The following is a 72,089-nucleotide window of genomic DNA, read 5'->3' on the forward strand; positions in this document are numbered from 1 at the left end:
CTTTTATATTTTTGTTACTTATTAAATGTAGAACTTTCTCATTCAATTTAAGGTCATGGCTAAGATATATTTTATTATGTATTTAATTAAATTATCCTTAGTCACAACTCTCAAATATTTTTAATGATTTTATTAAGGATGTTGATATTGTAATATGTAACCATAAATTAATATTTTGACCTATTTTTCTGATTTCTTGTAGTAAAATTGTAATTTATGAGTTAACCTAAATTTCTCATACAAAATTCTGATATTTTCCATAATTGCATCATTATAATGCAGTTTATAGTTGCATGATTTTTAGACCCTGAATATCTGGGATAGAATTCTAGGTTTTCCTTTATTTGCTGTGCAATATCGGGAAAATACTTTAATCTCCTGGTGACTCAGTTTTCTCACTTGTGAAATAATGATGCGATTATAATTAATAGTAGTATACTTCCATCACAAATTTGTCATAATTATTAAATGAGTAATGTTAAGTGTTCTATATAGCAATGGTTGACACAAAGCAATCACTCCATGAACATTAGGTTTTACTATTATTAGATTGGAATTTGTGTGTTAATTGGTAAAAAAAAAAAAAAATCAATACATATATATATATATTATATATGGTTTCAAATCACTGTCCTCTTAAGTTAGTTAAACAGAAATTCTCAGATAATTAATGGTCTACCAGTAATTACATTTTTTTCCTACCACTCAGATCTCTAGTCTGAACTTTGATTTTTCCTTCCTAAAGCTGCTTGTTTGAAGGCCACCTGCAACCCTCTTCATCCAGATGTGATAAACTGCCATCTACACTAATCTACTTGCACATAAGATTGATGATTTTGTACTGCAATTTTCACTTTGCATTCAGCTTCTCCCCTACACTTCTATGATATATGTTGAGATAAGGGCCAATCTCCATACTATTTCCCTTTTGACAGGTAAATTGACAAGTAGAGAAGGGCAGAGTGGATCACCAGGGACAAAACCTTCTCTTCTGAGATTAACTCATTGACAGAAAATGTTTTTATGATAGTGTCCCTGGAACAAATGTTTCCTTTTTCGGAGACCTCAAATCCGAATGCATTATCTTGAAATAAGTTTATCATAGATCTGAAGTATCATTTTCTTTATCTAACTTACAAAACACTTTTGCATTTTCTTAATTGGTCTGTCCTTAGGCAGTGTGAGGACAGTGGCTTCTGGCAGGGTCTTTGAGATAAGAGCAGTGTAAGGTTTTTTTGACAGTCTAGCTAGAATTGTTTTCAATATCATTTCAAGTCCTTATTTTACTTTCCAATTAAAACATCTTATTTTAATATTTTACTATGTAGTCTATGATTGACATTGTTGACTTATTTAGTGTCCTTGCATTTTTGGGGTCACACTAGTCTTCTATAAAATTATACCTTCAATCTAAGTATAATTCACTCCAAGGATACAATTTTATAATTACAAAGTTATTTTAAAAGTTAGTGGGTCTTCTCTACATTGAACAACGTCTAAACGTATACTAGATTCAATATTCAAGTGGCAGTAGTCTACATTTAAAATGTAGACTAAATATAGTAGTCTACATTTAAAATATGGTCCAATAGAGCAAAACATCACAACGCTGGTCAAGCTTATCTATTTATGTCATTACCCAGTCTTCTGTTTTGTTTTGTTTTCTCTCATGTAATTTACATCCTGATTTATATCACGTCCTCTGACTGTTCAGCTTTAGTAGTTCACCTAGGGAAGACTCCACACTCTGAACTGTTCTAGGCTATTTCACTTGATATTTATCCCCACCCCACCCCCATTCTCAAATTTCCACCAGTCGATTTCAGCATACACTACCTGTATTTGTCCCATTTCCTAAGGACTGGGTAGTAGGTTCAAAAAAATTAATGACATAATCCACACAGCTGGGTTGATTAACAATTCCTAACACTTTTTGCCATGACGAAGCCTTACTTGTTTAAATGGATGAAAGTGGGCACCTTCAAAATCTATCAACCTACTATATGTAGTATGTGAATAAAAGAAAGAAAATGTATATAATATTATGTGAGCAAACAGATAAATAGTAACTTTCTTAAACAAAGCCACAATAGTCATGGTAACTGGAAGTGGTATGGACTTATGTATTTGACAGCTTTGACTTTTGATAAATTTGTGATTGTATATAGTGTTGTTTCTATATTACAATATCCTTGCTGTATAAACTTTTTCAACTATAACTTTTTAAATCTATACTTTCAACTAGCTGGCCTTTCACATTTGTTTGGAATCATCATTAGATTTCACATTTCTGCTAGCATTAATTCTATAAACCAAAGTAGATAATGGCACTATTGCCACATGAGATACCCTTATTTTCACACTTACTTACATTTTTTAACCTTTGTTTTTTTCTTCCATGGGAATTTTTTTAACTCAATTAAAAAAATTTGTGGGTACATACTAGGTGTATATATTTATGGGATACATAAGATGTTTTGATACTATTTTCACTTTTAAACAGCAACATCATGTTTCTGTCTTTGTGATTTCAGATGGGAAGCTCATATTTAAAGACTGGGACTCAATCCACAGTCTTAAAACTCTTCATCATATCTTCACATACACCTCAGTAATACAATTCCTTTTTCATTATATATTTTGAAATGCTCCTGATGCAGGATTTTTTTCTCGACTCCTTCTTTGGACCTATGACAGGGTGCCCTGTTTACTCAGCCAGCCGCACCCAACCTCTTGAGGGAGGGAGCATGTGAGTAAGCGAGTGCAGAATCCAGCCTGCTGCTTTGGGTGCCTTAAGGAGCAGGCTTCATGTAGTCCCCACAGCCACACCGAGCATGGGCAAACGAGTGTGGGATCCAGCCGGCAGTTTTGGGCACTGGCAGAAGCAGGCTCCATGTGGGCCCCATGGAAGTGCCCAGGTGGGGGTGCCTCTGACACCCCCAAGCACCAGAAAGCGTGTTACAATGCTCTTTTAGCCCTGCCGTCCATGGACAGCAGTGCATTATCAACTCAATGGGCCCCTTGCCTCATTGTGTGGGACAGCTGCCCTCCATCAGTGAGAGCAAAGGGCCGGTGTGACAGCCTTTTTGGGTAAACACACTCGGTGGGCCCTGGGCTCTTGCCTGGCATCCAAGAAGAATTAGGTTGCATGGACACTTGAAGGATAGTGGAGGCAGGGAATTGTATTTAGTGATGGAAATCGCTCTCAATGGAGATGGGAGCTGGAGAGTAGGCGGCACAGTCACGTCATTTCCCCTGAAGTCTGGCCGTCCCTGGCCAGCTTTTCTCCGAAGTTAAGCCATCTCCCCTCTAAAGCCTAGTCATCCCTCCAAAATCCAGTCATCTCTCTCCAGTCAAGCTGCTTCTTGCGAACAATAGAGTCTCGGGTATTTATAGGTGCAAGATAGGGGCGGGTGGACTGTAGGTAGTTTTGGAAAAGACAACATTCAGTCGGTAGAAAGACATTATTCAGGAAGAAACAATCAGGAGAGAGCAGGCAAACAGGGATTGAAGTTTTACTTCTGGCTGCAGGTTTCAGGCTTTTCAGCTCAAAGGTGGGGTTTTGCTGGAGACCAGGCGCTGTCTGCCTAGAATTTCTCTGCCTCTTGCTTCTATCACTCCCAGAGCACTACAATATGAATTTACATATGTGATATAAAGTATACTTTGTCATACAATCTGAGAACACACTTTGTGAAATTTACACCATCTTGTCTCAGCATACACCACTTATATACTATATATTTTTTTGTTTTCGGAAATTTCCTTCTGTTAATTTACATGGGGGATGAAAGCAGGCAATGGGAAACTACATTAGTAGTTACTCATAGAGAATGAGTTTTCATAAATTCCCTGCCTCACAGAAAAGGAAACATAAGATTATCAATGGGGGAAACAGGGAGTTAAGAAACAATATCACCTTTATAGAATTCCTTTCCTGCTACTCCCTAACCATTTTCGTTTGCTTGTTCTCTATAATTGTTTTTCATATTCTTTGAACCTTAAGCTAGAATCAACTTATTTTATTTAAGTGATTTTCATTGCTTGGTTAAAGAGTGATATTTAACATTACCTTTAATTGTTTTGAAGATAATAATTTTCCATCTGCTGTTTCAGATATATTGTTTTTAAATTTGAATTTTAAATTTTACTTTCAATATAGATGCTTAAATATAAAAGTCTGTTTTTGTTTAGGGATTATAAGGGTTTCATCAATCTGTTGCTTATTGTCTATTTCTAACTTTAGATATTTATCAACCATTATCTATTCAAATATTGCTTTTTACCTCCACTCCTCTTTTCTATTTTAGATACCAAAGATATACGAAATATGCTACCAGGAATTCTGCATTGGAATGGATTCTTTAATGAAGGAAATTAACAGATCCAGGGCTCTGGACCGGCAATCTCAGTTCTTGTGATAGTAAGCAAAGAATTACAGACTAACACCAAATTGTAAGCTCAAAGCAAAGTTTGTTGAAGCACAATAATACACTCTCAGAGGGAGAGTAGACTGATTTCTGCGAAGTGAAATCAGCACCGCTTTACAGAGCTGAAAGTGCTTTCATGCAGTTTGTCGTGGGGAGTCGAGGTTTAGGCTCTGAGTGACAGGATGATGTTAGTTGATTGTCAGTTTATGGTTGTATAAAATGTACATGTTTGAAACCATAATTCATTAAGAAAAGCCCTCTTTGGGGCAAAACCACATGTAAATTTTACTATAATGAAGGTGTAATGAGTTTAGGCTTAACTCAAAGATACAGTTTTAGGTTACCGAGCATGTTTCATTTTAGGACATCTCCACCTGTGCCCTAGTTTCTTCTTCTACCAGTTGTGCTGGCCACAGACTTTATCAAAAACTCCATCCATAAAGGTGGAAATAGGAGGGTCTTAGGGCTAAACTTCAGCAGGCCAGGGGCTGTCTTAGTGACAGCCTTTCTGTTTTCCTTTCTCATTCCCTCCCAGCTGCTAATGCCCACCTACCTACCTAACAACTGTATCTGTTTTTCATACTTTCTTTTGTATTATATATCCTGCTTTGTCTGATTTACTCTGAATATTTTCTTCTAACATACATTTCAAATCACTAATTCTCTCTTAACCTGTTCAATCTGCCATTAACCCATTATTCAGAATTTTACTTTATTCACTGTATCTTAACTTTGAAATATCTATTTGTTTACATTTATAGTTTTCAGTTTTAATGTGAAATTTTGAATATCATGTTTCACCTCAAGTGTTGTAAGCTTATTAAAATCTGTGCCTGGTAATGCTGTTACATGAATATCCTTTGGCTCTGGCTCTATTGTCTATTGCTACTTGTTTTTTTTTTTTTTTTTTTTTTTTTTTTTTTTTTTTTTTTTGAGACGGAGTCTCGCTCTGTCGCCCGGGCTGGAGTGCAGTGGCCGGATCTCAGCTCACTGCAAGCTCCGCCTCCCGGGTTTACGCCATTCTCCTGCCTCAGCCTCCCGAGTAGCTGGGACTACAGGCGCCCGCCACCTCACCCGGCTAGTTTTTTGTATTTTTTAGTAGAGACGGGGTTTCACCATGTTAGCCAGGATGGTCTCGATCTTCTGACCTCGTGATCCGCCCGTCTCGGCCTCCCAAAGCGCTGGGATTACAGGCTTGAGCCACCGCGCCCGGCCTGCTACTTGTTTTGTAATTATGTTATTTTATTCTCAGTCATGACTAACTAGTTTTGTTGAGTTCTGAATTTAAATGTGATACATTTTATGTATTTAAGATTATGTCTGCTTCTGTTCTTTAAGGTGTTATTTTTGCCCCATAAAGACTGCTGTTTAGATACTCAACTTCCAAAAAATTTCTTCTGTGCAGTCAGCGGCAAGGGTACAGGGGCTCTAAATACTAGTCTCACCTCTCTAATTTTTCTTCTGTTTTTAAAGGTTTGTTTTGTTATTCATTTTGTCTCCACTGCATTATGTTTAGATTTTTTTTTTAATTTTAAAGAATTAATTTTAGAAATAGATTTAATGTCAATGTCACCTTGATTTATAAAAAAATAGAATTTTTTTTATAAATATAAATCAGCACATATATTAAGACTTTAGAGTCCATAGAATTACATGAACTACTTCTTTATTATGCTCCCATTTATATTTAAAACTTTGTGCATAATTGGAGCAGAGTTGTATTGGAGGGAGCAAAATCAGTATAAAAACAAATAAAAATGAGTATGTATTTGTGGTTTAGACTGCTTGAAAATGGAAAATTTAATAGTGATATTAACTTCTCATTCTTTTATGACATTTTGCTATTTTGTTTGATTAGGGATGAAAATAAATTTGTGTATTTGTTAAAACCTATCAGCGATATACCGTGATCTTCATGAGGTTGCTAGAATGAAGACTAAAACTGTCTGCTGAAACAGTATTTTGTTCTTGGAAAACTTACTAAAACTAAAAAGGATAAATTTAAAATGTGAAAAATCTCTAAAATATAAAGGCCTATGCTAATTTAAAATATATTTTTTTATGTTAACAATTATAAACACTTAGTTAATCTAATTATTTCTTCCAGATTTTATAAATTTAGAAGACGCTAAAATAAAATTTAGATGATTTGAAGGGAAATATAATATAGGTAACATCAAGTAATTAAAATATAAATTAAAATAAAATAGATTAAGGCTATTATTTGGAAAGTGGACAAATTAATTGCAATTCTCTGTTTCCTTTAATGAAATGTAAATGATTATTAAATTAATCTTTAATCCCAAAGTTCTAAAGAATATTGTCTCTGCAGTATACTTAATATTAGTGGTTCTCATTGTAAGCTCTTGCCCATTCCAACATGATAGCAATGCCAATTTGTGAGCATAAATAAATTAGAGCCAACCATGAGATAAATAGTATAATGAATGTGACATAAAGACTGAGATGAAGCTTACTGATCACATCATTTAGCAACTGCTAATGAGGAGACCATCATGCCAATTTATCCCCCAAATTATATAATTCAACTGAAGGATCTTAAGCAAATCAAAAGCTATAATGATTATCTGAAGAAGAACCATACCCATGTCAAAATGCTTAGCTTATCTTTAGAACTGTGGTTTGAGAAAGAAAAGTGACCCTGGAGTTGTAAATGTTGGTGACAAAATAATATCATGTAAAGCTAGTTTGAGAGCTTAAAGGAAATCTGGAATAATGTGAATTCAATTTATCTTTTTGTTCCATAGTCATGAATCTCTGTAGGTGATATTTTGACATATATATAGTATTTATAAGATTATCCCTCTTAAAATCTTGGCTACACAATGTTATTGAGTAGTTCTTGTAAATATTCTGCCAAGCTTAGTAACTATGAGATATTCTTAAACATTTTCAGGAGAAAAATCATGTATTCTCTCCTCTAACTTGATACACGAAGATCAAAAGCATGTTTATTTATACGTGCCTTTAATAACTTTCTAAGTTATTAAAATTTAGAAAGTAAATCAAGTACGTATTTAAATTTTTTCATCTATATCACAGAAAAATACTATGGTTTTATTTTGCTATTAATTGCTATTGATGGAGAAATTGGTATTGCAATATATACTCTGAATTAGCATAAGCACAGAAATAATTTTTATAAGAGGCCATGGGGGTAAGTTTAAATTTTCATTACATTTACACTAATTATATCCATGGAATTCATATTTTGCACTTTTGAAAAATAAACAAGTAGCAGTAAACATTTAAGCTTTAAGACCTTAGAATATTCAACGTACCTTTTGCATCTCTATTTTTGCAATAATGATCTGTAATAGGTAGATAGATAGGCATGAGGGGGACAGGAGGGACCTCTTCTCCAACCCACCAGAAATGTCGGGTTATGGTTCAGCAATTATCGAAAAAGTGATAATTTGGCAGCCATGGAGAGACAATCTCCTGATAGTCCACACCTGTTAACATTAAAAGTGTTAACTGAATGCAGACCCCAGGGAGAAGTAGCTTCTTGGGCATGCGTGTTAAGAGACAAAATGGCCACGCATGACATTCCAGGGCACACGCCACCGTAAAAGGGAAAAAAGCCTCAGATGGGCATGTGTATAACTCCCTAAATACACTGTCCTGCTCATTTTCCAAGGAGAAGGAGAGCACCTGCATACAGAAAGCCCACCATAAGGGAAGAATCATGGGAAAGGGGCGAACCTATAAAGTCCTGGGATCAAAATCAAAGACCCTTTTTTTCTCTCTTTGGCCTTCAGGCACCCACTTGGATCTCTTACAATCGTTCTTTTCTTTTCTTTTCTTTCTTCTTTTTTTTTTTTTTCCTTTCCTGTTCTAAAGCCTTTTTAATAAGCTCCTACTCCTGCTCTGAAACTTGCCTCAGTCTCTTTTTCTGCTTTATGCCCCTCAGTTGAATTCTTTCGTCTGAGGAAGCAAGGACGAAAGTTGCTATGGACCCGGTAGGGATATGCTGCCAGTAACTTGGATCTCTATCACCGGTAACAAGTCTATTACACAAACAGTATGGGTGAATTTATGTGTCGGTTTACTTAAAATAAATGTAAGATGTCCGGTTAAACCTAACTGATGTTATATCTTAATTGAAATATTTTTGTGGAATCAACATTCAGACATATTTGTGTTGATGGAAATAGTTCATTTTTGAAACTCTAAAATAAAAAGTAGAAAATTAGTATTTACTTTTTGAACTATAATTTCAGGTATTTTTAAAACTAGTTTAATGATATATTTATACTGGAGGTTGTTTTCTAAATGTAATGTAGAGGGTTTTAAAATGATGAATACAAATTGCATGTACTTATGATATACAACAGAATGTTTTGAAACGTAGACATTGTGAAATGGCTACAACAAGCTAATTAACACATGCATTACCTCACATATTTATCTGTGGTATGAACACTTAAAATCTACTCTTAGCAATGTTCTGGTACACACTACATTTTTATTAACGATTTTTTACTATGCTTCGCTATAGATCTGATGGTTTCCTTTCTTGTGTGACTGAAATTTTATATTCTTTGGCCAACATCTCCACAATCTCCCCACTTGACAATCAGTGTCACCAGCCCCTGGGAATCAGCATTCTGCTCTCTACTTCAAGTTTGACTTTGAGATTCCCCATAAAGGTTTGATCATGCAGTTTTTGTCTTTTTGTGCTTGGTTTATTTTACTTAAGAGTGTCCACCAAGTTTGTCAGTGTTGTCAAATCTAACAGGATTTTCTACTTTTTCACAACTAAATAGTACATAGGAGCTTTAAGCATAAGATTATCTTCAGATTTATACTGTATACACTGAGGTTTATAACAATAAAATATTGAAAATTCTGTAGCTCTTTTGTAGAAAATAAATGTTATGTTTGTATTTAGTCACATATTCTACATTTTCAGTTTGGTACTTTTCAACATATTTTTAGAAGGAAAAAGGGTATATATACATTTTAAACTGCATTTTTCTATAAATGTGTCTCCTCTAGAAATGTGGTTATGATACAAAACCAAATGACACGTAGAAGAAAACAATATTGACCATAGAGTGAGCTTTAAAAATAATACTAATATTAAAATAGAAAATATAAAAAGAGGAGCAAATGGGTAATACAATGTATCTAAGAATATTAAAAGAGTCAAACTGGGCAAATCAAAAATGATAAATCAAAATTGATCAGCATTTTATAATTAATTGATGCTATTTTCCAAAATAGTAGAGATAGTGGTTGAAAATATACTTAACTTTCATTGAACACTGCAACATGTTGTATGAATGCAAATTATCATTTATCCTAAGAAAATAAAACATTAAAAATAGTAATGCATATTCATATATAGTATACATTATGTACATGCATTACATTATATGAGCATTATATGTAGGTATATTTGTGTATATGTGTGTATCTGAGGGTGTCTGTTTATGAATGAATATGTGGAGAGAAAGTGAGAGTTAATAGCTATTATCTCAATATACTGAACTGGATAGAAGAGAAAGCTAATGTTTAAAACCCACTTCATAAAAGTGCTTTACCCTATTTACATAAGTTCTTCTGCAAATTTCACTGGTAAGTTCTTCCCTGAAACATTACTGAAAAGGGCCACTATAGAATTCTAAGTAAAGTTCAGTTTTTTTTTTTTAATTTCCTGATTCAAAATCCATTAATTTCCTTTTTACTCTGTGGGTTCTGCTGACCTTTATAATAATGTGAAAAGTATACCAATAATGAAGGGTAAAGATAAAAATGAGGTTCTAGCCTAGAAAGAAATTCAACCATAATTTTTCTCAAGTAAATTCAACTCTCAGGATTTAGGTGCCCATTAAATGCTTTTAAGTGATAGTGTAACTCATCTCAATGAAAATACATTTGCATTGAGTGTTTTTGAAATCACTTTGCCATTACTTTAATTAAATTCAAATAAATCTGTAAACAAAAATTTATGTGTGTTTTATTTACTTGTTTTTATTTACTTATGCAATTCACATTAACATATTATAGGACTCTTAAAAAATATTTTTGGCAACCATATATAGGTGAGGAAACTAAGAACCAAAAAAATCTAATGTATGTTCTAACGATTTCACCATAATATGATAATCAATCTTCAAATCACTATCTTAAATCACTCAATCACTTTTCCCAAGGACGATGATTCCTAAGCTTTTGGTTTTCATCATCACACTTTGTGTTTTATTGTGATTTATCTCTGTCTGAATACAACTCATCAATCTAAAGTTAACATATGCAAATTAAAGAGATTTAATTGCTGAATTCAAAAATCACAATGGAACTCAAATGGAAACTTACTGATAACAGGTTAACATTTAAAAAGCTGCTTCTATGTGTTAGGTATATTTATACATTATATTTTAATAATAACAATTATATTAAGTATTTTATTATTTTCCAAAGGAAGAGATGGAAGCTCAGAAAAAAAAAAAAAAAAAATACCTAAGGTCACACAAACAGTAGGTAATATAAAGAGTCAAATTCATGTCTATTTGACCTCAAAATCTTTTCTTTGAACTAAACCATAGTAGTAGCTAAAACATTATAGAAATATGATATCCCATCAATCCGACTTGATGCAAAACTTTATTTGATTAAAAGAGAAGTTGAATGGAAAAATTTCACACATGATGGCCATCCTAATGTTGGATCTAAATGATGAAACTCACTTTTACTTTTTTCTGTGTGAACTATTTAGAACCATTGGCTGAAAATGAATGCACCTTTAAAATGGAAACATAATTTTAAAAATATTGTTTAAAAACCTACATGTAGGTAGTAATTGTATAAGTCTAAACTCCTGCTCTTTTCTTGATAATAAGAATTTCCTTACATTTCTCTACCTTATAAAAAAGCCTGTTTTTTCAGTCATGGTCTGTGGAATTTAGTGTAATAGATGCTATTATTTTAACTTTATCCTTAAATATTTCATTCATTGTGGTAAGGAAATAAATTTTGCTGCATATGCAGCAGCAGATCACTAATGAAAATTAACATTTAAAAAATAATCTCGAATTCACCTCTGTGATATAGCTGCTTTAGAATAACTTAACAAATTACCTTAGGGAAGGAATATGAGTTTGCCCATAATTAGATTTGACCTATTTACCAAATGACAGCGTACTTTCAAATTTTCTGGCTTCATGGGATTCTGCTTTATTATCACATTGGATGAACTATTATGAGACTTACTGCTGAGAACCAAAGTAGACTACATTTGGATCTGTAAGTTATAACAGCAACATCATGCTACTTATCCTAAAGTTACCTTAGATCAGGGAGAAGAAATTGCCATGTGCACTGAGGGTTTGGTGAAGCTAATATTTCCATCCTTTATTATTTTATTTCAGTGGGTAATTGTTTATGTTTTATTATAGAAGTTCTTGAAAACATGTTTTGCAAATTTAAGTTGGGTCATCTAAAAATGAATTAATGGTTTCTTGCTGTTTTATTATTTTTTTATTATTAATAAGCCAATCAGTCAGAGTATAGATAATCATGTATGAGAGCACACACTCTTAAGTGTTTTCCTCAGTTCAGAAATTGGGATCTAATACTTTTTAATTAAATAGACCTGGCAACTTAAATGGTCTCCTTATGCCTATATAGACAATTTTTTTTTTTAATCTTGGAAGTCTGGAAGTTCCAGATTTTTAAAAACCCTGCATATAAGTAATAATATAAATAATTACTATCTACATATAAGTAATTTTTTTTAAATGGTATAATGATAGAACAGACTTCCAAGAACTGTTAAGACAACTAGCTTATATACCATGTGTAAATTACTTAATTCTATGGCTTACCAAAATTTATATTCATAGTAATGGATGGTATAATTATTATGTAAATTATTTAACTTGAGAGATAGTTAATATTATTGTCAGATTGATTGAAAGTTTGCTTAAGAATTATTTGTGCATGCATTTTCTATGAGTCAGAAAATAGTGCTAAACCAAGCAGATTAAAAGCAAATAAGATTCAACATCTAACTTTTTAAAAATCAGATTTTCATAGTTAAAATAGAAAGTAACTGAAAAATTTCAATAAAGTTTATATATATTTTGAAGGAGGTAATTTTAAGGTGTTATGTGGACACATAACAAGAGAGCTGTACTCCAACTTGTATGGACAGATTTGTCAGGCGTCTGAGCCCAAGCTAAGTCATCATATCCCCTGTGACCTGCATGTATATATCCAGATGGCCTGAAGCAACTGAAGATCCACAGAAGTGAAAATAGCCAGGTCCTGCCTTAACTGATGACATTCCACCATTATGATTTATTCCTGCCCCACTCTAACTGATCAATTGACTGTGTGACAATACATCCTCCCCGCCCTTGCGATAATGTACTTTGTGATATTCCTCTTCCCTTGTGAATGTACTTTGTACGATACACCCTCCCCACCCCTAAGAAAGAAGGTACTTTGTAATATTCTCCCCACCCTTGAGAATGTGCTTTGTAAGAAGATCTACCCCCTGTCTGCAAAAAACATTGCTCCTAACTCCACTGCCCATCCCAAACCCATAAGAACTAATGATAATCCCACCACCCTTTGCTGACTCTCCTTTTAGGACTCAGCCCTCCTGCACCCAGGTGATTAAAAAGCTTTATTGCTCACACAAAGCTTGTTGGGTGGTCTGTTCACACGAACACACATGACAAGATTAAAAAAGTCTGTAAACTCCCAACAGCAGATAATAATTGAGTTGAATCCTGAAAAAGGTGTAAGAGCTAGGCAAACAAATAATAAAGAGCAAAAACATGCTGAATATAATCAGAGGCCCTCTAAAACCTTAAGAAAGGGACAATGATGTGAACATTGAACAACATGGAGGAATTCCAATTCTGTTGTGTAACTTAGGAAGTGAAAATAAACTAGCTTGGATTATAAAATCAAGCACTAAATTAAGGAATTTGGGGATATTTTATCTTTGGAGATTGAAATTTACACCAATAACTTAAATAATATTTAGATAAAAATGATGTAATCAGACTCTTTTATAGAAATATTTTTAATCTCACTTTAAATAATAGATTAAAATGACAGAAAGCAAGAGCAGGTAGCCATTAAGATATTGTAAGAAATATGGAAGAAAAAGGTGGATGGGCTGAACCTGTAAAATGGTTGATGGATTGTTGGTATATGAATAGTAATATTAGACTTAAAATGATATTAATTCTAAATAGTAATAATATTAAGATATATGAACTGATGTCAAAGGCATTGAGGGATTTCACCAGTCACATACCTAATGTTTCTCCCAGGATCTCAGAAGGGGTAAAGACAGGTGTTTTCTTCCCTGTGGTATTCAATGTAATCATTCACGAAGACCAGTCAACTTAAATTCTGAAACTGAGACAGATTTTCTTGACTTTATTGGGGTTTGTCAGGGAGAATCACAAAGGAGTACTCTTAGAAGGGCTACCCTGTCTATTGGTGTCTAGACCTTAGAGAGCATCATAATTCTGATGAACCCTGAAGATTGAAGAGGAACTAAGCTTTTGTACTGAATTGCTGCTAGTTCACATATTTGAAACTAAACTGCTTCTCCTTGGCTTGTGTCCAGTTAGGCCTATGGAAATAGAGGTGGCTAAGGTCAGAGTTTGCAAAGCTATTTCATACAGACTTAGAAGAGTAAAAATAATGTATTATCTACCATTGTTTATTGACTACTGCCTCAAAAAGCCCTGCCTGATATGTATAAACATAGGAAATAGTATTTATTTTAATATTTGAAATTAACAATGAAAATCATACAATGACACCACAGAATTCAAAGCCAATACATTAATTCAGAAAAAAATATGGTTTTCTTTTTACAACTGTAGAAGAAATGTAATGATCACCTGAGTAAGGCGGTCTTGATTCATCAGTAATTATTATAAGAAAATCATTAAGTAAAGAAGTTGCCATTATCTCTGGTAGGGAAATAATTAGACTGAGAGCACCCAATCTCATCCCACTCATGAATCTACAGTACCATTCACATCCTCACTCTTTCCTGAGTCAATGGAATCATGATAGAAGAGAACTATTTTTTGATACTGATTGAAATTTGAGTTGCTGTAGTTTCTTATTATAAGTAGGTAGAATTTATTTGTGTGTGTGTGTGTGTGTGTGTGTGTGTGTGTGTGTTGTGTGTGAAAAAATAGAGAATGAAAGTCTGTTTATAGGGCCTACATAGAAAGATATGTGAGATTGAGAACTGAGTTTATGAGAAAAGAGAGTTTCTGTGTGAGATATTTTCCTTCAGAAAGTTCAAGTCCTCAATTATTTTTAACCTGGAACAGAACTAAAACATGAGAAGGTTAAATATGCATTCTCCAGGAAAGATGATTCCTTTGTGGAGACAACTGTCTGATAGACTGCGGAGTGAATTCAACATGCCCTTGGATATGGATTAAGTAATTCACTTAGCAGCAGAATCAACAAGAATGCAGGCACATGGTCTCCAGGTCTTTGTTATCTCCCCGAGTGGCCTGGTAATGCATGGACAATCTCTTGGACATACAGTGGGGTTTCCATCTCTGTGGATGGATACTTGTTTTTGTGTTACTTTTGCTTCATATGGGACAGGAATAAAAACAATCCCTGCAGAAGAAAAAAAAAATAGACTTCTTGGGTACCAGAAGTCAAGAAGTCTAAATACCAGGCATATGCAAAAGGTTTCTGAAAAACAGGTGCCCATCGTCTGGGAACGTTACGTCTACAGATAGTGACAATTTCTGTAGCCAGATATGTGAGTTCTTCAAACCTGTGAAAGATTAGGCTGTAGTCCCTTCCTAAAGAGAAGAAGTAAATCTCTGATTGTGCAAGTAACCCAGAATAAGCTCACAGGAATTTCTGGAAAATTTTCCTGTCATACTAGGGTGTTGCCACTTCTGATATTCCTATAAGATTGTTTCTATAAGAACCACATGACTTTTCCAAAAGAAGAACTATATATACCTTTTGATATTATACACTTCAAATCAAGATTAATGTACCTCATAGTGTTGTTCTAGAAAATGCAACACTAAATGTAAATTCCTTTTCAAATCTGTGAAAGAGCGGAACAAAAGGCAGTTATTTTAAGTTTGTATGGTCTTTTAGAAACCTACACCCGTTTTCTCTCTCCAATTTTTATGTTGTATAGAAGTTAATGCTAACACATTTCAATAACGGAAAGAGGGAGATGATCCAACTCTGAAATGTCATTAGAATGCTGAAGGCTTTTGTCTGTTAGTTACACAATTGGATGGTGCTCTTGCCTTTGATGCTTATTAAGAATATTTGTTAAAAACTAATTTGTAAAATTTATATTTTGTAAGAATAAAGCATCTACGTAATTTGTGATACATTTATATAGTCATAGGATGTGTATCATAATCAAATATAGACTCATAGTTCTGCAATGTGTAACATTGGCTTGACGGCAAGAGACACTCACCTTGCTATTATTTCTTTTGTGGTCATTAATTTTCTTATCTTTAAATCAAGACTAATACAAGATTAATTGTTTGCAATGTGGCTGTCCAAAATTCAACAAGAAAGTTTTTGAAAAATCGGTTTTTATGTTCCAAACTCAGAAGTCCTGAGCCATCATTTCTGGTGGACAAACATGGAAATATGTTATTTTTATGAATATATTCCAAGGAGTCTGAATGTTCAGATTTTGAAATGACTGAATGAGAAGATCATTAAAGATATCCTATTTCCAAACAAGTGGGAATTAGTCTGCTTTTTTTTTTTTCCTGCAAACCATAAAAATCACATAGCTAGCTTTTTTCTACCAACACTAGAGACATTTGTTCAAATGCAATTATACCCAGAATCTTACATTATTAAACATATATCAGGAGATCTTTTTAGTTAAAGGGAGACTCAGTGGAGACCTTGATCCATTATCAATTTGCTCCTCTAATGCACTCACAGAGCAATAGACACTTTTTTTGATAACCTAGGACTCCACAAAGCTCAACTTTAAATAACTTTTCTACTGTTTATTCTACTTTCACAAATATATACATAAAGGTGGTTAGTAATAGGATCAGAGTTATGTGATGTCTGATTCTTTATTCTTTCCACCGAACGAGACCAAAGAAAAGTTTCATTGCATATTAATATTAATCATTAATATTAAACCTAAACTATTTGGAGAATGACAAAACACACTCAATATAGCATGCATACATTTATAAAGTAAGAGACAGGTAAAAACAGATTAGACTAATGAGAGAATGATTTATTTTTAATTCTAGAGAAAAAAATTAAAAAGCATGTCCACTCTTTACTCTTGCTTGTATTACTTTCATATTTACATATTTTTTACATTGGTGCTTTTGTGTCCTGAATTGGTGGGTTCTTAGTCTCACTGACTTCAAGAAGGAAGCCGCGCATCCTCATGGTGAGTGCTACAGTTTTTTAAAGATAGTGTGTCCGGTGTTTGCTCCTTCTCATGTTCAGACGTTTTCAGAGTTTCTTCCTTCTGGTGGGTTCGTGGTCTCGCTGGCTTCAGGAGTGAAGCTGCAGACTTTCACGGTTGAGTGTTACAGCTCTTAAAGGTAGCGCGTCTGAAGTTGTTCGTTCCTTCTGATGGGTTCTTGGTCTCGCTGGCTTCAGCAATGAAGCTGCAGACCTTCCCGGTGAGTGTTACAGTTCATAAAGGTAGTGCCGACCCAAAGACTTAGTAGCAAGATTTATTGCAAAGAGAGAAAAAACAAACCTTCCACAGCATGCAAGGGCACTGGCCCGGGTTGCCACTGCAGTCTCCGGTAGCCTGCTTTCCCTTATCTGACCCCTTATCTGATCCCTTATCTGACCCCTTATCTGATCCCTTATCTGACCCCTTATTCCCTTACCTGACCCCACCCACGTCCTGCTGATTGGTCCATTTTACAGAGAGCTGATTGGTCTTTTTTGACCGAGTGCTGATTGGTGCGTTTACAATCCTGTAGCTAGACACAAAAGTTCTCCAAGTCCCCACTAGATTAGCTAGACACAGAAAACTGACTCAAGTGTTTACAAACCTTGAGCTAGACACAAAGTGCTGATTAGTGCATTTACAATCCTTTAGCTATACACAAAGTGCTGATTGGTGCATTTACAAATCTTTAGCTAGACATAAAAGTTCTCCAAGCCCTCACCTGACTCACGAGCCCAGCTGGCTTTGCCTAGTGGATCCTGCCCGGGGCCATGGTGGAGCTGCTCACCAGTCCCATACCATGTGCCCGCACTTCTCAGCCCTTGGGCAGTGGATGGGACCAGGCACCACAGAGCAGGGGGCGGTGCCCATTGGGGAGGCTTGGGTCACATGGGAGCCCCTGGGGGTTGGGGAGGGCAGGGCTCAGGCATGGTGGACTGCTGGTCCCAAGCGCTGCCCCACGGAGAGGTGGCTGAGGCCCAGCAAGAATTCCAGCACGGTGGGGGCAGGCCTGCAGTGCTGGGGGACCTGGCTCACCCTCCACAGCTGCTGGCCTGGGTGCTAAGCCCCTCACTCCCCAGGGCCCACAGCACTGGGTGGCCACTTGGAGTGTGGGGCCCACCAAGCCCATGCCCACCTGGAACTCACGCTGGCCCACCAGCACTGAGCCACAGCCCCAGTTCCCACCCAGGCCTCTCCCTCCACACCTGCCTGCAAACAGACAGAGCTGGCTCCAGCCTTGGCCAGCCCAGAGAGGGGCTCCCACAGCACAGCGACAGGCTGAAGGGCTCCTCAAGCATGGTCAGAGTGGGCCCCAAGGCCGAGGAGGCCCCAGGAGCGAGTGAGGGCTGCCAGTATGCTGTCACCTGTCACTTTTAAACATCTAGGTTTCTTAATATATCACAGATAATACATTAGATTTAATGTTTAAAATAGATGAACCTGTACCTTAATGTTTTCTATTTTCATGATGAACTTATTATATACACAATTCACATCATGCTCCAGTATTCTTTCTCATTTTTAATTTATTTTCATGGTTTTGGCATAATATCTGGATGGAAGAAAAAAGCCAAATATATATATATATATATCTATAGCTACTTTAAAAAGACAAGATAGAATTATTTAGTGATATAATTGTCTATATCAGTAGAGAAATCCTCTATATTTTTCATGTAGTATGAGAAATAATTTATTTCTTACTGAAATGTATCATAAAAGTAGAAAAGATTTGACTCTTAGCTTTGAAAAATTCCTCATTATATGGAACAGAATTAAATATTCAAAAAATAGAAAGATAAGTCCAAAAACGGTCTGGAAATTATTAAAATTATTAATTGAAAGATTATCACTGCTGAAAAGCTACCTTTTAAAAGAATGTTTGACTGAATTAACAATTTCCAAACTTGGTATTGTAAAGTTTACAAAGACCAGAAATTGACTGATGAACTTCAATCTGGTCATATAGTTTATTCTCAGTCACATAAAACCTGAAACCCAATAACTTCTAATCTGAAAAGGTAATAAGATATCCCTTTGAGTTAAATTAGAATACAAGCAGCAGAGTGATTTTATTATAAGAAGTCTTCATTTTTTTTCAAATATTTTATGTTTGATATAACATATCAAAATATTTTGTTTGATATAACAAATATTTTATGTTTGATATAACAGGCAGTATTCCATTTTAGTCATTTAATGAAAAGTTTCTCAATTGAATAACTTATATGTTATGTGAAAACAAAATACATAAACAAGTATTTTCCCCTTTCCTGTGGTAGTGTCATAGGGAAAGGTACTCACATGACACTGAACTGCAAGCAATACATCTAAATATTATTCTTAAATCAACTTCAGTGAGATAACTGAATTCTGTTTATGATTAATAATAAATATCTAAGATATGCTTGATATACTAGTCTTCAAATAACATAACTTGTTTGTTCTGCCAGGTGCAGTATCTCACACCTGTAATTCCAGACTTTGGGAGGCTGAGGCAGGTGAATTGCTTGAGGTCAGGAGTTCAAGACCAGCCTGGCCAACATGGTGAAACCCTGTCTCTACTAAAAATACAAAAAATTAGCCGGTGTGGTGGTGGGTGCCTATAATCTCAGCTACAAGGCACGAGAATCGCTTGAACCTGGGAGGCAGAAGTTGCAGTGAGCCAGTATTGCGGCCCTGCACTTCAGCCTAGGTGACAGAGGTAGACTCTGTCTCAAAAACAAACACACACACAACAGCAACAAATAAAATAACTTATTTGTTCTGGTAATCATTTTTATGAAAAAAAAAAAAAAAAACAAGTAAAAATTCAAGGATGGCCAAGAGAATTTGACATTGATTTCTAGCCTACTTAAACTAAGAAAGCAAGACAGAATTCCTTGTTCATTGTATTACTTGAACAAAGCAACTATCATATTTTTAAGATGATAAACATCATCTAACTGATCCTTCCCTTCCAAGTGTGTACTGAGGGAATAACCAAAAATAACACAGAAAAAATACTATAGTCCTCTATTCAATTTAACATTGTTCAAGCAATAACAATTTCACTGCTCAGGTGTCCATCTCTTGGTGACACACAGGCAGAGCTGTCAAATTCTAGTTGAACTTATACCACTTGTTTTGCCTTAAAACTTTTCAGTTGGGGTTTTTCTCTTGTGGATGATACAGTTTATATGTTTAATCTTTCAGTGTTATTGTCCCTTTTACAGGAAATCTGGCTCTAGTCCCCAAGGGCTGAAATTGGAAGTTCTCTCCTAGGAGTCTGTCTGTGTCTCTTATTGTCCCTTATCAAATAGCCCATCTCAGTGCCTTCCTTTGCCCTCCTAATTATTATCTATCTAGGTTATTCTATGATCTGATTCCTGGATCCTCACTTAATTATGCAAGACATATTTTTCAAGGTACTGGATGCTACCAGTGACAGAATTCAACCATTATCCTCCTTAGGCTTTGCCTTGACTGGAGAGAAACATCTAGTACAAGTTCATGTTCCCTTCTTGGGGCACATCACATTCAGTAACCAATGGATTTCAAGGAATTAGAAAATGAGTGTGGCTATAAAGTCTACAACCACATGCCCTACTTCTAGACAACCTTGAAAGGTTATTCCAGCTTCACTGCTCTGTTTTAGATCAGTTGCAGCCTTCACTGACACAGAATTGAATAATTTATTTTTCTCACCAATCCAGTTTCCTTCTCTTCAGACATTGATTCAAAAAGCATTCTCTAATAAACATTCTAAATCCTAATGTCTTAGAATTTACTTCCAAGTGAACCCAAACTGAGACACTCTCTAAGATCCAAAAGGCAGTGTATTTTGCCCCTCTGTTGTGTGGTGTAATCCTGGTGTCTAGAGAACTGATTATAAATATGTAGAGTCTTCTTCTATCTGCACCAATGTAGTCTGGAGGCTCTTATATCAACTGAGTCACTAGGGTGTGTGTAAAAACAAATCCCCTCAATAAATGTGGGATAAAATAATGTGGAACCATATCTCTCAAAATACAATAAGGTCAGAGATTATATATAAATTTCAACTCTGCAATATTTTGCAATCAATTTTTGCATTAAGTAGCATGTTAAACACTTTTTTTAATAGAATTCTCATATGCAAAAACAAAGAAACAAAAAAACAAAAACAAACAAACAAACAAAAAACAACCTAGTGCAAAGAATGTTTCTCATATGTCTTTAACCATAAATATTTTTGTTCGGATATGTATATGATCTAATTAATGAGAAACTGAGACTTTTGCTGACTAACTTTGTAAAGGAGATGTAAAGCACAGTTTAAAATAGAAGCTGGAGTTTATCTTGGAAAGTTTTAAGAGAAGGAGATGAAGGTGAGGAACAGTGGCTAGTAGTGACAAATTATTTGGGATGTTCTGTAAACCAACTATTTGTTTTTATATACTGGATTCCAACACAGTAACTGTAGGTGAGGGAAAGTTACTTCATCTCTCTGGGCTTTATTCTTCCTATTTTTAAATGAGTTATAATAGTATCTATCTCATATAGTTATTGTGAAAATTAAGAATATATATTCAGACAGGGTGCAGTGGTTCATACCTATAATCCCAGCACTTTAAGAGGTCGAAGCAGGAGGATTGCTTGAGGCCAGAAGTTCAAGACGAGCCTGGGCAACAAGGTGAGACCCTGTCTCAATGAAAAATTTAAAAGAAAAAATTGCCTGGGTGTGGTGGCACATACCTGTAGATCTAACTACTCAGGAGACTGAGGAAGGAGTTTTGCTTTAGGTGACAGAGCAAGACCCTATCTGTATCAGAAAAAAAAAAAAAAAAAAAAAAAAAAAAAAAGTACTTTCAAAAATTTTAGATGAATCCTAGACTAAGTTGATTGACTTAGTAAGTATTGCTATACTTTTTAAAGAAGCATTTTTATTCTAGTAGAAGATTATATAATCCTTTTACTGATTATTTTACCAAAAATTTGGTGAGGACTAACCAGTGAGACAGACGATTGCTCACCTAGGAAACATTTATGCATGCCATAGGAAACCCAGCATTTTTTCTGCTGCCTTTCCTACTTCCCACAGAGTTCTCATTATGTGTGAATTTTATTTTAAATCAGTCAAGATTGAATCTCTTTGAGAATGATAAGGGTGGTTCCTAAACCTGTATTTTAAATTCTTAATATATTTCCTTATTAGGCAATCCTTCCTCAAAAACATTCGCTTAGTAGAACTAGATTTCAGAAGACAATCCATAAATAGATTATAACATTCCCCACATCACAGGCTCAACACTGGGGGCTTTCAGATTTCAAATGAGATGTGCCTGGGTTCAGTGAGTTAAGTGTTTTAAAACCGTCAGTAATTTAAAAAAAATTCTGTCACTCTAAACCTAGGGGCTATGAATAAAGAAATAAATGCAAGCTAGGTATTAGTTGTTATCAGTATAAATGACTTTAAATGGTCTGTTTGTATTAGCAAGGTTTGCTGTTGTATGCTTTAGATACAAGTATTAAGTTACTTGTATGCTTTTTCTCATTGTGCATTAATATCTTTAACCAAAAGAACTATCACTTTATAAGTCCTATTATCTGTTTCTTCTCCTGCATCCAGACTTACCATATAGTATTTTTGGAACTATGAATTAGTATTTCTAAAACATTATTATCTGCTGCAGAAGTTTGTTTGGTGCACTGTTGTTAAATCCATAATAAATAATGATTTATATTGTTTTCTTGGAAGCCAAAATTATTAAACTAGCTCACTTCAGTCATAAAGATACCCACAAAGTTATCTTCCATCTTTCAGATTTTTTTTTTTTTTAATACAATATGACCTTTCTCCTCCTACTTCAAAAGCTGAAATCTAATTCCCTTCCCTTGGCAGGCCTTGTGATTTTTTTGACCAATAGAGTGGAGCAGAAGTAATAGTATGATTTAGCCAGAGCTAAGTCAGAGAGAAGGCCACTGCTTCTTCTGTCTGGTTCTCTAAGAATGCTTAGTTTGGGGAAAGCTGGCTGCCATGTGGGAAATCTGACCGCGTGGAGAACAGCATGCTGGATATGCCACATACAGCAGTCATTAGCCATGATCAACTGCCAGCCATGAGAGTAAACTGGGTTAGATATTGAGTGTCTGTTGTGCCTTCCGATGACCAGAGTCCTTGCTGAGCCCATTCTGAATTCCTGACACACAAAATCATGGGCAATATAAAATGATTTTTTAAGCATAAAGTTTTTGAGGTTATTTGTTATACATAAATAATAACCAGATCAGCCTCACTGTCAGATAGCCTTCTAGTAGTAGATTTTTCTTTGAAATTTCTTAAACATAATGTAATCTAATATAATATTACTATCACCACCCCAAGTTTGCTCTATTTTGGCAAATATTGTTAATTCAGGGGCAAATTTCAAAAATTAACATTGAGTTGTCAGATCACCGATGTATTTAAAGTTAACATATAGGCTTGGCACCACTGTTCCTGAGTAAATGAATAAGCCATGATCCCTGAGCCACTATTGGCACTACGGCTGTGATCAAAAGCTTGCTGGTTAAAAGATTTAGAACTAGCCATGATTAACATTGCAGAAAGGCTTGACAATACTGCCTACAATATGCTCTAAGACCCCAAATATATTTAGTTTCCTAAACTTCAAAGGTTATGCAAGTGATAGAAGGCAAGAATCCAAATTGAGCTCAACCTCTGCTATGAAATCACTGTTTCATCTAATTTACTGAGGTGCTGTACAATTGACACCTGTCAAGTAACAATTTTTACATTGGTTCCTTAGGGCACTCCAGTAACCTAAGGAATCACCTGTCATATTTTTCAGTACCTCCCCGTGACAGAGTTTGACTGCCTACATAGACCAGGATTTCCAAATAGTTCATAAACCCAGTCACTATTTTCTTCAGCTGAGAAAGATGTTTTATAATATACAGGTATATTAATTTTGCAATTTCCCTTTTGTACTGTCATAATCATGAAGGTACAGCAATTTTAGGTCCTATCTTTGTGTCATTAATTAATAGTACCTTAATACATTTTGTTTAATAATTAATTTTAAACAAGACAATTTTTCAAAAATTTTTATTTAAATGTGAGATTTAGTAACTCTTCTCAGTGAACCCTTCTTCTAAACAATCTGACCATGGAACAAGAACTGCTTACTATTACTAGGGAGGGTTGTCAAGGCCTCAGAAGAAACCACAGATCTTCTGAGAAGGCCATAAGACCTCTGCAGAGGCCAGTTGCACAAAGAAAACTTACCAAAGACATCTTTCAAAAGCAGAAACCATTTATTGCTTTAAGCAATTTATGTGCTGAAGGTCGGTACTGCCTTTTGATAGGCAAGGCTCTGAAGACAGCCCATAGTTCAGTGAAACCAGGTGACTACTTGGGCTTGTTTCCAGGTCAGTCCCAATGGTGAGGGGACACCATGCCACAGGCAAAGCCTCACAAAGGGCTGCAGGTTGTGTTCTCCAAAGTTTGTTACAGGACCAACAGGTTTGTATGCTCACTGCACATTAACATGCCAATTAAACTGAGACAGGAGGGTTTGCAGCAGAGAAAGATAAATTGTCCTTAGCACTGAAACACATGTGCACTATTGTTGATACTTATAATGATCTGTGTTTAATCTATATACAGATGTCTTGAAAAAGCTATGACCATGGGAACTTTCACTCAAACTAGAAGCTGATACTCTGAGGGAAGTCCAGTGTTGGCTGGACTTTTCTAATCTGAACTAGAATTGTGGAAGTCAGAAGTAGCAAATTTATTCTCTCGTAGCAAACAATGCCAAATATTGGTGATTTTTTAAAAAAATGATTTTGTCTTAATCACCCAAAATACACTGTGGATTCAAGGTCGTCCATGTGATGACTCAGCACTGATCCTCCATATTAAAATGTTTTTTCAGCATTGTTGGCATAAAGGAAGAAAGTCAGTGAAGAGATGGGAACTGATGCTTACACTTGGAAGAGACATATATTACTCCAGCATATATTTCGTTGTCCAGGGCAAGTTATGTTGTCATATTTAACCAAGTGTCTTTGGTTGGGGGAGTAGTTTAATCTTCTCATGTTCTTGGAAATAGGATGGAACTGGATATTAATGAATGTGAATAGTGATTCTTACTCTGTAGTTTTTGCCAAAGAGTAAGCAAAACAAAAGAAAGTCTCCTGGATTTTACATAGCTTTTTCCTAGTCTTCATAATAAATAAATAATAATAAAAGAGAGTATATGTATATATACACATACACACACACAATATATATATATAGTAGATGCATATATAGTAGATATATATAGTACATATATAGTGTGTGTATATATATAGCAGAGGTTCCATATACTATATATATATATATATATATATGGTGGATACCTATATAGTATATATATATATATATATATATGGGTAAACCACCTCAAGATTGAGGATCCACTTATATATATTATATCCAGACCTCTTTGTAGATTTCATAATTTACTCTCAGTCTTTGTATATCAATCAATTCTAGGAACTGCTTTCAATGCTTTATTGGGAGTAGGTTCCTATTTGACCTAAACCAGAACACTCAGTATTCATTTATTACCAGTATTGTGTAATGGTTAAATGCAGGGCTCAGGACTCAAACTATATGGTTTGGAATCCTGGATCTGAAACTTCTATATGACAAAGGCAAACTTTTTCATCAGTAAAATACAGTGTTCTTGTGAAAATTAAATGAGTTAATACATGTAAGTTCCTTAAAAATATTAAATATTAAATAAATATTGGCTATTACTATGATTATCGTGTTTCCTCTTAGAACAAAGATAAGGATTTTCATCCTTATATCAGTAGCACAGAGTAGAAGTATTAACACATAAAATAAGTTTAATAAATTTGTAATAAATAAATACATAAAATAATAGATATACTATGTCCTTAATAAAGAGCCTATATTTAGCCCACTTTCTGATGCTAGGTAGCAGTGTAAGTTGAGGAAAACTGAGTTTCTGTTCCATTGTTCCTCTGTTTTATGAATCAAGTAATTTCTTGAAAATGTAAATCACACTGATATATAAATGGAAGAAGGTAATTGATTCTTTTTTGCTTTAACAAGATGCAGAGTAGATTTAAAATTTTTATTTTATTTTAAAAACCACATTATATTTTGATATAAAGTTATCTGGGTCTTCTCAAAAGGAGATAAATAAATATAAAGCAGTAAAAGTTGCTTCAGTTTGGAAGGGAGTTGTGATGGTCATTGTGATGCATTAGGAGTAGACAATATGTGAGAAAGGTTGATGTGTTTTAGTATTAACAAAAAATGTTATGATTACCTTTGGGTGTGTATAAGCTGCTAAGCTTAGGAAAAATTAGAGAAGGAAAGAGAACATGGCTGAAGCTGCACGTTATGAACTGAACAAGATCCAGTCTTCTTAGCTGCTTATGACCAGGGATACGGCTCTCCACAGAGACCTGGGAAAGAGATGTCTGAAGCAAGCACAATGGCATTACCTCTGGCAAGAGATTACATAAGCCATTATGACACCAGAGTTTGCAGTTGATCAAAACCAGCTATCAGTCAGTGATGAATGTTTTGCTGCTCCACTACTGCAGAAGACACTACAAATCAGTTCTCATGGTATCTATTTGAGTCTGAAACTCAAGACCTCAAGTAACTGTAACCAAAGAATAACTGAGATCATTAGTGCACATAGAGGTGGGGAAGAGGACAGTGGACACAACATCTACAACTCAAAATTTCCAGCTTAATCCGAAGTAATGAATTAGAGAAAGGTGGGAAAGGAAATTGAAAGGGAATAGGCTTTTGCAGGGCCAGAAAATGTTTTCTCCAGAACTAAAATTATACCATGTATTATTTTGTACACATAAGACTGATCTTATTGAAAAACACAGTAAGACAATAATAAAATTAACATTGTTCAGCTTCTTTAATTTTAACTTTTCTTCTCAACAAACATTGTACATTACTGGGCATGGTGGCTCAGACCTTTAATTCCAACACTTTGGGAGTCCAAGGCAGAAGGATCACATGAGTCCAGGAGTTCAACACCAGCCTGGGTATTGAACTTAAGAATATAAATAAATTTATTTAAAGAAATTAAGTATAGTATGATAAACTCAACTTTGACAGAATACAATGTTATTGCTTTTAAATTTATATTCTTATGTGATAGGTAATGATTATAAAGAAGGTGTTACAATATTTTTCACATATTCAAAAACTTGAGATTATTTTAGGCTATTGCGCAGTGCTTTGGTAATGGTTAATGGTTATTGATGTTAATATGCTATTATGTAATTAGTCATTATAAATATTAAATATGATATATATAGACATCATTCTATATAAATTATTTTTGACTTCCTTTATATGATAGCACTGAAAGAACTGCTATGTCATCTAACATTTCTTAAATTTGTTTTAGTTTAAATATAAAGGTGTTTCAATTATATGCTAAGAATAGTACTTTCTACTAATAAAAAGCAAATGATGTACATCACCATTTTTTTATCTCTAGTAAAACAAAACAAAACAAAGCCCCACTACACTATATTAGTTCATTCATTACAGCTGTAGAGTTTATATTTTCCCTTAATCATAATATAGGAAATAATCATTTTGCTACCTTCTAATACTACATCTGTTTGAAAAAGATTGTGCTGTAATTTAGTGTACTATTTTCCCTGGACAAACTCCAATTCAAGTTAATTTCCAACTGCTAGCATAATGATTTTCTGACAACTTGCTCAATAGGAGTGCAGTTTCTACTAATAAACAAATACCATCTACATATAAGAAAAACACCCTGTTAAATGGAAAATACAATAAGCTTGGATTATCATTATTTGTTTCCACATACTTGCTTTATGTTTAAAAATGTATATTACCTAATTGCTCCTAATTCAAAACTTTTAGTTTAAGTTGAAGAGTGCACATAATAGCTTTCTGTTGCTAAGTCATCATTTAAGCCATAATATATAGATGGTAAACTAAGTGTAGGGGCTTGTTGTCTGGTTCTGACCCCATAACAAACTGTCTATGTAACCTTTGACAAAATTCTTAACTTTGTCCGTTAATTTCCTTATTTGCTTCTGTAAAAATCTCATAAACAGTATATAAAAATATAAATTGGAAAGGGCCTTGAAAATGAGAATGTAATGTATTATTATTTCTATGGATTTAGATATGGCATTGGGTAAAATTTATCACCTCTTCAATGAAGCACTTTCTGACTTGCTAAGAAGGAGCTAATTACTCTCTCTCTGTGCTTTATAAAAACATTTATCCTGTCATATAATTAAGCTACCTCTCCCTACCACAACCATACACACACTTCATTGGACTGTCCTCAAGAATTGTGGCTGTATGCCCAGCATACTCTCTAGAAAAGAACATGAAGAGGGGAGGGAAATGGAGGAAAAATGAAGATGGCCTTTCTTAGAAACTTGGAAACCTTTTTTTCTTTTTCTGTTAATAGCTTTCAAAATCATTTGAAAAAATAAGCAAATATGTATGACAAAACACATTAAAACAACTGAGTAATGGGTTCGGTATTCACACAAATTAGCACTGACTCTGTCAATTATTTTAGCTGTCAATTAATTGTAGATTGGCTGGTGTTCTTTTTTCCAGAGACACATACATATCTTTCTCCTGCTTACATGATTGATCCTATTCTATTTTTAAGCTTTATGCCATTGTTGCAGTATTTTTCTGTGTTTAATATCGTTCATAAAATAGTCTCTTTAAAACATACCACTTCTATTAAGAATATGCAATTAATACACCATCAAATATTATGGAAATATTAACTCTTAAAGCAAGAAAGAAAAGGTTTCCTTCTTTCCATATGTAGATCTAACTTTAAATAATTTTTATTTATATTTAGCCTATATTTATATTGCTACTATCCCCAAATAGACCACTTCAACATCAACATTTATTGGTCAAATTATTATAAAGATATTTTCTTTCTTTCTTTTTTTTTTTTTTTTTTTTTTTTTTTTTTTGAGATGGGGTCTCACTCTGTCACCCAGGCTGGAGTGCAGTGGAGCTCGGTTCACTGCAAGTTCCCCCTCCTGGGTTCAGGCCATTGTCCTTACTCAGCTAGAACTACAGGCGCCTGCCACCATGCCCGGCTAATTTTTTGTATTTTTTTAGTAGAGGCGGGGTTTCACAGTGTAGCCAGGATGGTCTGGATCTCCTGACCTCAAGATCCGCCCACTTCAGCCTCCCAAAGTACTGGGATTACAGGCTTGAGACACCACGCCGGGTTAATTTTTTTTTTTGTATTTTTAGTAGAGAGGAGTTTTCACCGTGTTAGCCAGAATGGTCTCAATGTGCTGACCTCGTGATCCGTCCGCCTGGAGGTCTGGGATTACAGGCCTGAGCCACTGTGCCAGGCCTTAAAAAGATATTTTCTAAGGTAGGCATTTTAAAACTATTGTGGGGTAAATATCGTGAGTGAGTTTGTTGGTATCCCACATAAATCCTTGCAGGTTTTTTTTTTCTCAGATCACAGACAGAAAATACTCATTTTTTTTCCATACTTGAAAATCATAAAATGCATGTAGTATTCAATTAACTGTTTTGTGTGTGTTGATGCTGAGAATGGGGTTAAAACACAATTTTTAGTGTAGATCTATAAGTTAAGATCAATTTTAGTTCTTTTCTCTATATTCCGTTGGCTGTCAAAGGGTATTCTGTGAATGGGGGTGAGATGAAGTGCAAAGAGCATTCATTTTAATAGATTTGTTCCAAATGTTCTCTTTCTCAAGGTAATAAACTTCATTTTTCATATGTCTATGTGGGTGTTCCAGAATTGCAAATGGGAGTAAGTCAGGTAGCTTACTCCTGACTGTTTTGATATATCCACTTCTTCTTAATGCCCCTTGCCCACCATATATCAGTGCCCTGTTATTCATTTTGTTGATAAATTTTATCTCACACAGAGCTTCATTTAAATTGCAAATGAATGGGGATGTATAAGTGCAGGGGCTTGAGTTGTTTTCAAAATCAGGCAAAAATTTGCAGTATGAGCTTTTTTAGATGCAGAATAGCTACAAAAGTATTGGCTTTGATATCTAAAGGGATAAAGACATTATTTACATATTTTCATTCCTCAAATATTTATGAATTCTTCAATATGGAGCAGCACAGAGTTTGGCATTTCAGCTAATCTTAGAATATTAGACCTAGTAGAGATTTAGAGGTCATTTGTTCAATAGCTTAATGTGTTTGAACAATGTGATATTGACTGCTCTTCATAAGCAGAGATTTTATCTTTTAAACCTTTACATAAAATTGATATTGTTATTAATTCTTGCAAATAGCTAAACCCTTTAACAGTTGTTTAAAAGCAACATATTTTACATAAAAGAATAAAGAATTCAAAAATGAATAGCTTGGGTTTAAATTTTCACACTGTCCCTTCCTGATCATGACAAATAACAAAAACAATTCAAACCTCTCGGTCTCAGTCTTCTCAATTGTATAATGACAGTAATGGATCCTTATATAATTCAAAAAGAAAGATAAAAAATGTTAGCATAGCTCACTGGTTTCTCTATAGACCAGGTCCACAGAGTTCTTCACTGTGTCATACCAGAAGTTTTAGTAATTAATTATTAAAATTAGAAACCTCTAAAGTAAAAGTTGTTTAAAAAGATAAAGATATTTAGTTGCAGAACCATATTTTATCATCTATCTTCCGTGTCTGCCTTCTACATGATATAAGGCATGTATTGTGTAAACAATCATTGTCCAAATATGACATATGGTAATTTATAAGGATGTCATTATTTGATTTTGCCCAAACAGGTTAGAAGTACAAAGAAAGCCATGTATCTTAATCTGTATAATACGAATGGTATTGCATCAGCAATAAATTCCTTCAGTTCAAAAATAAAAATTGGAAAATTAACATTGAAGAAATTGTTGATCTCAAGCAACACAGAAACTGGCCTGGATGTGTGAAACTCAAGGATAATTAATACCAGTGAGAACATATTCTTCAACTGCACTCAGTTCTAAAGCATGCCAAGTGATAACCACTAACATATGTAAAGGACTATGTTCCTGAAACTGGCAGATGAGCATTTTTCACACTGTCTTCAGTTACCTGTTGCGGAGGCAAAGTTGTGAACACTGAACAATATTTAGGGTCTCTTTTCATCACCAATAGCCACTGGAGGAAAAGAAGGTCTACACTGAAACACTGACGTCAGAAACTATTTCTTGAAAGCAACCTGGATTTGATTAGATTTGTTTGTAGAGCAATTTGTGTCCCACAGCTTTCAACAATCAGCAAGCCATTTCTGAAGATTATCAACTGGTTATGATCAGGTTAAAAAAAAAAAAATCAAAGTAAGCATCCCAGGGTGCCTGGGAATGTCCATACCTCCACTTGTTGAGGAGCAACACTGGAGGCTTAACCTACAGTAGCTCAGGGCTGAAAATAGGCCTCACTAAAATAATCCAGCCAGTCACTAAAAAATAAGCAACTAATATCTGGTACTTTGGAGGAACAATGTCAAGGGTTTCAACAATATGTTCTCTAAAATGTCCAAAAAAAAAAAAAAAAACAAAAAAAAACACACATAAAAAAATCAAGAAACTGTGACCTGTATACCAAGAATAAAGCAGAGCAGTTTCTCTTTATCTTCGGGTGATATGCTCCAAGATCCCCAGTGGATTTCTGAAACTATGGACAGTACAGACAAAATTGCTATCAGTCAAAACACGTTTCTGTTCGTGTCCTCCACCTACAAATGTAATTGCTTTTTTCATCTTAACTAAGCACTTATTATGCCTTGTTACCATAACTTTTGCAGTTTAACATGGGACAGCAAAACTAGAATGAATTTATTTTTCCTTCTTTACTTTAATGGGTAGAAAATTTGTTCTTACCACAGATCTTAGCAACCTCAGCATATATTTTTTCTTTCCTTAAATATGGGACTTTCACCTTTTCCCTAAGGGAAACACTATACAGATTCTTTTTTGGTATATCCAAATTGCTGGCATCACTACTTTGGCCCTCTGTGACCACTATTAAGTAAAATAAGGGGAATTTGTACACAGACATTGTGATACTGCAACAGTCCATCTGATAACCAAGATACCTTCTGAGTGACCAATGAGTGGGGAGTATATAACCATAAATAAATGGAACAAAGGAATAATTAACGTTCTCATGTTCTAGGATGAATGACATGAGTTACTGTGGGATGGTGTAAGATTGTATCAAGTTACTTAGAACAAAACTCAATTGAAAGATTATGAGTTGTTTATTTCATAAATAAACAGTGACATTTTCTATTTGGTATTTTTGGACTACAGTTTACTATGGGTAAGTGAAACCATGGAAAGCAACACCGCAGATCAGGGGTAATTAGCATAGGCAACAGAAATAGCCTATAACAGTGACCATGTATCAGAATTAACACACAAAGACTTTAAAGTAGCCACTGTTCCAATAGTTTTAAAAAATCATGAATAAAGAAATAAAGGCCAGGCATGGTGGCTCACACCTGTAATCCCAGCACTTTGAGAGACCAAGGTGGGTGGATCACCTGAGGTCAGGAGTTTGAGACCAGCCTGGCCAACATGGCAAAACCCTGTCTCAAAAATTAGCCAGGTATGGTGGCATGTGCCTGTAATCCCAGCTTCTAGGGGGGCTGAGGCAGGAGGGTAGCTTGAACTTGGGAGGCAGTGGTTTCAGTGACCCGAGATCCTACCACCGCACACCAGCCTGGGTGACACAGCTCTGGTAAAATAAATAAATAAATAAACAAATAAATAAATAAAAGAAATAAAACAGAGTATGAGGACAATGCCATGTAAAATTTGAAATAACAGTAAAGAGATAAAACTTACAAAAAAGAAACAAATGGCAATCATAACTGAAATGAAAAATTCACTGGAGGTGTTCAACAGTAGATTTGAACTGACTGAAGAAAGAAGTAGCAAATTTAAAGATAGATTGAGAGAGTTATGCAATCTAAGGAAGAAGGAGGAGACAAAACAATATTTTTTAAAAAAATAAACATAGAGTCAGAGAAATATAAAACAGCAGTGAACACACCAACATATGCATAAGGGAGTAGCAGACAAAGAGGAGAGAAAAGAGAAAATCAAAGACATATTGTCAATCTTTTAAATTTATAGAAAAATATTAATTTATACATCCAGGAAACTGAATAAATTCCAAATAGGATTAAACACAGAGATACACAAAGAGACACATCATTACCAAAAATGCTGAAAGCCAAAGACAAGGAGAAATATTGACAGCAACAAAAGAGAAACTATTCCTCATTACAAAGATTTTCAATTCTGTCAACAACTGATTTATCAGCAGAAGCATGGAGGCCAGAGGACAGTAGGAAAATATATTTAAAATAATAAAAGAAAAAACAAAAAACAACTAGGAATACAAATCCAGCATAGATATCTTTCAAAAATGAAGTTAAAATGAAGACTATCTCAGGTAAACAAAAAATGAGATTTTTGTTAGCAGATTTAACTATAAGAAATACTAAAAGACAATTCTTCAGACTGCTAGAAATGGACTCCAAATGGTAATTTGAATATATATGCAAAAACAAACTTTGCTAAAGTAATTATATAGTTATACATATTTCTTCTCTTTTATTATCTCAGCCAATTTAAAAAGTAATCATATAAAATGGTACATAAATAATGTACTGTTGAACTTGTAAAATATATTTGTCAGTAACAGCACAAAAGAGGTGGGGCAGAGCAAAGCTATATTCACCTAAGAAAATAACTTGAGATGGTTATCCAAATCTACAAAACAAATAGAGCTAACCAGAAATGATAAAATGGAAGGTTAATATAGCAATAGCTATAAATGTATACTTGCTTTCCTTTGTTTTCCCATTTCTTTAAATGTCATAAACTCATATAAAATAGTAATTATAACAGTGTATTGTTGAGTTTGTAAGACTTAGATATGTATAACAATAATAACACACAAAAAGAGAGACATGGAATAAAGGTACATAGGAGTACCATGTCTATATGTCATTGGAATAAAATTTCAATAAACCTGAAGCTGATTCTGATGAATTTAGATGTATGTGTTTAGCTCTACAACAACCACAGAAGAAATAACTAAAGAAAAAGATGATTATATCAAAATGATATCTTGGAAAATATTCACTTAGTGCAAAAGATAGTAATTGAGAATAAACAGAAGAAAAAAATGAAATCATACATATGGAAAACAAAAGTAAAATGACAGACATTTTAGCTTCAACTATATAGATAATAATGCATGCTATCAACATGTACACATTCAAAAGGCAGAAGCTGTCAAATGTATAAAATACATGATTAAACTATATGCTTTCTACAAGAGACACACCTTAACTTCACATAGAATTACATGAAAGTATAAGGATCAAAGAAGAGGTATTATGAAATCAGCAACCATAAGAAAGCTGGAGTGGCTATACTAGTGTCAGACAAAATACTTATCTAAAAAGTTACTAGAGATAGAGTTACATTTTATAATATTAAAATGTCATTCCATCAGAAAAATATAACAGTTATAAATACCTATGCACCTAACAACAGACCACCAAAATACAGTGAGCAAAACTGACAAAAATGAAGAGAGAAATATACAACTCAACAACACTAGTTGAAGATTCAATACCCCAATTTCAATAATAGAAAAACGAATAAGCTGAAGATCAACAAGAGAACAGAAGACTTGAAAAGCAAACTGAACCTAGCAGTCATCTACAAAACATTCCACCCAACAACAGCAAAATATGCATTCTTCTCAAATCACATGGTGCATTCTCCGCAATAGACCATATATTGTCACATAAAATGAACCTCAATAAATTTAAAATAATGAAAATAATGCAAACTATGTTCTCTTATTACAATGTAATGAAATTATAAATCCATAACAAAAGAAATATGAGAAAGTAAAAATATGTGAATATCAACACATTCTTAATAAGTTAAAGAAAAAATAAAAAGAGAAATTAGAAAATACTTTACAGATGAATAAAAATTATGAGACAATATACTAAAATTTAAAAAGCAGAAACATCCATGATTAAAACAAAATTTATACTTGTAAATGCCTATTAAAAAAAATCTCAAATTAATAATTTAACTTTCCACCTGAAGATAATGGATAAAGAAAAACAAGCTAATCATGACACAAACAAAAGGAAGGAAGTATTAAATTCCATGTGAAAACTGATGAAATAGAGAATAGAATGCAGTAAAAATAGGAAAAAAAAATCAATAAAGTTAAAGGCATTCTTTAAAAAGATCCACAATTATCAACCTTTGCTCTAGTAGCTAATAAGAAAAGATAAGAATCAAATTACTAGTGCAATGGGAAAATCTCCCTTACCTCCCTCGCAGGGCATGTGATGGAGGTGTGGCTCACTTTTTTGATGCCCCACAGCTCAAACCTCTAGGGGGAGCACGCAGATGGGCAAGTTGTGGGGCTCTGATTCCATAGCAGAGTCTAGAGGTAAATGTTTACAACTGAAGCTTTATTGGGTTTGTGTTACAGTAACCTCTTTCCATTTAGCTATCCATAGGAGGCTTGTGTTAGTCAGCTCAGTTAGACCCCCTGCCTTACCCCAAGGACAGAGGGCTTTCTGTATCCCAGGGTTTCTGGCCTCAGTGTACCAGAAGAATTGAATCACACGTGGGCTTGGAGAATCAGTGCAAGTTTTTATTAAGTGGAAGTAGCTCTCAACAGATGGGGGAACTAGAAATGAGATGGAGTGGGAAGGTGGTTTTCCACTGGAGTCAGACCTCTCAGCAGCTGGGCTCCTCTCCAACTGCCCCAGCTGTACTCCACTTTCTTCCTTCAGTGGATGGCCTGACAGCTTGCTGGCATCGGTCAGTGTGCTCTTACAACATCTTGCCACTTGTGTCTTTTTCCACTGGTGTGGTCCTCTGGATGTTCAGCTGCTTGTGTCTCTACCCACTACGGTCTTGGGGTTTTGATAAGCACAGAATGGGGGAGTGGTGGGCCAGGGTGATCTTGGAAAATACAACAGTGAACCCTGAAAACAGAAATGCCTGTCCTCACCCAGGTCCGTGGTCACAGGCCCAAGGGTGGAGCCCTTGCCAGAGACCTGCCCTTCTCTACCCAGCACTTCCCTGTCCCCTTCCATATCACTAGTATCAAAAATGAAAGAGGGTACATTACTGTTGCTACTTCAAAAACAAAATGGATTACAAAAGAATAGTATGAACAACAGCATGCCAATGAACTAGATGACATAGACACAATGGGAAAACTTTTAGAAAAGCAAAAATCAAAACTGATTTAAGAAGAATGACATTATTTGAATAGATAAGTAAAAATACTACATTGGTTATTTAAAAACTATTCACAAAGAAAATACCAAACCCAGATGGCTTAACTTCTAAATTCTAATAAACATTTAAATAATTAATAATAATCATTTGTAAATTCTTCTAGAAATAAAAGAGAGGAAAGATTTCTCAACTCTTTCTATGAGGCTAATTTATTTTGATACAAAAGCAAGCAAATATAGTACATCAAGAAATATCTTCAAAACAACTATCTCTTATGAATATGACACAAAGTCCTCAAGAAAATGCTAGCATATAGAATTCATCAATATATTAAAATAATTATACATTGTAATCATTTTGAATTTATCCAACAGATGCAAAGTTACCGCAACATCTGAAAATTAGTTAATTAAATATACTTTATCAACAGATAGAAAATCAATCACATGATAATTTCAACAGATGCAGAAAAAAGATTTTACAAAATCCAGTATCTTTGCATGGTGAAAACATTTAACAAACTGGGAATAGATGGAAACTTTCTCAGTCTTATAAAGAACATTTACTTACTACAGCTAAATTATACTTAATGGTGAAAAACTAGTTGCTTTTCTCCATCAGAAATAAAATTAAGGTACCCACAGTTGCCACTCTTATTTAACAAACTATTGGAGATTCTAGAGAGGGTATTAGAAAAGAAATATAAGTAAAAGCTTCTAGATTGTAAAGGAAGAAGTAAGCTATCTATATTCATAGATGACAATAGTTTGAAAATAGAAAATTCTATGGTATTCAGTAAACATTTTTAGAAGTAATAAACAAGCTCAGCAAGTTTGCAAGATGCAAGATCAATATGCAAAAATCAATATTCTTTCTACACATTAGCAATGAGCAATCTGAATATGAAATTAAGAATGCAATTTGTATATAATAGCATCAAAAATAAAATATGCATAAAGAAATTTAACAAAAAAATGCAAAACTTACAACCTTAACATTTAAAATTTTGTTAAATAACTTAAAGATCTAAATAAATGAAAAAACAATCCATATTCATGGACTGATTATTAGAATGACAATATTATCCAAACTGATGTATATCAATGCAAATTCTGTCAGAGCCCTAGCTGAATTCTTTGTGGAAATTTATAAATTCATTCTCAAATTCATATGGAAGTGTAAGGGACCCAAAATTGCCAGAAATAAAACCTTAAAAATGAACAAAGTTAAATGACTCACACATATCTATGTTAAAGTTTCCTAGACAGTAACAGTAATCCAGGCAGTTTGTACTGACATAAGAATGAACATAAAGAACAATAGAACAGAACTGAAAGTCCAGAAACAAACTAATGTATCTATAGTCAATTGATTTTCAATAATAGTATTGAGACAATTCATGGGGAAAAGTAAATTTTTCAACAAATAGGTATAAGACATCTGGGTGACCACATGACAAAAATGAGTTTGCACCCTTGCCTCAGACCATATTAAAACAAATAAACAAACAAACAAAATAGATAATGGGTAAAGATATACATGTCAGAGAAAGTTTGAAAGTTTTTAGAATAGTTATATGAATAATCTTTGTGACCTGAGATTTAGCAATTCACTGTTACATATCACCAAAAACCTACAAGTAACCAAAGGAAAAAAAAAAGAATCAGTGGGACTACACCAAAATTAGAAATTTTTGTGCTTCAAAAGATATCTCAAAACTAAGGTGGGGTAGGGGGTGGAGTAAAATGACAGAATAGCAATTTTCCTCCCAGTAGGAATACCAAAATGAACAACTTTTCACGAAAAAAAAAAAAAAAAGAAAAAAAAAGCAGCAGCAGCATTAATGTTTTCTTTCAGTGTTTGCCATGACTTTTTAATTATAATGTGGAAGCACTAGAGCAATTCTCACACGAAATGTAGTCATTACTCATACTTCTTTTTTTGAGTTTTTCACTGTCGCCTGGGATGGAATGCAGTGGCGCGAGCTCAGCTCACTGCAACCTCTGCCTCTCAGGTTTAAGCGATTCTCTTGCCTCAGCCTTTTGGGTAGCTGGGATTATAGGTGCCGGCCACCATGCCCAGCTAACTTTTTTTATTTTTAGTAGAGACGGGGTTTCACTGTGTTTGACAGGCTGTTCTCAAATGCCTGACCTCATGATCCTCACGCCTCGGTCTCCCAAAGTGTTGGGATTACAGGCATGAGCCACCATGCCCGGCCTACCCATACTATTACATCTTTCGCAATTTTTGGTAAAAATGTAAAATTTATCAGGATAGTACAGCTTAATGCTTATTGTTAAAAAAAAAAAAAAAAAAAAATCTTTAGAATTATCTTGAAACCAGCCAGGGATGGTGGCTCCCGACTATTATGCAAGCTCTTCAGGAGGCCGAGGTGGATGGATCACTTGAGGTCAGGGGTTTGAGACCTGCCTGGCCAACATGGTGAAACTCCATCTATACTAAAAATACAAAAAAAATAGCCAGGTGTGGTGGTGCACGCATGTAATCCCTGCTACTAAGGAGGCTGAGGCAGGAGAATCAGTCGAACTCTGGAAACGGAGTTAGCTGTGAGCCGATATTGCACCACTGCACTCCACCTCGGGTGACAGAGTGAGACTCTGTCTCAAAAAAAATAAAAATAAAAATAAAATAAAAAAATAAAATAAAACAAAAAATCTTTAACTCTCACCAGTCAATTTTCCATTACTCCAATCCATTATTAATATTTTAATACTAAAATTTCCATTTGATTAACTTGTGACCGGATCCTGCCTGATGAAATATTAAGTTATCAGTATCTTACAATCACAAATATTTGTTTCTTTCTTCTGCTACGTGTGCAATGTAGGTCAATAGTACCTCTCTGCTCTACAGTTTTCCATATGAGAACTAAGGCTAAAATGGCCACTTAATCTAAACACTAATGGTCATAGTGTCATTGTTTAAAAAGTGGAAAAGCACAAAGTGATTATTTAAGTTTCTGCCTAGATTTACTTATATTAATTTTGTTCATAATTTGTTGTCCTAAACAAGTCATAGATCTAAAACTAACGTCAACAGATTTGTTAAGTATAATCTTCCCTAGGGTAAACAATGAATATTTAAAAACAATTATATGGTTCACCACAATGACAAAAATATATAATATGTTAGAAAATAATAAGCATTAAGAGGAACTATAGAACAAGTTGTTGTTTAGGATGTGTGTGTGAGAAGTGCAATTTGTAATACATCCATCACAAAACTTTTCACACAAGGTAACGTTCTCAGTAAATACTTAAGGACATAAAGAAACAGGTCTCTGGATATCTAGGGGAAGGGACACAGTATTCAAAGCACAGAGAACAGCAACATACTTAGTGGGTTTGGAGAACAATAAAGTGACAGCTATGACAACAGCACAGTGAGAAAGCCTGTACCAAGAATTGAGGTGAAAGAAACAAAGCATAACTGGAGAAAGGTTCTCTAGGGCTTGACAGATTATAGCAATGACATGGTCTTTTACTAGAAATGAAAGAGTAGCCATTGAAGGGTTCTGAGGTGAGGAATGCCATGATTTGACTTTGGTTTTTTGTTTTTTTAATTATTGATTATTGTGATAAGAGGAACATAAGTCAAAAACAAAAAGACCTGTTTTGAAGGCCCTTTATAATCAATACAGGAGAGAGAACAGTGTTTCCTGGAAGAGGCACTCCCCAATGGGGAATAACTGAATTGACTACCAAGAATACAGGTTCGGAGTTATATTTCCTTATTTTCCTGAAATAATTTATGAAACTTTCTAATTTCTCCAATTTTCAATTTTTCTTGCTGGTAAATCTTGGCTCATTTATAAGTGTTATGCAGGTTTATCTTTATTTTTCCCTATTGGAAAACACTACAGTAAATATTGACAGCTCACTGCTCTGATACTGTGAAATCAAAATCATGCAGACCAATCAGAACAAATACATGGTTTCTATACACTTCCAACAATACAAGAAACAGAATGGAACAATATTAACCTCAGTTTTTTTTTTTTTTTTAAGTATTACATTTTCTAATAACCTATGCCCTAAGATGTGCTAATGTAATTATCTTACAGAAGAGGACATAATTTTGTTGACACAAAACATATCCCTTTGTGATCAAATGTCAAATGTATGAGTGTTACCTCTTAGGATTTTAGTGTTGGCATGTTGGTAAGATTGCAGACTATGAAAGCTATATGAATGTTCATTATTATTATTATTATTATTATGCTCTTTTTTATTATACTTTAAGTTCTAGGGTACATGTTCACAACATGCAGGTTTGTTACATATATATACATGTGCCATGTTGGTTTGCTGCACCCATTAACTCGTCATTTACATTAGGTATATCTCCTAATGCTATCCCTCCCCCTTTCCCCCACCTCACGACAGGCCCCGGTGTATGATATTCCCCTTCCTGTGTCCAAGTGATCTCATTGTTCAATACCCATCTACGAGTGAGAACACGCAGTGTTTGGTTTTTTGTCCTTGCGATAGTTTGCTGAGAATGATGGTTTCCACCTTCATCCATGTCCCTACAAAGGACATGAGATCATCCTTTTTTATGGCTGCATAGTATTCATGGTGTATATATGTGTATATATTCATGGTTACTTAATCCAGTCTATCATTGATGGACATTTGGGTTGGTTCCAAGTCTCTGCTATTGTGAACAGTGCCGCAATAAAACCAGGTCTACATCCTGGAGGAATTGCCACACTGTTTTCCACAATGGTTGAACTAGTTTACAGTCCCACCAACAGTGTAAAAGTGTTCCTATTTCTCCACATCCTCTCCAGCACCTGTTGTTTCTTGACTTTTTAATGATCACCATTCTAACTGATGTGAGATGGTATCTCATTGTGGATTGATTTGCATTTCTCTGATGGCTAATGATGATGAGCATTTTTTTCATGTGTCTGTTGGCTGCATAAATGTCTTCTTTTGAGAAGTGTCTTCATATTCTTCGCTCACTTTTTGATGAAGTTGTTTGTTTTCGTCTTGTAAATTTGTTTGAGTTCTTTGTAGATTCTGAATATTAGCCCTTTGTCAGATGAGTAGATTCCAAAAATTTTCTCCCATTTCTGTAGGTTGCCTGTTCACTCTGATGGTAGTTTCTTTTGTTGTGCAGAAGCTCTTTAGTTTAATTAGATCCCATTTGTCAATTTTGGCTTTTGTTGCCATCACTTTTGGTGTTTTAGATATGAAGTCTTTTACCATGCCTATGACTTGAATGGTATTGCCTAGGTTTTCTTCTAGGGTTTTTATGGTTTTAGGTCTAATATTTAATTATTTAATCCATTTTGAATTAATTTTTGTATAAGGTGTAAGGAAGGGATCCAGTTTCAGCTTTCTACTTATGGCTAGCCAGTTTTCCCAGCACCATTTATTAAATAGGGAATCCTTTCCCCATTTCTTGTTTTTCTCAAGTTTGTCAAATGTCAGATGGTAGTAGATGTGCGATATTATTCCTGAGGGCTCTGTTCTGTTCCATTGGTCTATATCTCTGTTTTATTAGCAGTACCATGCTGTTTTGGTTACTGTAGCCTTGTAGTATAGTTTGAAGTCAGGTAGCATGATGCCTCCAGCTTTGTTCTTTTAGCTTAGGATTGTCTTGGCAATGCGGGCTCTTTTTTGGTTCCATATGAACTGTAAAGTAGTTTTTCCAATTCTGTGAAGAAAGCCATTAGTAGCTCGATGGGGATGGCATTGAATCTATAAATTACCTTGGGCAGTATGGCCATTTTCACGATATTGATTCTATCTATCTGTGAGCATGGAATGTTCTTCCATTTGTTTGTGTCCTCTTTTATTTTGTTGAGCAGTGGTTTGTAGTTCTCCTTGAAGAGGTCTTTCACATCCCTTGTAAGTTGGATTCCTAGGTATTTGATTCTCTTTGAAGCAATTGTGAATGGGAGTTCACTCATGATTTGTCTCTCTGTCTGTTATTGGTGCATAGGAATGCTTATGATTTTTGCACATTGATTTCGTAGCCTGAGACTTTGCTGAAGTTGCTTATCAGCTTAAGGAGATTTGGGGCTGAGATGATGGGGTTTTCTAAATATACAATCATGTCTTCTGCAAACAGGGACAATTTGATTTCCTCTTTTCCTAATTGAATACCCTTTATTTCTTTCTCCTGCCTGATTGCCCTGACCAGAACTTCCAACACTATGTTGAATAGGAGTGGTGAGAGAGGGCATCCCTGTCTTGTGCCAGGTCTCAAAGGGAATGCTTCCAATTTTTGCCCATTCACTATGATATTGGCTGTGGGTTTGTCATAAACAGCTCTTATAATTTTGAGATACATCCCATCAATACCCAGTTTATTGAGCTCTTAGCATGAAGAGCTGTACAATTTTGTTGAAGGCCTTTTCTGCATCTATTGAGATAATCAGGTGGTTTTTGTCTTTGGTTCTGTTCATATGCTGGATTACATTTATTGATTTGTGTATGTTGAATCAGCCTTGCATCCCAGGGAAGAAGACCACTTGATCATGGTGGATACACTTTGTGATGTGCTGCTGGATTAGGTTTGCCAGTATTTTATTGAGGATTTTTGTATCAATGTTCATCAGGGATATTGGCCTAAAATTCTCCTTTTTGTGTGTGTGTGTCTCTGCCAGGCTTTGGTATCAGGATGATGTTGGCCTCATAAAATGAGTTAGGGAGGATTCCCTTTTTTTTTTTTTTTTTTTTTTTTTTTTTTTAATTGATTGGAATAGTTTCAGAAGGAATAGTACCAGCTCCTCCTTGTACCTCTGGTAGAAATTCAGCTGTGAATCCATCTGTCCCTGGTCTTTTTTTGGTTGGTAGGCTATTAATTATTCCCTCAATTTCAGAGCCTGCTATTGGTCTGTTCAGGGATTCAACTTCTTCCTGGTTCAGTCTTGAGAGGGTGTATGTGTCCAGGAATTTATCCATTTCTTCTAGATGTTCTACTTTATTTCCCTAGTGGTGTTTATAGTATTTTCTGATGGTAGTTTGTATTTCTGTGGGATCAGTGGTGATATCCACTTTATCATTTTTTATCACATCTATTTGATTCTTCTCTATTTTCTTCTTTATTAGTCTTGCTAGTGGTCTATCAATTTTGTTGATCTTTTCAAAAAATCAGCTCCTGGATTCATTGATTTTTTGAAAGTTTTTGGGTCTCTATCTCCTTCAGTTTTGCTCTGATCTTAGTTATTTCTTGCCTTCTGCTAGCTTTTCAATGTGTTTGCTCTTGTTTCTCTAGTTCTTTTAATTGTGATGTTAGGGTGTCAAGTTTAGATCTTTCCTGCTTTCTCTTGTGGGCATTTAGTGCTATAAATTTCCCTCTACACACTGCTTTAAATGTGTCCCACAGATTCTGGTATGTTGTATATTTGTTCTCATTGGTTTCAAAGAACATCTTTATTTCTGCCTTCATTTCGTTATATACCCAGTAGTCATTCAGGAGCAGGTTGTTCAGTTTCCATGTAGTTCAGCAGTTTTGAGTGAGTTTCTTAATCCTGAGTTCTAGTTTGATAGAACTGTGATCTGAGAGACAGTTTGTTATAATTTCTGTTCTTTTTACATTTGCTGAGGAGTGCTTTACTTCCAATTATGTGGTCCATTTTGGAATAAGTGTGGATGTGTTGCTGAGAAGAATGTATATTCTGTTGATTTGGGGTGGAGAGTTCTGTAGATGTCTATTAGGTCTGCTTGGTGCAGAGCTGAGTTCAATTCCTGGATATCATTGTTAAATTTCTGTCTCATTGATCTGTCTAATTTTGACAGTGGGGTGTTAAAAGTTTCCCATTATTATTGTGTGGGAGTCTAAGTCTCTTTTTAAGTCTCTAAGGACTTGCTTTATGAATCTGGGTGCTCCTGTATTGGGTGCATATATATTTAGGATAGTTAGCTCTTCTTGTTGAATTGATTGCTTTACCATTATGTAATGGCCTTCTTTGTCTGTTTTGATCTTTGTTGGTTTAAAGTCTGTTTTATCAGAGACTAGGATTGCAGCCCCTGCCTTTTTATATTTTCCATTTGCTTGGTAGATCTTCCTCCATCCCTTTATTTTGAGCCTATGTTTGTCTCTGCACGTGAGATGGGTCTCCTGAATACAGCACACTAATGGGTCTTGACTCTCTAGTCTATGTCTTTTAATTGGAGAATTTAGCCCATTAACATTTAAGGTTAATATTGTTATGTGTGTATTTGATCCTGTCATTATGATGTTAGCTGGTTATTTTGCTAGTTAGTTGATGCAGTTTCTTCCTAGCATTGATGGTCTTTATAATTTGGCATGTTTTTGCAGTGGCTGGTACCAGTTGTTCCTTTCCATGTTTAATGCTTCCTTCAGGAGGTATTGTAGGACAGGCCTGCTGGTGACAAAATCTCTCAGTATCTGCTTGTCTGTAAAGGATTTTATTTCTCCTTCAATTATGAAGCTTACTTTGGCTAGATATGAAATTCTGTGTTGAAAATTCTTTTCTTTAAGAATGTTGAATATTGGTCACCACTCTCTACTTGCTTATAGAGTTTCTGCCGAGAGATCCCCTGTTAGTCTGATGAGCTTCCCTTTGTGGGTAACTCGACCTTTCTCTCTGGCTGCCCTTAACCCTGTTTTCCTTCATTTCAACATCAGTGAATCTGACAATCATGTGTCTTGGAGTTTCTCTTCTTGAGGAATATCTTTATGGTGTTCTCTGTATTTCCTGAATTTGAATGTTGGCCTGCCTTGCTAGGTTCAGGAAGTTCTCCCAGATAATATCTTGCAGAGTGTTTTCCAACTTGCTTCCATTATCCCTGTCACTTTCAGGTACACCAATCAGACGTAGATGTGATCTTTTCACATAGTCCCATATTTCTTGGAGGCTTTGTTCATTTCTTTTTACTCTTTTTTCTCTGAACTTCTTTTCTCGGTTCATTCCATTCATTTGATCTTCAATCACTGATACCCTTTCTTCCAGTTGATCGAATCAGCTATTGAAGCTAGTGCATTTGTCACGTAGTTCTCGTGCCATGGTTTTCACTTCCATCAGGTCATTTAAGAACTTCTCTACACTGGTTATTCTATGTGGCCATTTGTCTAATGTTTTTTTTCAAGGTTTTTAGCTTCTTCACAATGGGTTCGAACTTCCTCCTTTAGCTTGGAGAAGTTTGATCATCTGAAGCCTTCTTTTCTCAACTCATCAAAGTCATTCTCCATCCAGCTTTGTTCCCTTGCTGGCAAGGAGCTGCATTCCTTTGGAAGGGGAGAGACGTTCTGATTTTTATAATTTTCAGCTTTTCTGCTCCACTTTTTTCCCATCTTTGTGGTTTTATCTACCTTTGGTCTTTGATGATGGTGATGTACAGATGAGGTTTTGGTGTGGATGTCCTTTCTGTTTGTTAATTTTCCTTCTAACAGTCAGGACCCTCAGCTGCAGATCTTCTGGAGTTTGCTGGAGGTCCACTCCAGACCCTGTTTGCCTAGATATCAGCAGTAGAGGCTGCAGAACAGTGAAGTCTGCCTCTACTGGGGGGTGCCTCCCAGTTAGGCTACTCGAGGGTCAGGGACCCACTTGGGGAGGCAGTCTGTTCATTCTCAGATATCAAATTCTGTGCTGGGAGAACCACTGTTCTCTTCAAAGCTGTCAGACAGGGATATCTGCTGAGGTTTCTGTTGCCTTTTGTTCGTCTATGCCCTGCCCCCAGAGGTGGAGTCTACAGGGGCAGGCATGCCTCCTTGAGCTGTGTTGGGCTCCACCCAGTTCGAGCTTCCAGGCCACTTTGTTTACCTACTGAAGCCTCAGCAATGGCGGGCTCCCCTCCCCCAGCACCACTGCTGCCTTGCAGTTGGATCTCAGACTGCTGTGTTATCAATGAGCGAGGCTCCGTGGGCATGAGACCCTTGGAGCCTGGTGCTGGATATAATCTCCTGGTGTGCCCTTTGCTAAGACCATTGGTAAAGCATGGTATTAGGATGGGAGTGACTCAATTTTCCAGGTGCTGTCTGTCACAGCTTCCCTTGACTAGGAAAGGGGATTTCCTGACCCCTTGCACTTCCCAGGTGAAGTGATGCCTCATCCTGCTTTGGCTCTCCCTCGGTGGGCTGTACCCACTGTCCTGCCCCCACTGTCCGACAAGTTCCAGTGAGATGAACCTGACACTTCAGTTGGAAATGCAGAAATCACCCATCTTCTGGGTCCCTCATGCTGTGAGCTGTAGATTGGAGCTGTTCCTATTCAGCCATCTTGGAATCCATTATTATTTTTAACTATTATTACACATAGAGCATTTAAATAATGTTTTCTTCAAAATCATCATAATTGTCCTTGTATTTGCTTTTAATTTTAAAATGATGAACAGGGATCAGAAATGGCAGGAATCAAAAACTGATGGAAGAGAGGGAATGTATTTTTAGGTGGTTTAGTTTTGTTAAATCAATCATGCTCTTAAAAAATTACAAAAGTGAAATCATATTAATCTAGAATAGTAAATTTGAATTAGCATTGTAAAACAACTTGAGAACAAAGAAAATTATTTCTATGATAAATGTTTTGAGTTCCCTTTAATACTTCAGGTATGTTGCCATTCAACATAGCATATGAATTATTTTCTTCCAATGTTTTCAATGTTGTTTTCACCCAAAGAGTCTTGATGAATATAACAGCTCATTGTGATTTTTATAAATCCTTATGCTTCTTCTCAGAAGACATCTGTGACCTTCCTCTAGGATTCACTGACCTCGGGAATTTGTAATTTGCTAAACTGTGTCTCACTACTCACCTGAGCATAAGAGACTAGATCTGGAAAATATAAACAAAATATAATAACAATCTTAAAATGCTACCATCTTAAAATGAGTTCTCATAATTTTTTATTAAGAATCATTAAAATATTATCTACATACATATTATCTTAGTTTATATATATTTATCCATTATGGACTGTAATATCCTTCTTGCCCTAATCTAAATCATTATTTTTTTGTTTACAATGTATATATTTGATATTCTAGCTACTAAATATTTACTATAATTTCATTAAGAAATACAAATTTTTAGTTCTTATATTAAGTCAGATTTAATGTTTTTAATGTTTTAATGCTTTTTCCTCTTTGAAATGTTATTTCATCATTTGGCAATTTTTCTAATACCACTTTTGTTATTCTAACTTTTTTTTTTAATCTTACCTTTTGTGTAAGAGTTTAAGTATACTTAAAGAGTTAAGTATAAGAAAAACATGCCTGAAGAAACATTATCTCTGTAGTATACAGGATATTGTCTAATATATAGCAGGTCCTCATTTTATAGTTGATAAACGAAATTATTAAAAAGACAACCCCTTATGGATATATCTCTATAATTATTTTTCTATAATCATGTTTTCACAGCTAAATTTTGCCACCACTTACATTTTGGCTCTTCAAATAGAATTACTAGTAAAATCCCTATGTATCTGGACATCACTCTATCTTAGAAGTGGATATGCCAGGATTCCTAGCCCAGTACAGGCTGAAAATAAGACTTCTGGGCTTTTAATCAGTTGAGTTTATTTTATCAGACTGGGAAATTAGTGAGACTTTTTAATCTGAGATTCATTTTGTACTTTTAAAATTATTTTAATTATTGCAAAGTATCCAGGCACAATATGGCAGTCATTTATAAATAAATAAATAAATAAAATAAAATTAAATACAAGATCATTATCATTATGTGTAATGTACTAATTACACAGAGCTTTATTCAGGCCAAATTTGATCACTGTGATTTTTCATTGCTATTTTCCTGGTTTTAAAAGCCAGGCACTATTACAACCAATTTTTTTAAACCTTATGAGTGGTTCCTTTTATTTTGTCCCTTTTCTCTGTTACGTGGAAAGAAACAAAATTACACCGTGAACAAAGTCCTTTTTTTTTTCTTTTGAGATAATTAGGAGGTCTCCTTGTTTGCCTTTGAAAATAAAATGTATAATTCAAAATATTTATGTGAAAAGTGAATGTCTGGTATTACGACATCTGATTTTGCACGTTAAAAGACAGTTTGTGTGTAGTATTATTTTGTCTGTGTGTGTGTGTGTGTGTATGTGTGTATATATATACATATACACACACACACATATACACAAACATACCTATAGTCATGTTAAGTGTAAGGAATACAATTATAAGAATATCAAAAGTTTAAAAGAAGGAGAAAAATATAGAGTCTTAAAGATGGAAGTAACTAACTAGATGAGTAACTGAGCCTAGAGTAAACAAATGGCTTTGCAATGGATTATTTTGGAGGATCCAACAAGAATTAATAGTAGAAACTTAAGTCTTCAAGGTGTATTCACTATGAGTTTATACAAACTTTATATGATAGCCTCAAAAATGTTTCACCTTTATAAAATGAACTAATATAAATAATTGTTATCCATTAGCACTTAATATGTAACAGTTTTGACATTTGTTGATATACATGTACATTCATCCCTTGGTATCTGCAGGGAGTTGATTTGAGGATCCACCCATGGATACTAAAATCCACTGATGCTCCAGTCCCATATATAAAATGGAATCATGTTTACATATAACTCATGCACATCTTCCTGTATACAGTGGGCCCTCTATCCATGTGTTCCTTATCTGTGAATTCAACCAATTATTGATCAAAAATATTTGGAAGAATTTCATTTGTACTGAATATGTACAGAGGGTTTTTCTTGCCAGGTTTCTCTAAATAATGCAGTATAACAATTATGTACATACCATTTACATTATGTTAGGTATTATAAGTAATATAAAGATGATTTAAAATGCACAAGAGGGTGTGCATAGGTTATATGCATACACTATACCATTTTAAATAAGACTTGGGTATCCAGGAATTTTGGTATCTCAGGGAGGACCTGGAAACCATCTCTCACAGATACTGATGGACAGATTGCTCTACTTTAAATCGTCTCTAGATTACTTATACTACCTACTAAAATGTAAATGGTATGTAAATAGTAGTTATACTATATTTGTATTTTTATTGCAATTTTTGTTTTATTTTCAATCTGATGGTGGTTGAATCCATAAATGTGGAATCTGTGGATATAAAGGGTGTACTGCACTGTCATCGAAATCTCACAAAAACCCTGTGGGTAGGCATTAGTATCATAGTTAGAGGAAAGAAAGCAGGAATACCTACAGTTTAATGCAGATTTTCAAGGTAACGCTGAGCTTGTCAGAGTCTAGGTTTGACCACACCTACATGACTTACAAAACCTTATCTCTTTCTATGAAGTTACATAAATAGAGAGAAATACCAATTTTAGGGCTGAAAGTTTAAGTATCAATTCTGTTTAAGAATGTCTGGCTAACATCAGTGAGAAAAAAATTAGGATTAGCTCATAGAACTTTGAGTACAAAATTAATGAATGACCCTTGCTTTTTAAAGCACATCTGTACCTAAGTCTTAAAACATGAGTGCTATAAGATGTTACCAGAGACTAAATATAGATAACCAACTAGTAATAACAAAAGAGCAACCTGATAGTCCAAATATATTTAGAATGTTTTCAAGGACACACAGTAATAGTTCACACTACTCTCAAAACAATGTCTCTTGAACCAAATGGAAAGAAGGCTTTTTATCCATAGGAAAAAATACTATCAATGAAAAGTATAGCATAGATAATTTTGAAAGGAAAATATTCCAAAAAAGTATTTTTTCAGTTATTTATTCTAGCATTTATTCAGCAGCCCAATTATCCCTCCTGTGTGTATAGTACAATTTTAAAAAGGTTTAAGACAGAACCTTTTTTTTACTGTTTAATCTTATGTGTAGGGGTGATTGGTATTTAATTTATTAAAATCTTAAAGAGTTTTTCTTCTAAATGTGTGGATAGTGTTTATAACTAAAAAAATGATAACTAAAAAAAGTGAATGATACATTTGACTGCATTTAAGTACTATTATATTGCTTAAATAAAATCTGTACTAAGTACAGATGTTGATCTTTTTTTGAAAGATAAGGCCTACTGGTGTTCATTAGCCACTGATAACTGCAAACATGTATATGTATATGCATCTCTACTTTGCAATCGATTTTTTTTTTTTTTTTTTTTTTTTGGAGAAGGGGGTCTAAAGTAGATGGGTGGGTCAATGAGAAATAAGCTTCCATTTTTGACTATAGACGTCAAAACCTTGACAGAGATGGGTATCAAAACATCTACTAGGTTAGCCCTGCTTCAGGGATCCAGGCCATCAGTCTGCAGTCCATGGTGAGGCCCGCCGAAACACCCACTGCTATCAGTTTTAGGTACTAAGCATCATTATTGAATGTACCTTTTGGAAATTGTCCTCAAGGGGGAATAAGGATGGAATGGGGAACTGTTTTGTATTACTTTGAATTTCCTGGAACTATTGACTAATGTGGTTCAATACATGAGATTTATTTTATCTACCCAAAATTTTAGAGAACTTTAATTGTAACAGAACTTTGCTGATAAAGAAGATTAAGAATACTTTGTCTAGTACATTTATTCAATGGTATTTATTGAGTACCACTATGTGCTTGTTGCTGAGAATGCAGTTGTCAAAAAAGGCAAATGTTTGCCCTTGTCAAGCTTACAGTCAAGATGTGGAGACAAACAAGCTAGGCATATGCATATATATATGAATGCACATTTTGAAATAGATGTGTAAGAAATGTGTTAAGGAAAAGAACAGCATTCTATAAGAAAGAATAGCAGAAGTTATATTTAAACGGGTCTAAGAAGTCTGGATTTAAATTCCTTAAATATTGTTATGACTGCTGAATGAAGAGGACTCCTAAGGAGGCAAGGCTGACAGTGGGAACAAACCACAGAACTAATTTAGAAGTTTAGGCAAGGGACGAGCATCATTTGAATTTGTGTGGCCACAGACAATGAAAGTAGAGAGAAGTGGATGAATAAGCTATTACCAATGTTGTACCAATGAGGCCAAACAATGAATTTAACCACAAGGGTTGAATTTTTATCTTACACTTTATACAATAGTAAGTAAACACCAAAAGCCTGTGTACCTAGAGCCACTTAAAGGCATGTGAATGTTCTATATCACTACATAGAATAAGCTATACTCCGTCTTGACTGCAGTTTGACTAAGGATGACTTAGAACATTTTTTCCAGTTTTATAAAAATATAATTGATAAATAAAAATTATGTATCATTAGGGTGTAAAACACAATGTCTTCATATATTTATACACTGTAAAATGATTACCATGATCAAGCTAATTGACACACCCATTACATGACATTATAATCATTGTGTGTGTACATGTGTCACTGTGGTGAGTACGTGAGATCTACTCTCACCAAACTTTAAATACACAATTAAAGCTGCATCCCCAGGGTTAGATATAAACTCTTAATAATTTATTACTGATATACAAACCCTACCTCTCTCAACAAATCTCTTTTTAAAATCTATCCTTTCCACTTAACATTTAGTAAATATGTATTAAGCACCCCCAAATTATCAAACACTATGCTAAATGCTAGAAACCAATGATGGCAGAATGAATCCAAACTTTATCTTCATGTATCTTTCTCAGCTTAATAACAAAAACAGAGAAATATACAATAAAATAAATGTAATGTGCCTTGTTATTACTTAATCTGTAAAACGTGGTGAAGTAACATATTTTAGGATGATACAGGAAAGATGACGGGAGACTAGGCATGCAGAAGGTATGGCTAGTGCTGGGTATGGTGGCTCACGCCTGTAATCCCAGCACTTTGGGATGCCGAGAAGGGTGGAACACTAGAAGTCAGGAGTTTGAGACTAGCCTGGCCAACATGGTGAAACCCTGTCTCTACTAAAAATACAAAAATTAGCTGGGCGTGGTGGCTGTAATTCCAGCTACTGGGAGGCTGAGGCAGGAGAACTGCTTGAATCCAAGAGGCAGAGGCTGCAGTGATTCGAGATCTCACCATTGTATCACTCCAGCCTGGGTGACAGGGCAAGACTCCATCTCAAAAGAAAAAAGAAAAAAAAAAAAAAAAAAAAAAAAAAAAGGGCATGGCAAGAATGTATAAGGTTGAGGGGAAGTGTGAAAACAAAATTGAATGATAGTTTGCTGTGAAGAGAGAATACAACTAGACGTATTTTAAGTGGACTGATAAATGTCCACTTAAAGATTATTAAAATTGGAAGAATTTTAATCATGTCTGCAGCAAAATATCATTAGGAATAGTAGGTTGTTGGTAGTAAGATGGAAATTTTAAGTAGTAAAACTGTTAGTAGGTAAAGTCCAGTTTATTAAAAGCCACATAAACCACGATAAAGGGTTTGGAATTAATCCAAAGTGAAAAAGAATACAACTGAAATATTCTAGAGTGAAATACTAGTGCTTGGATTTCAGAAGTATAAGTAGGGCATAATGAAGATAACAGACAGTAGAGGATCAAAGCTGGAAGCAGAGGAACCTGCAAAGGGGATATTGAAACTAATATGAAAAAGACAGTGTGGCTTACCTGTTAGGGTGTACTAAGTGGATGATGTTTAAAAACATTTAAGCTAAAATCAACAACCCTTTGTGATGGTTTGGATGCCCAGTTTGTCCGAATTTGAAGAGGAAAGAAAAAATTCCCAACAAAATGTACTCCATCATTTTTTGTCATCCACTCTGTAATGAAGATATATGAAAATATGCCAGGGTCTGTCCTGCAGACCCCAGCTTCAGGACCGTACTCAGACGCCAATATTCAGTGAAAGAACAGGCTAGGGGGCCAGGCTGCAGGCCAAAAGAATTGCAGAGCTGCAGCCCCAGCTTGCTGTCCCTGCTGGCATTTATTCAGCACACATTAAATGACAAAGACTTTGAGTCAACACCACTAGAGGGTGTTAACCTGGTCGCCCTCCCCCTGAGAAAGCCATCCTGCCTGCCAATGATCAAAGGTTAGTTTTAGGACCACATGAGTAAACAAGTTATTTAGAGAAACTCTCTTGTATTTCTTTGTACCTACTTTAAGTTATTTACTTAAGGTAAGAGGATTTGGCTGCCTTCAGCCAGATCTATTACTGAAGTTAAGCAACCCACCCCCCAGCTTTCCAAGGTTCATGTCTGTTTTTTTATAACTACTTTTAAAATTTTTCCCACCAGCCTGCCTGAACTCCCACAAAAATAGACTTGACTTGCTAGGGAGAAATAACAAGAAGATAATCAATATATATTAAATTAAGTGTGTTTTATAATACCCCCCAGCGTATGAAAGGACATCTAGGCGAATTAGAACCTCACTCGCTACAACACAGTATTTTTAGTATACATGCTGTAGTCTGAATGCATTCCCCCAAAAATTCATACGTTGAAATACTAATTCCCAAGGTAATGGTATTAGGAAGTGAGAAGTTTGAAGGTTATTAGCTGATAGGATTAGTATCGTTATAAAAGAGGCTTGAGAAATCTTTTTCCTTTCTGCGATGTGAAGTTACAGTGAGAAGACAACAGTCTATCAGGAAGCTGACCATCAGCAGACACCAAATTTGCCTGATCTTGGACTAACTAGCTTCCAGAACTGAAAGAAATAAGTTTCTGTTGCTTAAAAGCTACCCAGTATATATTATTTTGTAACAGCAGCCCAAATAGACTAAAAATTTAATCCTGACCCTACCAAGTGCTAACTGGCTATGTTTCAATGCACAAGTCAGAAAATAGGTTTCTTTCATATAGAAAATGGTAATTAGCAACAGATATGATATTTATAAGAAGTTAATACAAAAAAGGAAAAATATCAAAAAATTAAGGGTAAAATTAACTGCAATGAAAACTGAAGATGAATGCTAAATTGCAGTTTTGAGTATTGGACTAATTAAGCAAATCATAATGAACAGTTCACAAAAGCCAAATATATTCAACTACAAAAATAAATTCAATAGTAAATAGGTCAATATTGTTAATTTATCATGTTTCCAAGTTCATGAAGTGACAAGGGTATAAAGTTGAGGCTAAATCATGTTAAATTCTATATATTCATAAAGGAATTTCAAAACATAAAATTATTTCTTCACTGAATAAAGGAATTTCAAAACATAAAATTGTTTCTTTACTGAGTACAATGAAAGCACTAAAAGGTCAATATATTAACTCATTAATTTACTAAAACAGAGTTGGAGATTGAGCACATAAAATCTTTAAAATATGTAATGACAAGCAAGTTGTTGACAAACAAATAATCAAACTTAGTTTCTAATTTCCTCTCCTGAAAACCTGCATGCTTAGGCCTTTGATTTAAACCAGAATATATGAAAACTAGGGTTTCACAGGCAAGTGCAGGACAAAACAGAGTTGCAGAAAGGAAATTATCTAAGAAGCATGGAAAAGTTTGTATAGAACATCTTGAGTGGAGAGAAAAAATAATCTAAAATTAATACCATTAGGTAGAGCCAACAAATTCAAATCTTGCTGGAGGAAACTCCAGAGAAATGACATGCTTGAAATTCAATATGTACCAAACATCCATATTTCATTTAAAAAACTTTTGCAGTACAAGTAGGTGTTAGAAAGAATAAAAATGATTGTACTATGGACTGAATGTTTGTGTCTCCCTAAAATTCATATGCTGAAATGCTGACCCCCAATGTGATGGTATTTCAAGGTGGGTAATTAAATTTAGATTAGGTCATGATGTGGGGCCCTAATTATGGGATTAATGCCTTTATGAAAAGAGGAAGTTGTGCAAGATGTCTCTACACATACCATCTGAAGTTACAAAGAGGAGGCAGACCTCTGTAAATGATAAGCAGGCTTTCACTAGATACAAGATATGCATGCGTCTTGATGTTGGCCCTAGTCTCCAGAACTATGAGAAATAAGTATTTATTGCTTAAGTCATCCTGTCTGTGATATTCCAACTAACTAAGACAGATTGTAAGATATATTTTTTGACCTTAGACACGCTAAGTTTCGAGAAGATACATATATTTACAGTAAGGAACTTTGAAGAGAGAAGATTGGGTAGCATCAATGGATGGAATGTGGAATCACTTAGTCTCACCGTCAGCCTTCACATGTGCTTGCAGCTATTCTGAAGAGGTTAATTATTATCCTATGCCTAAAGTTTCACTCTTCTATTCATAAAGAAGACTTCTTGATTGCAGTCAGCATCTGGCCTAGCATTCTGCTTTTAATTCATTGTTGGGGCATTTATTATATGATATTGATATGGATGAGGTCAAAGTTATAATCCAAAGTAATAGTTTTCTTAATCTATTAATAGTCTTGATGTATGAGCCAAAGTACAATGCTATGCAGTGTGTTTTTAGGTTTATTATTTACTTGAAAACAATTAAAATGTGCCAATGTAATTGTAACGATATGGCAAAAATTAGGTAATATTTTTCAACTCTAGATTCAAATTCATATTCATATTTAACAAAGTGAATTATCTATAATGTCCTCAATTAATTTAGCAAAGTCAATTACTTGAGTTTTTTCTCATCAAAACTTACTCTTGAAGAAATTATTCATTTTCTGTTTGTTTTGTTTCTTTCCTGTAAATAGTATCTCCATGCTATGGCTTCAGTAGATCTTGTGCAGATATTTTGCCAAATTTTGAATTTTGCATACAATATATGAAACATAGTAAGCTGCAAATCCACTACCAGAGCTCACTTTTTCTTTTTTTCTAGGAAGAAGAAAGAGAAATGAGATGAAATATACAATTTTGCCTACATTGTGGATATTATGAACTATTTTTACATTACATTACACAACTTCCTCTCTGAATGATTAATTATGTATAAAATTTGGAGTTATTGTGTAGTGACACCTTAGTGTATTATTTACAATGAATATTTAATTTGCATAGAGAATTCTCACAATTTATATTATAGTATTATTTCATGGAGTTCCAGAGTATAAAGATAATTTTCCACCTCAAAAAAAAATGAAATGTAAAAACTTTTACATTTTAATGAAATTAATGTAAAGTCAAATTTGTAATGAGACTATGGCCTCTTTGAGAAAATTAATTATACTGTGAATTAATTATAAATTAATACCAAATTTTATTAACTCCTATTTAAAACTTATTGCTATCTATTGTCTTGGCAACAAAAAATTTTATTTTTATCAGCTCGATATTTTATTTAGTTGTCTTTTTATACTGATTTATATTACATCTTTTTGTATTTTAAGTTAATTATGTGTAAGAAATAATTATTGTAGATGCTTTTTCCAAATTTATGGCCCGAGTTTTTACTTTATTTTCCTTCTGATAACCAGATGTTCTTAATCTTAACATAGTAAAGTTGACCACATTTCCTTTACACTTGTGTTTTCTATTTTTTTAAACAAATCCTGCCTTGCAATAATGTCAAAAAAGTTTTTTTTTTTTTTTAGATTTTCTTCTGCATTTTTCAATTTTGCCTTTATGATGAAATTTTTAAATACTTGTAAATTATTTGAGATGTGTCAGTGATGAAATATCATTTTTATCACAAAGTTAAGTATTTATCCGTGATTTATTTAGCGACTCTTTTGTTTCCCACTTTTTTAAAATGCCTGATCTGACAGAAGTTGAGTATTTATTTACTTTTGAGCTGCCTACTTTTTTTCACTGATGCATTAATCTATTCCTGTGTGAATAAACTAATCTCTCCATTACTGTCACGTTAGAATTAGAACCTGTGTTTTTTATGTGTTAGGCAAGTCCATCTTATTGCCAACTCATTCTTTGTCAATATTGTCTTAGATTCTTGGTTCTTTCAATGTCCACTTCAAATTTTTCTTCAATAAATAGTGCAGGGAAAGAAAGTTATTGTCATTTAGATTTGATTGTTAACTAATTTGTTATCTCATTAAAGTGTCAGGAAAATCCCCAAATGGAAAGTAAATTGCACCAATCTGAAAACAGTTTGTATTCTATTCTAACAAAATTGTCAAGTCAGTTCAAGGGGACAATAATGTGATAATGCCTAAGAGTGTTGGGGTAATGCAGGCACATAAAGACCAATATTTAACACAATAAAGCTTTCTTTGAAGTCAAAGTGTTTCTATTCAGAAGAAACTCTTTGAAGGAAAATACAAGTTGAATTGGACAGGGATATTTAGGGAAGGGAAGAGGATGCTCACTTAAACACAGGGGAAAGAAGGACAGGGACAGAAGGTCGTTCAAAAAAATGTGATTTCTCCCCCTATTGCTTTGTGAACTTGAGAGTAAAGACAGATCTAGGGCCATGATTCTTACTGTCTCCTAAAAGTACAAGGAAACTCATTGCTCTTGAGAATGAATATAATGAGCAATAGAAAAGGGTTACAATCAAATCCCCTTAAAATCTTTTAGAGAATTAACAGATAATAGGATCAAAATTTGAACCGTACTAACAAGGAAGGTATTCAAGAAAAACACAGCCAAAACATAAAGATAAAAAGTACAATCTAATATTTTAAAAAGAAGTAAAGGTTCTATGAAATATGTAGCAGTTTTGAACAAACAAAATAAATTAGAATATTATAGAAATGTTTAAATTGGTCATTTGCATCACCATAGTCTCAACCCTACCTGAGATACTTCAATCTTTAAATGTGGGGCAATACTAATGAACTAACAAAGGAAATTGAGATGGAGTGGACAAAAATTTGGGAAAACCAGATGAGAGTAATTTCTAGAATCCAAGAAAAGAAAGTGTTCAAAGATAGAAAAGAGATTAACTTAAATTCCATCAAAATACAAGATAAATGAAGATAATGAAGTAACCAAGGTTTTTAGCAATAGGATTAATGACATTGAGAAGCACAGGTTAGTGGAGTGGTGGACATGAAAATCTAATTAGAATGAATTCAAGAGAGACAAAGAGGAAATAAATTAAGGAGCATGATTACAGGCAAATCTTTCTTGGACATTTTCTATGGAGGATTAAAAAAATAGATGGCCTATGAATAAATGAGATCATAAGGTTTATTTATTTAAGAATGGGAGAAAAATAGGAGTATTTATTTATAAGATGGTAAAATTTGTATTCTGAAGGGAATGATTCAATAAAAGAGAAAAATGGTGATGTAAGAGAGTGATATGTAAAAGCCCCTGGAGAAATGTTTTTGAGGAATTATTAAGAATATGACCTTGCAAACAGCTGTTAGGATTGGCCTTAGCCAGGAACATTGACTACTTATACATTTTGAACAGCAGGAAAGGTTAGAGAATTTGGAAATATAAATGGTTTGATACAGTTATACAAATTAATCTAAACTATCCTCTGACTTTCTTTTATTTTCTCTATGAAGTAGCAAGTGAGGATGGGAGTTGGGAGTGTGAATTACTGAGGAAATGTCAAAGGAAAAAGAGAAACGATAGAGGACAAATATGAAATAATTGCTTGGACCTCTAGAAGAATAGAGAAGTTTAAGGCTGTCTAGGATGTGTAGCCATAGATCAACTATTTCATGAATGTCTTGGAAAACTTATTTTAACCCCAAAATGCCACATTTCAGAGAGAGGGATGGATCCCTCTAAGGCATTACTGTCAGATAGAAATAAAACAAGACTATATCTACATCTATTTCTACTTTTGGAAAATCCTCCTTTTCCCAATAAATGCCAACATCTGCCAAGATCCAGCTAAATTATGTTAAATTCTCAGGCAGAATTAGGTTCTCTTCCAAATCAGTCTCATATTACTTTGCAGTGATTTCAAAGTTGATATTTATTACATCAAATAAAAACATTTAAAGTGGTTAACCAACTTGATTCTTCTCTCTAACTCACAAAAACTTTATAGTAAGAGTTCAGTATATTCATTCTTTATATCCAGACCCCAATACAATGCCTGGCACATAGCAGGCATACATCAAATACTGTTGAATAAACTAATGAAGAATGGAATGTGTTTATTCCACTTAGAATAAATGAAAGCTGGGATGTTAAATGACCTTTGGAAGTTCCTGGTAGCCATAAGATTTTGCATTTATATTTTGTAGACTAATATTCAGAGTAGATTTCAAACTGTTTTTGAAATGGGTTGATAGCTCATTTTGTGGGTTGTTTTGAATATTGCTCCAGTAGGCAGAATACATTAGCATTAATCTTAGAAAGAAAGTGGCAGCATATCTATTTCTATAATTCCAATGCAAGTAATCAGTTTGTTTGGGGAAATAACAAGCTAAGACTTCAAACAAACTTAACTTGAACTGCCTAGCCTTTTGTTTATTTGAAAAATTTCCTAGAAAAAGATTTGTTGCTCCCTGCTTAGGGATTTTGCTCTGAAAAAGAAACACTTTGCTAATTCTTGCATTTACTGGTGTGCATTATCTATCTCAAGGCCAAATTCAAAAGGAAATTTCCTCAATACAGAGAGAGAGGAGGAGAAGCATTTTATTTTCATTATGCAACTAAGGTCCTCTCCATTAGCAAAATAAGATACATTGGTCTGCTAGTCATTTATTGTTTATACATTTTTGATGACCCCTATTGGGATGTAAAATTTTTACCCACACACATTTAATTCATTTTCTCCAGAAAACCATTATAACTTTATTCTCCAGAGGACCAGACCACAATCAGTTCCTGTAAAAAGCCTATTTGCATTACACCTTTACTCTGATGCAAGTGTAAAAAACAGTGATGTATACTCTTAACCCACGGGCAAAATATGTTTAGCATGTGCCATTTGATTTATACCAGGTTCTGACTGAGAAATCTATTCACTAGTATACCACGTATTCATCTCTATCTTTGCTCAAATTTTCAATAACAAAAATATTTTTATTATATTCAATATGATATTGAAAATATCTATGTCTACCTGAATATGTATGACTACCTGTTCAAAGGGTCATACTACTAAACGGGGGATACATAATTCTCTATTGTAATTATTATTAAGTATATTACATATAGTATAAAAGGGAGTGCTTATAAAAACAATCCAGTGATAATTATTCTATGAAAGATAATATATAAATCATTTCAATATATCTACTTAGAAACATAAAAGTAATTTAAATGTATCATTTCTAAAACTTAATTGCTTTTGTAATAGAAATGTAGCACAAAGCCAAAAACAACACACGCATGCTTACTTGGAGATATGTTTATCTGTATTCTTAGGTATTCATTACCATAAACATAAGAGGTGTATCTCCACTCAATCTGGTTTTTCTCCCAAAGTTTAATTGCTTTAAGAAGGCAGTTAGGAGTTGTCAGTAGTTAATAGGATTTTTGTTAGTTTCTCTTAAAGATTATCCATGAGTTTCATATAATTTTCCTGTACAATATTAATATACAGAACTTTAGATTCATTGAAACTAACAAATAAAACCTTATTGGAATAGTCATAAGGGTAATGTTATCTTTAGAAAGAACAAATAATTTGTGGAAGGTGTATCTGGGAAACGCATGATACAGATATCTAACAGTTTTTTTTTAATTATCTTGTTTGTTATTTTTTAATTTTAATTTTTATTTTTTATAACACTTTAAGTTCTGGAGTACATATGTAGAACGTGCAGTTTTGTTACATTAAGTATACACGTGTCATGGTGGTTTGCTACAACCATTAACCCATCACCTAAGGTATTAGGTATTTCTCCTAGTGCTATCCATCCCCTAGACCCTCCAGCCCCTGACAGACCCTGGTGTGCGATGTTCTGCTCCCTGTGCCCATGTGTTCTCATTGTTCAACTCCCATTTATGATTGAGAACATCCAGTGCTTTTTTTTCTATTCTTGTGTTAGTTTGCTGAGAATGATGGCTTCCAGCTTTGTTCTTGTCCCTGCAAAAGACATGAACTCATCCTTTTAATGGCTGCATAGTATTCCATGGTGTATATGCGCCACATTCTATTTATCCAGTCTTTCATTGATAGACATTTGGGTTGGTTCCAAGTCTTTGTTATTGTAAACAGTGCCACGATAAATATAAGTGTGCATGTATCTTTATACTAGAATGACTTATAATCCTTGGGGTATATGCCCAGTAATGGAATTGCTGGGTCAAATGGTATTTCTAGATCCTTAAGGAATTGTCACACTGTCTTCCACAATGGTTGAACTAATTTACACTCCCACCAACACTGTAAAAGCATTACTATTTCTCCACATCCTCTCCATCATCTGTTGTTTCCTGACTTTTTAATGATTGCCATTCCATCTGGCATGAAATGGTATCTCATTGTGGTTTTGATTTGCATTTCTCTAATGACCAGTAATGATGAGTATTTTTTCATATGTTTGTTGGCTGCATAAATGTCTTCTTTCAACAAGTGTCTATTCATATCATTGGCCCACTTTTTGATGGGGTTGTTTTTTTCTTGTAAATTTGTTTACGTTCTTTGTAGATTCTGGATATTAGCCCTTTGTCAGATGGATACATTGCAAAAATTTTCTCCCAGTTGCCTCTTCACTCTGATGATAATTTATTTTGCTGTGCAGAAGCTCTTTAGTTTAATTAGATCCCATTTGTCAATTTTGGCTTTCATTGCATCTGCTTTTGGTGTTTTAGACATGAAGTCTTTGCCCATGCCTATATCAGGAATGGTATTACTTAGGTTTTCTTCTAGAATTTTTATGATTTTAGGTCTTACATTTAAGTCTTTAATCCATCTTGAGTTAATTTTTGTATAAGGGGTAAGGAAGGGGTCCAGTTTCAGTTTTCTGCATATGGCTAGCCAGTTTTCCCAACACCACTACTTAAATAGGGAATCCTTTCCCCAATGTTTGTTTGTGTCAGGTTTGTCAAAGGTCAGATGATTGTAGATGTGTGATGTTATTTCTAAGGCCTCTGTTCTGTTTCATTGTTCTATATATCTTTTCTGGTACCAGTACTATACTGTTTTGATTACTGCTACCTTGTAGTATAGTTTCAAGTCAAGTAGTGTGATGTCTTCAGCTTTATTCTTTTTGCTTAGGATTGACTTGGCTATGCGGGCTTTTTTTTTTGGTTCCATATGCAGTTTAAAGTAGTTTTTCCAAATTCTATGAAGAAAGTAAATGGTAGCTTGATGGGGATATGTCCTGCTCATTATAACCACACTTCATAAATTTAAACAATTGTTTAAGAATGCCTCTAGCAGACAGACAAAATGGAATCCCCGTGGCTAGCTAAGGCTCTCAAAGTTAAACAGAATAAGGTGGCCACTGGTGAAGGAGAAGTCACCTACTGCATGTTCTTGGAAAGATGTAAAAGTGTCACAGGATCTCTCATTTTACAATCAAGCCAAACTGGTTAATGTGGCTGGAAATTTCCCAAGTGACCACCAACAGACCACCTGGCACCAACTGAATGATCATCTGAAATCAGGGAATTAAAAGAGAGTGGTGAATTAGGCTTAAAGATGATCCAATCAAGACTATTCTTCATTCTCCTGACTCTCCTTTCCTGCCCTGCACTTTGTACCTTTATGATCCCTAACTCTACAACCTCTCATTGAAGCACATTTTCTGTTTGCAATGAAGTCTCGGTCTCTCCAATCTGCAGATTCATCTTTTTTTTTTTTTTTTTTTTTTTTTTTTTTTTTTTTTTTTTAGTAGAGACGGGGTTTCACCGTGTTAGCCAGGATGGTCTCGATCTCCTGACCTCGTGATCCGCCCGTCTCGGCCTCCCAAAGTGCTGGGATTACAGGCTTGAGCCACCGCGCCCGGCCAGATTCATCTTTTTAATAAAAAATAAAGCTCTTTTTTTTTTTTTTTTTCTACACAGATCTCAGTATCTTCTTAATATAATGAAAATATTTTCATCTGCCACCACCCTCATCATTTAGCCTACCATTAAAAAAATGTGTATTATCAATGTCATGTTATTTTATCTTTACACAGGTTCTATTTATCTATGTCCTGGCCCTTTTCAATAGCATTCCATATGCCAAAATCTATCCCAGCTTAAAAGAACTTATCTAAATATTGAATGGCTTTTCATCACTCTTTACATTTTTTCTAATGTTCATGACATCACATACTTTTTGGTTTGATTGTTTGAAATCCCTTTCAAACTTTCTTTTTGTTCATTCTTTTCCTTTTCTTTTTTTTTTTTTATGGCTAAATAGTATTTTGTTTTATATATATGTGTGTGTGTGTGTGTGTGTGTATGTGTGTATAGATATATATATAATATTTTATCCATCCATCTGTTGATAGACATTTAGGCTGATTCTATATCTTGGCTATGGTAAAGAGGCTATAATAAATATGAGGGTATAGGTGGCTCTTTCATATACTGATTTTCCTTCCTTTGAATAAATACCAAGCAGTGAAAATGTTGGGTCATATGGTGGTTCTACTTTGTAGTATTTTGAGAAACCTCCATACTGTTTTCCACAATGGCTCTAATAATTTACATCCCCACCAGCAGTGTAAGAGTCCCCTTTTCTCCACATACTCACCAGCAACTTTTTTTTTTTTTCTGATAACCATCTTGAAGTAAGATATTTTATTGTTGTTTTGATTTGCCTCTCCCTGATTATAAGTGATACTGAGCATTTTTATCTGTATACTTTTTGATCATTTCTATGCCTTTTTTTTTTTTTTGTGAGATTTCTATTTGGAATCTTTGCCCATTTGTATCAGATTTTTTAAAATGTTGAGTTTGATATAATCGATTGGTCTGTATTGGAGTTTATTTCTTGAGAGTTTTTTTTTTTTTTTTTTTTTTTAATACCTTACGCATAAAATCTTTGCCTAGACTAATATCCCAAAGCATTTCTCTTTGGTTCACTTCTAGAACTTTTGTAGTTGCAGGTCTTATGCTTAATTTTTTTTATCCATTTTGAATTGATGTTTGTATATGGTGAGAGAGCAGCATCTAGTATTATTCTGCATAGTGATATCTATTTTATTTCAGCAACATTCTTTGAATAAACTGTCCCATGTGCAATTTTCTTGACACCTTCATCAGAAAATATGGATATCTTTAGCTACAGTATTCTGTTACATTGGTCTATGTGTTTGTTTTTATACAAATACCATACTGTTTAAGTTACTATAGCTTTATACTACATTTTAAAGTCAGGTAGTGTGATGCTTTCAGCTTTGTTCTTTTTGCTCAGCATTTCTTTGACTATTCAATATTTGATGTGGTTTCACATACATTTCAGTATTCTTTTTTTATATTTTTGTGAATAATATCATTGATATTTTTCTAGAGATTTCATTGGGTAATATGCTCATTGTAACAATATTAATTATGTTCATTGTAACAATATTAATTATTCCAATCCATAAGCATAAAGTGTCCTCCCATTTTTCTATGTCTTTTTCAAATTATTTCATCAGCATTTTCTCATTTCTGTTGTAGAGATATTTGATCGCCTTGGTTAAATTTATTTCTAGATATTTCATTCTATTTTTGTTATTGCTGTACACAGGATTGCTTTCTTGGTTTCTTTTTCAGGCACTTTTTTGTTGTTATATAGAAATATTACTAATTTTTATAAGTTGATTTTATATCCTGAAACATTTCAGAATTCATTAGTTCTAACAGTTTTTGGTAGAATCTTTAGGTTTTCTAGACATAAATTCATGCCATTTGCAAGGATGAACAATCTGACTTGATATTTTCCAATTTGAATGTCATTTATTATTTTCTCTTGTCAAATTGCTCTGGCTAGGACTTCCAGTACTATGTTAAATAAGAGTAGTAAAAATGGGCATTCTTATCCCATTTGAGTTCTTAGATCAAAGTCTTTCAGCTTTTCCCCATTTAGTATGATGGTACCCGTGGGTTTGACATCTATGAACTTTATGTACTGAGGTATTTTCATTCTATACCAAATTTATGAAGAGTTTTCATCAGGAAGAATGTTAACTTTTATTAAATGCTTTTTCTGCATTTATTGAGATGATCAAGCAATAAAATTTCTATCCTTTATTCTGTTGATCTGATGTGTAACCTGTATTGATTTGTGTATGTAGAACCATCTTTGTTTCCCTGAAATAAATCCCATTTGATTATAGTGTATTATCTTTTTGATGTGTTATTGGACTTTTTTTGCTAGTATTTTGTTGATTTTTTTTTTTTTTTTTTTTTTTTGTGCACCTATGTTCATCAGGAATATGGGAATGTAGTAGGGCTTTCTTTAGGTGTCCTTTTTTGTTTTCATTTTTTAAACTTTTATTTGAGGTTCAGGAATTCACATGCAGGTTTGTTATGTAGGTTATATATAACACGAGGGTTTGGTGTACAGGTGATTTCATCACTCAGGTATTAAGGCAAGAACCCAGTAGGTTTTCAATCCTCACCTTCTCCCACTCTGTACTCTCAAGTAGGCCCTGGTGTTTGTTTTCCTCTCTCTTTTTTTTTTTCCCCCATGTGTATTCAAAGTTTAGCACCCACTTATAAGTGAGAACATGTGGTATTTGATTTTCCATTCCTGTGCAAATTTGCCTAGAATAATGGCCTCCAGCTTCATCCATGTTGCTGCAAAAGACATGATCTCGTAGTTTTTTATGGTTGTGTAGTATTTCATGGTATATGTATATGTGTGTGTCTATATATATGTGTGTATGTGTGTGTGTGTGTGGATATATATATATATATATATATATATATATATATATATATCTCACACATTTTCTTAATCCAGCCTTCTATTGATGGGCAATTAAGTTGATTCCATGTCTTTGCTATTGAGACATGGGGTTCGTTTGACTTTTGCTTGTTAATTTGTTTAAGTTTCTTATATATTCTGGATATTAGACCATTGTCATTTGCACAGTTTGTAAATATTTTCTTCCATGCTGCAAATTGTCTGATAATTCTGTTGATAGTTTCTTTAATTATGCAGACACTCTTTAATTAGGTCTTATTTATTAATTTTTATTTTTAGTGCCATTGCTTTGGCTTGTTCATCATGATATCTTTGCCAGGGCTTATGTCCGGGATGGTATTTTCTAGATTTTCTCCTAGAGGTTTTATAGTTTTAGGTTTTATATTAAATCTTTAACACATCTTGAGATGATTTTTCTATATAGTGTAAAGAAAGGGGTACAGTTTTAATCATCTGCATATGGCTAGCCAGTTATCCAGCACCATTCATTGAATAAGGAGTCCTTTCCCCATTGCTTGGTTTTGAAAACTTTGTCAAAGATAAAATGGATGTAAATGTGTGGCTTTATTTCATTGTGGTCTCTTCTACTCCATTGGTCTATGTGTCTGTTTTTGTGTCAGTATTATATTGTTTTGGTTAAATTATCCTTCTAATACAGTTTGAAGTTGGGTATGATTTCTCTAGCTTTGTTCTTTTTGCTTAGGATTGGCTTGAGAATTGGGGATCCTTTTTCCCTATATACAAATATTAAAATAGTAAACAAATTCTGTGAAGAATATTTTTGGTAGTTTTATAGGAATAGCATGGAATTTGTAAACAGCTTAGAGAAGTACGGTCATATGAAAAATATTGATTCTTTCTATCCATGAGCATGGGCTGTTTTTTCATATGTTTTTGCCATCTCTGATTTCTTTCAGCAGAGTTTGTAATTCTTGTTGTAGAGATCTTTTATGTCTCTGGGTAGTTGTATGTCTAGGTATTTTATTCTTTTTGTGGCTATTGGGAATGGGACTGCATTCTTGATTTGGCTCTCAGCTTGAATATTGTTGGTGTATAGAAATACTACTGATTTTGGCACATTGAAAATGTAACCTGAAACTTTGTGGAAGTGGTTTATCAGATTGGGAAGCTTCTGTGCAGAGACTATGGAGTTTTCTAGATATAGAATGGCATCTTCTTCAAGCAGAAATAGCTTGACTTCCTCTATTCCTATTTTGATGCCCTTTATGTCTTTCTCTTGATTAATTACTATGGCAAGGACTTTCAGTACTATGTTGAAAAGGGGTGGTGAGAGACAGTACCTTCATCTTGTTTCCATTCCCAAGAGGAATGTTTCCAGCCTTTGCCTATTCAGCATGATGATGGCTGTGTGTTTGCCATAGATGGTTCTTATTATTTTCAGGTAGGCACCTCTGATGCCTTGTTTTTTGAGGATTTTTAACATGAAAAGATGTTGAATTTTATCAAAAGACTTTTCTGCAACTATTGAGATGATCATGTGGTTTTTATTTTTAGTTCTGAATCCCATTTATTGATTTGCATATGTTGACCCAATCTTGCATCTCAGAAATAAAGCCTAGTTGACTGTACTTTTTGATGTGCTGCAGGATTTGGTTTGCTAGTATTTTATTGTGGATCTTTGCATCTATGATCATCAAATATATTGCCTTGAAGTTTTCTTTTTTTGTTCTGTCTCTGACAGGCTTTAGTGTTAGGATGATGCTGTCATCATACAATGAGTTAGGGGGGCAGTATCTCCTCCTTGATTTTTGAAATACTTAAATACTTTCAGTAGGAATGGCTCCAGCTTATATATATATATATATAGTTCCAGCATGTGTGTATGTGTGTGTGTGTGTGTATATATATATATATATATATATATAGAGAGAGAGAGAGAGAGAGAGAGAGAGAGAGAGAGAGAGAGAGAGAGTTAGAATTCAGCTGTGAATCTATCTGGTCCTGTTTTTTTTTTGTTGTTGTTGTTGTTGTTTGTTTTTTTGTTTTTTTGGTTGGTAGGATTTTTATTCCTGATTCAATTTAGGAACTTCTTGTTGGTCTGTCAAGGGATTTAATTTTTTCCTGGTTCCAGCTCGGGGGTATGTTTCCTGGAATTTATCCATTTCTTCTGTGTTTTCTAGTTTGTGTTCACAGAGGTGTGTATAGTAGTCTCTGCTTTTTGTTTTTGTTTTAAATACCTGCGTGGTCAATGGTAATGCCCCTTTTGTTATTTCTGATTGTGGTAATTTGATCTTTTTTCTTTATTATTTTAGTTAGTCATCTGTCAATGATATTTATTCTTTCAAATAAACAATTATTGGACTTATTTATCCTTTGCATGTTTATTCATATATCAGTTTCCTTCAATTTAGCTCTGATTTTGGTTATTTCTTCTCTCCTGCTAATTTGGGGATAGGAGTTGCTCTTGTTTCTATAGTTCCTCTTGACGAAATGTTAGGTTCCCCGTTTTAGATTTTTCTAACTTTTTGTTTATTGCTATAAACTTCCCTCTTAATACTCCTTTAGCTATGTTTCTGAGATTTGATATGTTAAATCTTTGTTCTCATTAGTGTCAAAGAATTTCATGATCTCTGCCTTAATTTCATTGTTTATCCAAATGTTATTCAGACTGTTTAATTTCCACATAATTGTATTGTTTTGAATGCTTTTCTTAATATCAGTTTGTATTTTTATTGTGCTGTGGTGTGCGACTGTGTTTGGTCTAGTTCTAGATTTTTTTTTTAATTGATGAGAATTGTTTCATGGTTGATGGTGGGTGAATTTTAGATTACGTGTTATATGCCGATGAGAAAAATATATATTCCATGTTTTTGGGTGAAAAGTTCTGTAGATGTCTGTTAGGACAATTTGGTCAAGTGTTGAGCTCAAGTTCCAAATAATCTAACTTTGTTAATTATATAGCTAATTTTTGTTAGTTTTATGCCTTGATGATCTGTCTAATGCTGTCAATGAGGTGTTGAAATTTTCCCCTATTATTGTTTGCTTATATAACTTTCTCCTTAAGTATCTAAGAACTTGATCTATGAATGAATCTGCTTATTACTGTGTTGGGTACATACGTATTTAGGATACTTGGGTCTTCTTGTTGAATTGAACTCTTTACCATTATGTAAATCCTTTCTTTGTCTTTTTTTACTATTGTTGGTTTAAAGTCTGTTTTGCCTGAAATTATTAGAAGAGAAATCTATGCCTTTTTCTGTTTTCTTGGTAAATTTTTCTATTTCCCTTTACTTGGAGCCTATGCTTGTCATTGTGTGTGAGATGGCTCTCTTGAAGCCAGCATATGGTTGAGTCTTTCTTCTTTATCCACCTTGCCATTTTGTACCTTTTAATTAGGATATTTAGCTCATTATTTTTATGTGCAGATTTAATTGTGTAATTGTATTGTTAGCTGTTTATTATGCAGACTTGTTGTGTGGCTGCTTTATAGTGTCAATGTTCTAAGCACTTAAGTGTGTTTTTATGGTGGCCAATAAGGGTCTTTCCTTTCCACATTTAGCACTACCTTAAGGACCTCTTGCAAATCAGGCCTGATGGTAACAAATTCCCTTAGCATTTGCTTGAAAAGGATCTTATTTCTCCTTTGTTTATTAAGTTAGTTTGGCTAGTTATTAAATTCTTAGTTGGAATTTCTTTTCTTAAGAATGCTGAATACAGGCAGCCAATCTCTTCTGGCTTGTAGGGATTCTGCTAAAATGTCTGCTGTTTGCCTGATGTGGTTTATTTTTACATAACCTGCCCCTTTTCTGTAGCTACCTTTAACATATTTTCTTTCATTTAGACCTTGAAGAATGTGATGATTGTGTACCTTTGGAATGATTGTCTTATACAGTATCTCACAAGGTTTCTTTGCATTTATTGAGTTTGAATATTGACCTTTCTAATGAGATTGGGACAGTTTACATGGACAATATCTTCAAATATGTTTTCCAAGTTGCTTGCTTTCTCTCCTTCTCTTTCAGGGACACCAATGAATTACAGATTTGATTTCTTTAACCAAACTCACTCATCCCATATTTTTCAGAGGCTTTGTACATTTGTCTTTATTATTTTTCTTCATTTTATCTGATTGAATTATTTCAGAGGTCCAGTCTTTGAGCCTTGAGATTCTTTCCTCAGCCTAGTCCATTCTGCTCTTAATACTTGGAATTGGATTTTAAAATTTTGAAGTAATTTTTTCAGCCCGATCAGATCAATTTGCTTCTCTCTTAAAATGTTGTTTCATCTCCTGCATCATTGTATTGTATTCATTAGATTTCTTGATTTTGGTTTCAACTTCCTTCTGAATCTTGATGATCTTTGTTTCTAGCTGTAATCTGAATTCTATTTCTGTCATTTCAGCCTGGTGAGGAACCTTTGCTGGGGAATTACTGCAGTCATTTGGAGCTGAGCTCTGGCTTTTTGAGTTTCCAGAATTCTTCCACTGGTTCTTTCTAATCTGTGAAGGTTGGTATTCCTTCAATGTTTTAAAGTTGCTATTCCTTCAATGGGATTTTTGCTTTTATATTCTTTGATGCCTTTTAGGGTTTCTGGTATAGATGGATTCAACAAACTGGTTTCATTTCCAGAAAATTTTAGGGGACCAACACTCAGCTCGCTACTCGTGGGCTGTGTGCTCTAACTTGAGGTGAGCGTGGGGTGGTGGCACCTGGCCTCCGTCTTTTTTCTCTGGCCCCTTGCGTTTAGGAATATGCTGTGCTGGAGGGCTCATGGTGTTCCTAGTACACTGGCCACAGCAGTCTAATAGGTGGTGCCAACCAAAATGTTTTTTTTGTTTGTTTGTTTTTTGAGGCAGTGGCAATGGGATCTTTGCTTGCTTCCTTGTGCCAACAGCTGCAGCAACATGAACAGTCGCACATGTGTCACATGTGCCAGCTGGGGTGGGGTCCTGGCAAGCGTGATGCTGCAGTGTTCCTGTGCACACTTACACCAGTGACAGTGGTGTGGAACGGATAGGGCACTGGCTGGGCCAGGGTTGCCAGTGTCCATGCTTGCACTCATACCTGCACTGGCAGCAGCAGTGGCAGGGTGCTGGCAGGCATGGGGCTTCCGCCCCCTGTGCATGTGTTCATACCAGCAGCAGTGGAAGCCCATAGAGTACCAGGTTGCCAGCATCTGTGGACAGCTTTACACTGGTGGCAGTGGCAGTATGGCACGTGGTGAGGATGCAACAGTGTGTGCATATTAGTTCCAGCAATGGCATTGTGACTGGGTGCCCATGCATCATCATGGGGACTCTGGTGGCAGGAAGTGTGCTCACACACATGCTAGCAGGGGAGTGGAGGCAAGGTCCACCTGCACATGTGCCATCAAAGCTTTGGAGGGGTGGCCATGAGCAAGTTCATGCCTGCACTGTGAGGGAGACTGCATTGGGGTAAGTTTGCAGGTAAACTGATGTGTGTCAGTGGGGATCACTCTCCTGGAGCTCTTAGACAGTAAGGTGTGGTCTCAGCCAATGAAGCTTCAATGAAGAGGTCCCACAGGAAGCACCCTCACTGGGCATCCAAGGCTGAACTTCAAGCAGACATGGCCAGGCTGGGGCCCTGAGAGAAGCCAACAGACAGGGAGGTGCTCAAATCAGAAAGACTCATTCTCACAGTCAAGATCACCCTGCTCTGTCCAGTTCCAATAGTCACTCCAAAGCTAAAGTCTCCTATAGGAACAATCTAAGGCTTGAGGTTTGGGCATCCCCGGCTGTACTTCAATACAGATGTTCCCACACCAAATCCTGTGGGCTCTACTGAGGGTGGAGTCCTGCCCTTCCCACCTTTCTAAACAGCTCTCCCTGCCAGCTTAAGTGTCCATGAAGGTCATGGTGTCTCCTGCTGCCAAGATTTCCAAAGTGCATATCAGAAATGGGCCCTTCCTCACCTGTTCAACTCACCCATTTTCCAGGAATCTCTTGGGTCCAGGAACTTGTCTCAGTGCTTGTAGCCCCATGCAGGTTTCTCAACTTCCTCCCCAATCAGCCTAACATCTGTGTCCTCCCTGTGTCTACTCTTGATTCTTTCCCTTCAAAGATCTGCTTGAAGTGTGCAAGTCTTCCCAATGTACTGTTCTCTCAGTGGCAGATATTACTAGTGACTGCATCTAGTGAGCCATTTTATCTTCTGGTTTTGATTTCAGGTACAGGTTGGCCTCATAGAATAAATTAGGAAGAATATTTTTCTTATCAAGTTTTTGGACTATTTGAGAAGAATTGTTAATTCTTTCTTTTTTGGGATGGTTTTCATTACTGATTTAAAGTTGGTACTCATTATTAGTCTGTTCATGTTTTCTAATTCTTCTTGGTTCAAGATGCGTGGGTTATACGTGTCCAGCAACTAATCCATTTCCTCCCAGTTTTCTAATTTGTGGCTATATAATTGTTCATAATTGT

The sequence above is a fragment of the Rhinopithecus roxellana genome, chromosome 2 (genome assembly GCF_007565055.1).
Source record: "Rhinopithecus roxellana isolate Shanxi Qingling chromosome 2, ASM756505v1, whole genome shotgun sequence".
Classification (NCBI taxonomy): Eukaryota; Metazoa; Chordata; class Mammalia; order Primates; family Cercopithecidae; genus Rhinopithecus; species Rhinopithecus roxellana.